The following is a 72,089-nucleotide window of genomic DNA, read 5'->3' as shown; positions in this document are numbered from 1 at the left end:
GCCGCCCCCTGGAGGCTGGGGAGCAAGCGGGGACATCCGGCCACCGGGCGGCTGGGGACTGAGTATGGATACCAGGCCGCCGACGCAGCCATGCCGTGGTGGCCAGATTCAGCCTCCACATGCCTAAAAGGCCCAATTTAAAGTGCAAGCAAGCAAGCAGTATGGTATTGCAGCCTGGGGGTGGGTGGGTGGCAGGCTGCATACTTGCGCTTGCATTGCAAGGAATGGGAGAGGTACAATTGAACACTGCCCTGGGACAAGGACTTGAACGGGGATAGTTGCAAGTCTGCAACGACAGGTGCAGGGTGGGAGGCATCTTCGCATGTACCATGAACAGGGGTTTGGCATGCACACACTACAGCGGAATAGGCTCTCCTTCCCACTAAATGCACTGGGGAGGGCACAAGTAATGTTTTGGTATACGCGCTTAATCTTATGTAAAAGGCACACCAGGACAAATAGGGGTGGCTGGGGACTGAGTACGGATACCTCGCTGCCGAAGCAGCCATGAGGTAGTGGCCAGCTTCGGCCTCCTCCAAACTAAAATGCCCCATTTCAAGTGCAAGCTAGCAGTATGGCAATGCAGTCTGGGGGTGGGTGGGTGGCAGGCTGCACACTTACACTTGCATTAAAAGAAAACAAAGCACATGCTAACTTCTGTCATCATCATCATGCTCCTCACCTTGGCACTCTCAACTCCCCTGATGGAGAAGCCAGGGCCCACCGGAGGAGTCTGGTTCTCTGGTGGGCTCATCCAATGCTGCCCTAAAGCAGGCCGGGCTAAGAAAAGTGTGTGGGGGGATGTTCAAAGGAGAAATAGGGGTGGCTGGGGACCATTTATGGACATCCGGCTGCCCCCAGGCGGCTGGGAACCGTGTGTGGACACCCGGCCGCGGGGCGGCTGGGGACCGAGCATTGACACCCGGCCGCCGGGTGGCTGGGGACTGAGTATGGATTCCAGGCCGCCAACGCAGACATGACGTGGTGGCCAGATTCCGCCTCCACATGCCTAAATTGCCCAATTTCAAGTGCAAGCAAGCAAGCAGTATAGTATTGCAGCCTGGGGGTGGGTGGGTGGCAGGCTGCATACTTGCGCTTGTACTGCAAGGAATGGGGGAGATACAATTGAACACTGCCCTGGGACTAGAACTTGCACGGGGATAGTTGCAAGTCTGCATCTTCTGATGCGGCAAGGATCACTTATGATGGGCACACTTTTAGACAGTGACCTGGGTGTCAGAGATGCTTCCAGGGGTCTTCCCCATGCTGTTCCCATGTCTTTTCAGCACTTTATGCATGTGTCACACAGCACATGGCCAGATAAGGTTGTAAAATGTTAAAATGACATTTCCCGGTGAATGCATTTGTCACAATTGAAAGCAATACAAAAGTGCAAAAACACATAAAAAATGCTACTTGTGAACATAGCCCAAGGTGTGGAGGAGTATTTTTGTTTTTGGTTATTTATTTTACCTTATACACAAGTCTTTACCCTGGAAAAGAAATTCCTTAACATATTTCACAGGAAAAAAGTATCAGTTTAGTTTTTGAACGTTTTAATGTGAGCCCGTAAAAGTGGCATATACCTCTGACCACGTTGTTGACAGCAGTGACCTGGGGGTCAGAAATGCTCCCTGGGGCGATCCCCATTCTGTCCCCATGTCATTTGAGCACTGTCACTATCGTTTTGGGCACTTGTTAGGCTTTTAAAAGACAGTTGTGGGTGCCACCGCAAAAATGCTCTGGTCTCCCATAGACTAACATTGGGCTTGTTGCTCGGGTCGAGCACCCAAGTATCACGGCGAGCTCGGCCCGAGCTTCGAGCACCTGAGCATTTTAGTGCTCGATCAACACTAGTATCCAGTGACTTCAAGGGCTGCCAAAAATTTGGACGCAACCCAATACTCCATTTGAAGAGACATAGAGGAGGGTCTCAGTAAAAAAAATGTTCCCATTATAAAGGAGCGGGTCTCCTATAGTGGTAATGCCCATGCTGTGACTGCAAGGGCTGTCAAAATTTGGGAAAAACCCCACTAAGAATTTAAAGACACATAGAGCAGGGCCACATTAACAAGGTATGACATGTTCCCATTAGATAGGAGAGGGTCTGCTATACAGTTATAGGGTATGAAAAACCAGACAATGTGAACTGAGGTCTAAGATGGCAGACATACAAGAAACAGAGGCATGTTCACACTAGCAAAAAAGAAAAAAAGAAGCAAGACAAAAATATATCTCATACCCTACCATAATTATATATAAATGTAAAGCAAAGTTGCATAATAAATATAGGGTACTTAGTGAACTATTTTTGATCAAAAAAAGTATACAAGAGATATATTTTTGTCTTGCTTCTTTTTTTCTTTTTTGCTAGTTATAGGGTATGCAGTGAGTCCAACGGCTGAAAATTTTAGGAAAACCCCCACTAAGGATTTAAAGACACATGGAGCAGGGCCACAGAAACAAGTACAACATGTTACCATTAGAAAGGAGAGAGTCTGCTATACAGTTATAGGGTATGCAGTGATTCCAATGGCTGACAATTTTAGGAAAAACCCCACTAAGAATTTAAAGACACACAGAACAGGGCCCCAGTAACAAGGTACGACTTCTTCCCATTAGAAAGGAGAGGGTCTGCTATACAGTTATAGAGTATACAGTGAGTCCAACGGCTGACCAATTTTAGTAAAAACACCACTAAGAATTTAAAGACACATGAATCAGGGCCATAGTAACAAGGTGCGACATGTTCCCATTAGAAAGGAGAGGGTCTGCTATACAGTTATAGCATATGCAGTGAGTCCAACGACTGACCAATTTTAGTAAAAACACCACTAAGAATTAAAAAACACATAGAGCAGGGCCACAGTAACAAGGTATGACATGTTCCCATTAGAAAAGAGATGGTCTGCTATACAGTTATAGGGTATGCAGTGAGTTCAACGGCTGACAATTTTAGGAAAAACCTCACTAAGAATTTAAAGACACATGGAGCAGGGCCACAGTAATGACAAATTCCCATTAGAAAGGAGTGAGTCTCCCATAGTGTTGGCCTATGCAGTGAATGCAAGGGCTGCCAAAACTTTGGAGGCACTTCAATGCCCCTTGGAAGAGACGTGGAGGAGGGCCTCATAAAAAATGTTCCCATTAGAAATGAGCTGGCCTCCTATACTTGTAATGCCCATGCACTAAGTGTATGGGCTGACAAACATTTACCCCCGGGGGGTATACATGAACATACTGTATAAAAATTTTTTTTTACGGGCATCATAAACACCCTTTGCAAAAATTAGGAGGGTGTTGTATCACGGACCACGGTCACCCTGGTGATATGGTGGTGGAGGATGAGCAGAAGGAGGAGGACAAGAGCAAATAGCAAAAACCAGGAAGCGTATACCCGAGTGTGGGTGTGAAAAGGTGCATGGGAATACACCTCCCAAGATAAGACACTGGATTGGAGTTAATGTTACGCTGCTATCATTCGGTGGTGTTGAGAAGTCTGGCCCAATCCAACCCTTGTTCATTTTTATAAGAGTCAGCCTGTCACCATTTTCAGTTATAATTCCACTAGTGGCACTAAAAACCCGCTCTGATAAAACGCTGGCAGCAGGGCAGGCCAGGACCTCCAAGGCACAGAGAGCCATTTCATTCCATGTATCCAGCTTGGATACCCAATAATTATAAGGCACAGCGGAATCACGGAGGACGTTGGTACGGTAGGGAAGGTACTCCCTCAGCATCTTCCCAAACTTTGCACTCCTTGTGAGAGTACCCCGCGCCTTAGGGCCTGTCCGATGGGAGGGTCTGAGAAAACTCTCCCAGAACTTTGACAGTGTTCCCCTGCCTCTGCTGGATTGAATTTGTGTCTCTCTCGCCTGTACTCCTTGGTTGTCCAATGAAGTGTGCCCTCTGCCGCCAGCGTTTTCAGATGGGAATTTTTTTAACAGTTCTGCAACAAGGGCCTTCTGGATCTGCCACATTTTTGCACACCTGTCCACCTCAGGAATAAGAGATATAAAGTTCTCCTTGTAGCGTGGGTCTAGAAGTGTCAACAACCAGTAATGACTGTCACCCAAAATTTTGAGAACGCGAGGGTCATGGGAAAGGCAGCGTAACATAAACTCGGCCATGCGTGCCAGACTACTAACAGGCAAGACTTCCGTGTCCTCACCAAGCGGATGATTGACCATGCTCTCCTCCTCCTCTCTGTCCTCTGGCCATCCACGCTGAACAGACGGTATGACAGCTGTGCTGGTAGTACCGTCTATAGTGCATGAAACTAGCTCCTGTCCTTCCTCCTCCTCCTCCTCCTCTTCCTCATTGTCACCCAATCCACATTGGGGTGAGATGAGGCTTGGCTGTGTGTAATCACCCTGTATGGTTCCTTGCTCCATCCCATCGTGCTCCGCCTGCAATGCATCCTATTTGATTGTGAGTAATGTTGAGCCACCCCTGTTGTGTTCGAGTTCAGTTCGGTTTGTCGAACACCCATATGTTCGCCGAACTGTTCGTCGAACTGTTCGTCAAACACCTTCGAACACCGTTAAAACCAATGGCAGGCAAACAAAAACACATAGAAACACATAGAAAACACATAGAAAACACTTCAAAGGTGTCCAAAAGCTGACAAACTGCTCAGAAGACTCAACTAACACATGGAAAAGTGACAAGTACATATAGTCATGCGAAAAGAAAAGAGGTGGAGGAGTAAAAGGAGTGGGAGACACAGATATAGGCATGTCATGCCCTTCTAAAATCAAGAAAGGTTGGAGTAAAAATCTAAAATCAGCCTACCAACACCCAGACGTCGTGACAAGAAAATTAATAAAAGAAATATCTTTAGGTAGAATGGCGGTTCCATTCAGAACACTTTCCTTACAAGACGTAGTGGTATCCCCGTTGTGAGTTGTGCCAAAAACGGAACCCAATACATTCAGACTAATCCACCATTTGTCATATCCAAGGGGCAGGTCCGTAAACGGCAACATCGACTTCGGAACCAAGTACAGTAGTAAATAATCTACATCCTTTGACAAGGCAATCAGGCGGATCAAGAAGTTGGGAAGGGTCACCCTAATGGCCAAAACAGACATTGATGCGGCATTCCGGTTACTTACTACCTGTGCCTCCGAATAGTGTCCACCTATTGGGCTGCTTCTGGGAAGGAGCATACTATTTAGATCGCTGTTTGCCCATGGGGTGCTCCAGATCCTGCTCACTATTTGAGGCGTTTAGTTGCTTCCTCGAATGGGTTGTAATGGACGTTTCTAATGGGGCACATATTATCCATTACCTCGACAACTTCTTATGCCTGGGGCCAAAAATTCGCCACAGTGGTTATACACGCGGTAGTCCACCTGTGAGAAGGAGAGAGCTGGAAGGAGAGCGGACACCACAGAGCCGAGGGGTTAGATGGAGAAGGGAAGAAGGAAGAAGGGCGAGGGAGGTAAGGGAGTACAGTGGAAGGCCGACCTAAGCTCCCCCACGTTCCTGCTGTGCGAGGAACAGCCCTGGGAAGAAAAGCCGCTTGCGCATACCTTTGAGGTTACGGGCGCGAGTGGGCAGAGGTACTACGCTGGAGTGCGAAGCCGACACGGCCAGTCCGTTCCTGTCCGTGTGACCTCCGTGTCGCCGGGTTTGTGCCAGAGACGCGGCGGACCCTGACGACCAGCCCCCCTCTCCCTATACTGGTGCCTGTCCGCTGGTGGGTCAAGCCCCCTCGCGGTGGGGGGGAGTAATATCTGCAGAAGAAAGACCATCTTCCAGCCAAACTAAGATATCTACTTCTTTTCGTGGACAATGTGATACGATCCCTTTCTTACGGACACGCCCATAGCTGCAAATTCCAGATGAGGCCCAAAAGCAGCAGGTGCTTCAACGGATATCAAGTGCTCCTTCAAGTGGGCTCTCCGCCACCTCAACTTCAACATCACAAATACTCCAGTCCTCAGAGGTGTCACCCCCAATCGCACTTGCTTCCTCACAGCTCCCAAGTCTCCAGCTGCCCGTCTGAGTATGGGGTAACACAAATGGTTGAGTCTGCACAGCTGTTTACTCTTACTATAGCCTGGGAAATGGAAGTCTGCTCCAGAGCTTCTGTTAATCCAGACGAGGAAATGATCTGCACTAATGCCCAGAATCTTTATGAGTCGGATCCAGGACCAGAAGAAGAAGGTTCTGAGCATAATGTAGACCCTTGTTCCCTAACTGTAACTCCTGTTGGTGGAGACAATGATGAAGACAATGATGAGACTCAAATACCTGATTGGAGCGACAACTTGACTTTTCGGTCAGGGCAGGAAGAGGTTGGCTCTGAGGACGACGGGTGTGAGAACACACAGGGTGATGATGACGAGGTTGGAGATCCCACTTACTGTCAACCCACAGTCAGCCAGTCGATGAGGTCAGCAGAGGAGGTGGAGGAGAATGTGACTAGCCCAGGGGATGGTGATGACTCGGTATCCGGGCCTTTGCCTGGCCTTTGGGATGTCGCGTGGTCGGCTCCCGGGCCGTACCCTGGGGTCACTCTTTAAAAGGGTGGATAATTGTTAATTTTATAAGATTTCGTGACGCCACCTGTGGTATCTGGTGAGAAGCACCAGCGCTGCAGCAGTCCACTGAGGCCGGAGATAAGGCAGCTCGATGGTATAGCTCCCCACAGGTGGAGCTAGGCCTCAGAAAAGCATATGCAGGGGGAATGCAGGACAGGCGAGACCCAGCTGGGTCAGAGCAGAGCAAGAACGGGAATGGACACGGTAGTCACTTCAGTACCTTTTACTGGTGGAAATTCAGGCACATCCCGGAGCACTGTAGGGTGAAGGGTGCATATCAGGATCCTCCCCAATGAGCAGGTGTAGGGCCTCCTGTTTCTTGCCTCTGCGTAGTAAGTTTCTGACCTGCCTGGAGCTAGGCCTAACTTTGTCTCTGTCCTGCGCTGGCTGACCTTGTGGTAGGGCCTTGTCTTGGAGTTCACGCTCCTAGTATGCGGGGCCTAAGCGTCACCTGGCTCTGTTACATATCAGCACCTTGGCGATCCTGGGACTTGTAGTTCTCCAGGGATACCGGTTATGCCCAACCTCGCACAACAAAAATGTGATCAAGGTCTCCCTCATCTGATGAGTCTTCCATGCCCATCGCCAGTTCGTCCTCCACTTCTTCCTCGGCTCCTGCACCTTCCTCAACAGTTTGGCTGCTACCATGCGCCCTGGTTATTCCCTCTCCCCCACCCTCCCATGAATGCCGCCTTGGTGCTGCCAACCATCTGGACCTTGGAGATGTTATCCCTTCCGCATACGACTCCTCCTCTACTTCCTCCACCTCCTCTTGTCCCACCACCTGACTCTGAATTCTGTTTAATGTGTGCTCCAGCATGCAAATCACCGAAATATTCATGCTGATAATGGCATCGTCGTCAGCACTAAACATCTTCGTCGCCATTTCAAAACTGTGCAGAAGGGTGTGTGGCGCCCCTGAGGGTTCAGTCGCCACAGAGTTACTGCATCTCACCCAGAGGTGTGGTATCTCACCCTCAGGTAAGGAAGGCGTATGGCTCGGGACCCTAACACCTGCATCCAACACATACCCGCAGTGGGGGTAGGGCGAGATTGCTCCTAAGGGAGAGCACAGTCCCAGGTCCCTAGCTGGTGGGAGGGTCCTATGTAGTGGGTGCTTAGGGGATCAGCTTAGGGGAGCACATGACAGGGAGAGTATAAATAGGAAGCAATCTTAGAAAGAGCAAGCTAGTCAGAGGAGGAAAAGTGACAGGAGCAGAGGCTCAGCATGAGCTCTGCTCCGGAGGCCGGCCTAGCCTGGGAGGCCCAGGACTGAAGGAGAGAAGAGAGGAGTGGGAGCAGGAAGGCTCCAGGAACCGAAGGGACCCTAGGGCTATGGGCCGTGCAGAAGGCCACCCGTACTCCCGCTGCTACCAGGAGGTAGAGGGGTCAGGCCAGATAAGGGGAACCTCGCTTACCTCGCTACCAACACAACAAGGACTTGGTCCTCCCGGGTGCGCAAGACACATGACTGCCTTCTTGCTGCACTACCTGCAACATGACCCTCGGATTGTCAGAATTCGAAGTAATCCCGACTACTGGGTTGCCACACTCTTAGATCCCCTTTACAAAAGTAAATTTGCCGAAATAATTCCTGCCATAAAAAGGGATTGATGCATGCCGGAGTATCTGCAGACGCTGTTGCAGAATCTTGCATGTGCTTTTCCACAAAACACCAGTGGTGCACGTAGTGAATCTTACAGTTCTAACTTGCCAACAGTGGGACTGTCGAGTCTTCATCACTCAAACCGTAACAGTAACACAGTATCTGCTGGTAACAGCAATTTTGTGGAATCGTTTCACCACTTTTTTAGACCATCCTTTGCAAGGCCACAGGAGACAAGAAGTCTGACACATAGTCAATGCCTAGAGAGGATGGTGCAGGAGTATCTCCAAGTGAACATCGAAGCCATGACTGTGTCACTGGACCCTTGCTCATTTTGGTATTCCAATCTGGAAAAATGTCCGGAGCTCGCCACTCACGCCTTGGAGATCTTGTCATGCCCTGCAGCCAGTGTTCTCTCTGAACGTGTGTTCAGCGCTGCTGGTGGTGTGCTGACAGATAAGCGCACGCGGCTATCCACTGAGAATGTAGCCAGACTCACGTTCATAAAGATGAACAAATCATATATTCGCAAGGACTTTTCTACCCCTGTGTTATCCTTGGGAGACTAAAAGCTTGAGGATTTGGTAAAATCACCTCACCTACCGTTTTAAGCAACTGTGGGGCAATTGATGCCACTTAACCCTAGAACGCATGACCATAAAAATCTACACTTTCACATACCTGGGGCCTTTTTGGCCTGTTTGCAAATAACATGGAATAACTCAAACTCAAATGTCAAACAACTATATACATGAAGAATACCTAGAGTTTCAAAATTCTAACTAAAGTGATCTTGCAGAAAATAGAAAACAATTAACAGTGCGGGCCTGCGAGGCCCCAGGTATGCGTTCTAGGGTTAAGTGGTGTCTGTGCCACAATTTTGGGAAAAAATGGAGACTCTTTTCGGAGTCCCCTTGCTGTGTCTTACGTGACGTTGGCATCGTCAATTCCAGGTGGGTTGGGTCACTCCCCCCCCCTTTTAACTGTAAGAAACTACATACACTATGGCTTGGGGTAACACAGATGGTTGAGAGCTGTTTACTCAGAGGTCTGCTCCAAATCTTCAGTGTCTGCTAGTCAGCATAGAATTTTTAACTGCATCTAGCCTAGGCAATACTTTGGGCGTAGTAGCCCAGCTGCGAAGCAAGCTGCACCGCCTGTGTATCTAATAAGAATTTTTAAATGCATCTAGCCTAGGCAGACTGTGGGGACCCCCAACCAAACCCAGACGCTCAGCCCCCCTATCGCCCCCCTTTCCTTGACAATACAATAATGTAACTCTTACAACTGGATGGGTGAGGATCGGTCACAGCTTTATTAACTCTTTATACTCATTCCATTAGAAAGGCATTTTATTTCAAAAATAATTCTGCTTGTTGCAGCTTGCCCTGGGTCTCCACTCCGGCAAGTTGGCCAACAAGTGTAACTCTCCAACATGTCCTTTCTATTTCCAGGCCACGGAGGATCCTGCGTACTCGTATGCAGGACTCTGACCCCCACCCATCACTCTTAACGCTTGTTCCACTCCGTCCTGGAGTCCTGACAGGAATATGTCCAGTCCAATATCCATTAAGTGAACACCATCGGGCCGTATGAGGCCTGCTTTATCTCCTTCCAGTTGTCGGTGTCATACCACTACACCGCCTCTGTCTCTTCTAAATTTTGCCATCCGAATATTTATTACCCGCCTTGTCCGTTCGATGGCCGTGATGTCTCGCGCAACTTGCCATACCGCTATCGGCACAATCTCTGACCATACTATAGCTAGTTTTGTGAAAAATTCTCTGAAGCGCTCAGTGTCTAGTTTCATTATTGCCATTAGTTATGCGCTCTTGTGATGACCTAGGTTTTTTCCCCCGGCCTGTATAACTAAGATGACCGGACCTCTTGCCTCTCTCCCTACCTTGATTACCTCCATTAGTACCTGTGGCCATAGCAGGCCTCTAATACCTCTCCAGTTGAAATATGTGTTATGAAACTCTAATTTCCTCCCGCCTGGGCGGACTTTCGCCCTTTTTTCTGCCCAATATATATACGAGTGGCCTATCACCCATACTGTTGGCTTAGCGTCACCTGTAAAAGAAACAAACCACGTTAGGATAACAAGTCCGGTCTTATGTATCTCGCCAAACACGTGGATCGCCATCTCCCTATCCTCTGAACTTCTGTTTCTAACAGTCCTGCTCTTGCTGCTTCCGTGGCCGCGCCTATGCGGAATGAGTGTGTCCCGTAATCTTTGGGGTGGTTCCCTGCCGATGTTATGCATTTATTAAATATAGCTTGGAATTGGTATCTTGATAATTGCGTTCCATCAATGTGTGATAGGAAGAAATTACTTTGTGATCTGATGGTTAGATATGTTTTTACTATTGTTACCTGACTCAGTGTACCATTTGTGGGTTGTAGAAGTACCCAAGTGCCCCTGCCCGCTGGAACCGTTTTCGATTGGTGTATGCATAGACGTATTGCATTATTGGCTATGACTACGTCCTGGTGTAATAAGCCTCCACTTGTGGTAATTTTGGATTGAGGGACTTTTTCACTTATGCATAGCGCCCCGAAGAAGGCGATCACAAATGCAGTAGACAGTAGTGTTGCTTCAAATTGTGAGTATCATGTTAATGATGTTAGGGATATGATGTGAGAAATCAGTTTTAGTGACACGGGCCGGGAAGTCTACACTCCTGACTTGGCTGACCCCTTTTCCACCCTTTTATGGATTGTCTGATGATGAATCTTTGTCACATCTCCCCAATTCAGTAGTTGGAAGTGAAATGCTATTCCGGTCAGACACCGCTGCACTGACGCCCCTGATATGCCCATCATCATTAGCTGGTGGAGAAATTCTATGGTGACTTGTGGTCTGGCTTGTTCACATTGGTCAACCCATCTGCCTGCTACTAGTCGTGTCCACTCTTCCCATGCCTTACCGTATGCTTGCCACATCGACGGGGCAACTGACGCTCTGATTAATGGCATCAACTATTCGCCACTAGATCCCATAGGGAAGGTGGGCAACTGTTGCCCGATGGGTGGGCGTTGTGGAAGAGCTCTGTGAAAATGTGCCAATTGAATTGTAATAAAGCATTAGCAGCAGCTTTAGACCCCTCATCATAGTGGCTAGCGCGGACCCACACATTGTGTTTTAGGCACAGGAATGCTAGCCTGCGTAGTAGGCCTAGCACTGGGAGAGACGATGATGCCATCTTATTAATGCAGTGCGCTAGGCTGGTGTTTTTTGTTGTTAAGTATATCTTTTTGTAAGAAAGGCGCGCGCCCCATATTTCTATTGCTACCACAATTGGGAAGAAAAATTATTTTCAGGGCTAGATGCAGCTAAAAATGATTATTAATTTCAAAGCTGGTGGAGCTTGGTATAGATGGCCTAATGCAATGAGTCCTACACACTGCTAGAAGCCCAAATATTTTTTCAGAGCTAGATGCAGAAAAAAATTATATTCAATTTGCAACCTGATGGAGGTCAGTATAGATGGACTAATAGAAAAAGTCCCACAAACTGCTAGAAGTCCAAATTTTTTTCAGAGCTAGATGTAGAAAAATATTATATTGAATTTGCAACCTGATGGAGGTCAGTATAGATGGACTAATAGAACAAGTCCCACACACAGCTAGAAGCCCATATATTTTTTCAGAGGTAGATGCAGAAAAAAATTATATTCAGTTTGCAACCTGATGGAGGTCAGTATAGATGGACTAATAGAACAAGTCCCACACACTGCTAGAAGGCCAAATATTTTTTCAGAGCTAGATGCAGAAAAAAAATTATTTTGAATTTGCAACCTGATGGAGGTCAGTATAGATGGACTAGTAGAAGAAGTCCCACACACTGCTAGAAGGACAAATATTTTTTCAGAGCTAGATGCAGAAAAAAATTATATTCAATTTGCAACCTGATGGAGGTCAGTATAGAAGGACTAATAGACCAAGTCCCACACACTGCTAGAAGGCCAAATATTTTTTCAGAGCTAGAAGCAGACAAAAAATTATTTTTAATTTGCAACCTGATGGAGGTCAGTATAGATGGACTAATAGAACAAGTCCCACACTGTTAGAAGGCCAAATATTTTTTCAGAGCTAGATGAAGATAAAAATTATTCTTAATTTGCAACCTGATGGAGGTCAGTATAGATGGACTAATAGAACAAGTCCCACACACTGCTAGAAGCCCAAATATTTTTTCAGAGCTAGATGCAGATAAAAATTATTTTTAATTTGCAACCTGATGGAGGTCAGTATAGATGGAGTAATCGAACAAGTCCCACACACTGCTAGAAGGCCAAATATTTTTTCAGAGCTAGATGCAGACAAAAAAATATTTTTAATTTGCAACCTGATGGATGTCAGTTTAGATGGACTAATAGACCAAGTCCCACACACTGCTAGAAGGCCAAATATTTTTTCAGAGATAGATGCAGACAAAAAAATATTTTTAATTTGCAACCTGATTGAGGTCAGTATAGATGGACTAATAGAACATGTCCCACCCACTGCTAGAAGCCCAAATATTTTTTCAGAGCTAGATGCAGACAAAAAATTATTTTGAATTTGCAACCTGATGGAGGTCAGTATAGATGGACTAATAGAACAAGTCCCACACATTGCTAGAAGGCCAAATATTTTTTCAGAGCTAGATGCAGATAAAAATTATTTTTAATTTGCAACCTGATGGAGGTCAGTATAGATGGACTAATAAAACAAGTCCCACACACTGCTAGAAGGCCAAATATTTTTTCAGAGCTAGATGCAGAAAAAAATTATATTCAATTTGCAACCTGATGGAGGTCAGTATAGATGGACTAATAGAACAAGTCCCACACACTGCTAGAAGGCCAAATATTTTTTCAGAGCTAGATGCAGACAAAAAATTATTTTGAATTTGCAACCTGATGGAGGTCAGTATAGATGGACTAGTAGAAGAAGTCCCACACACTGCTAGAAGGACAAATATTTTTTCAGAGCTTGATGCAGAAAAAAATTATATTCAATTTGCAACCTGATGGAGGTCAATATAGAAGGACTAATAGAACAAGTCCCACACACTGCTAGAAGGCCAAATATTTTTTCAGAGCTAGAAGCAGACAAAAAATTATTTTTAATTTGCAACCTGATGGAGGTCAGTATAGATGGACTAATAGAACAAGTCCCACACACTGCTAGAAGGCCAAATATTTTTTTCAGAGCTAGATTCAGATAAAAATTATTTTTAATTTGCAACCTGATGGAGGTCAGTATAGATGGACTAATAGAACAAGTCCCACACACTGCTAGAAGCCCAATTATTTTTTCAGAGCTAGATGCAGATAAAAATTATTTTTAATTTGCAACCTGATGGAGGTCAGTATAGATGGACTAATAGAACAAGTCCCACACACTGCTAGAAGGACAAATATTTTTTCAGAGCTAGATGCAGAAAAAAATTATATTCAATTTGCAACCTGATGGAGGTCAGTATAGAAGGACTAATAGAACAAGTCCCACACACTGCTAGAAGGCCAAATATTTTTTCAGAGCTAGAAGCAGACAAAAAATTATTTTTAATTTGCAACCTGATGGAGGTCAGTATAGATGGACTAATAGAACAAGTCCCACACACTGCTAGAAGGCCAAATATTTTTTCAGAGCTAGATTCAGATAAAAATTATTTTTAATTTGCAACCTGATGGAGGTCAGTATAGATGGACTAATAGAACAAGTCCCACACACTGCTAGAAGGCCAAATATTGTTTCAGAGCTAGAAGCAGACAAAAAGTTATTTTTAATTTGCAACCTGATGGAGGTCAGTATAGATGGACTAATAGAACAAGTCCCACACAATGTTAGAAGGCCAAATATTTTTTCAGAGCTAGATGCAGATAAAAATTATTCTTAATTTGCAACCTGATGGAGGTCAGTATAGATGGACTAATAGAACAAGTCCCACACACTGCTAGAAGCCCAAATATTTTTTCAGAGCTAGATGCAGATAAAAATTATTTTTAATTTGCAACCTGATGGAGGTCAGTATAGATGGACTAATAGAACAAGTCCCACACACTGCTAGAAGGCCAAATATTTTTTCAGAGCTAGATGCAGGCAAAAAAATATTTTTAATTTGCAACCTGATGGAGGTCAGTTTAGATGGACTAATAGACCAAGTCCCACACACTGCTATAAGGCCAAATATTTTTTCAGAGCTAGATGCAGACAAAAAAATATTTTTAATTTGCAACCTGATGGAGGTCAGTATAGATGGACTAATAGAACATGTCCCACCCACTGCTAGAAGCCCAAATATTTTTTCAGAGCTAGATGCAGACAAAAAATTATTTTGAATTTGCAACCTGATGGAGGTCAGTATAGATGGACTAATAGAACAAGTCCCACACATTGCTAGAAGGCCAAATATTTTTTCAGAGCTAGATGCAGATAAAAATTATTTTTAATTTGCAACCTGATGGAGGTCAGTATAGATGGACTAATAAAACAAGTCCCACACACTGCTAGAAGGCCAAATATTTTTTTAGAGCTAGATGCAGATAAAAATTATTTTTAATTTGCAACCTGATGGAGGTCAGTATAGATGGACTAATAAAACTAGTCCCACACACTGCTAGAAGCCCAAATATTTTTTCAGAGGTAGATGCAGAAAATAATTATATTCAGTTTGCAACCTGATGGAGGTCAGTATAGATGGACTAATAGAACAAGTCCCACACACTGCTAGAAGGCCAAATATTTTTTCAGAGCTAGATGCAGACAAAAAATTATTTTGAATTTGCAACCTGATGGAGGTCAGTATAGATGGTCTAGTAGAAGAAGTCCCACACACATTTCTAGAAGGACAAATATTTTTTCAGAGCTAGATGCAGAAAAAAATTATATTCAATTTGCAACCTGATGGAGGTCAGTATAGAAGGACTAATAGAACAAGTCCCACACACTGCTAGAAGGCCAAATATTTTTTCAGAGCTAGAAGCAGACAAAAAATTATTTTTAATTTGCAACCTGATGGAGGTCAGTATAGATGGACTAATAGAACAAGTCCCACACACTGCTGGAAGGCCAAATATTTTTTCAGAGCTAGATGCAGATAAAAATTATTTTTAATTTGCAACCTGATGGAGGTCAGTATAGATGGACTAATAGAACAAGTCCCACACACTGCTAGAAGCCCAAATAATTTTTCAGAGCTAGATGCAGATAAAAATTATTTTTAATTTGCAACCTGATGGAGGTCAGTATAGATGGACTAATAGAACAAGTCCCACACACTGCTAGAAGGCCAAATATTTTTTCAGAGCTAGATGCAGACAAAAAAATATTTTTAATTTGCAGCCTGATGGAGGTCAGTTTAGATGGACTAATAGACCAAGTCCCACACACTGCTAGAAGGCCAATTATTTTTTCAGAGCTAGATGCAGACAAAAAAATATTTTTAATTTGCAACCTGATGGAGGTCAGTATAGATGGACTAATAGAACATGTCCCACCCACTGCTAGAAGCCCAAATATTTTTTCAGAGCTAAATGCAGACAAAAAATTATTTTGAATTTGCAACCTGATGGAGGTCAGTATAGATGGACTAATAGAACAAGTCCCACACACTGCTAGAAGCCCAAATATTTTTTCAGAGCTAGATGCAGACAAAAAATTATTTTGAATTTGCAACCTGATGGAGGTCAGTATAGATGGACTAATAGAACAAGTCCCACACACTGCTTGAAGGCCAAATATTTTTTCAGAGCTAGATGCAGATAAAAATTATTTAGAATTTGCAACCTGATGGAGGTCAGTATAGATGGACTAATAGAACAAGTCCCACACATTGCTAGAAGGCCAAATATTTTTTCAGAGCTAGATGCAGATAAAAATTATTTTTAATTTGCATCCTGATGGAGGTCAGTATAGATGGACTAATAAAACAAGTCCCACACACTGCTAGAAGCCCAAATATTTTTTCAGAGGTAGATGCAGAAAAAAATTATATTCAGTTTGCAACCTGATGGAGGTCAGTATAGATGGACTAATAGACCAAGTCCCACACACTGCTAGAAGGCCAAATATTTTTTCAGAGCTAGATGCAGACAAAAAAATATTTTTAATTTGCAGCCTGATGGAGGTCAGTATAGATGGACTAATTGACCAAGTCCCACACACTGCTAGAAGGCCAAATATTTTTTCAGAGCTAGATGCAGACAAAAAAATATTTTTAATTTGCAACCTGATGGAGGTCAGTATAGATGGACTAATAGAACAAGTCCCACACACTGCTAGAAGCCCAAATATTTTTTCAGAGCTAGATGCAGACAAAAAATTATTTTGAATTTGCAACCTGATGGAGGTCAGTATAGATGGACTAATAGAACAAGTCCCACACACTGCTTGAAGGCCAAATATTTTTTCAGAGCTAGATGCAGATAAAAATTATTTTTAATTTGCAACCTGATGGAGGTCAGTATAGATGGACTAATAAAACAAGTCCCACACACTGCTAGAAGCCCAAATATTTTTTCAGAGGTAGATGCAGAAAAAAATTATCTTCAGTTTGCAACCTGATGGAGGTCAGTATAGATGGACTAATAGAACAAGTCCCAAACACTGCTAGAAGGCCAAATATTTTTTCAGAGCTAGATGCAGACAAAAAATTATTTTGAATTTGCAACCTGATGGAGGTCAATATAGATGGACTAATAGAACAAGTCCCACACACTGCTAGAAGGCCAAATATTTTTTCAGAGCTAGATGCAGACAAACAAATATTTTTAATTTGCAACCTGATGGAGGTCAGTATAGATGGACTATTGACCAACTCCCACACACTGCTAGAAGGCCAAATATTTTTTCAGAGCTTGATGCAGACAAACAATTATTTTTAATTTGCAACCTGATGGAGGTCAGTATAGATGGACTAATAGAACAAGTCCCACACACTGCTAGAAACCCAAATATTTTTTCAGAGCTAGATGCAGACAAAAAATTATTTTGAATTTGCAACCTGATGGAGGTCAGTATAGATGGACTAGTAGAACAAGTCCCACACACTGCTAGAAGGACAAATATTTTTTCAGAGCTAGATGCAGAAAAAAATTATATTCAATTTGCAACCTTATGGAGGTCAGTATAGATGGACTAATAGAATGATGCTATGCCCAAAAGGTTTTACTTCACTAGGTGCAGTAAAAAAAATGGTATTCTATACACAGGTGGTGTATCTTGCAACACAGATAGGCTTCTCCACTGACTAACACACTCTGCAATAGGCCAAAAAGGATTAGCTTTGCTAGATTCAGCCAAATGCTGTGAAAAAAACTTGCACAGCACTGGCACAGACCTGCCTTGCAAAAACTGATAGGAACTGATGTAACTTAGTCCTGAAAGGGACTGCAATTACAATTAGTCTTTAATCCCACAACCTATCTATTTAAGAGCACAGACCAGCCTGATAAAAGTCATAGGAAATGCTGTAACCTAGTCCTTAAAAGGACTGCAATCACAACTATTCCCTACTCCCAAGCTATCTGTAGATTTGTGCGAAAATTGGCTTGAAATTAACAAGGTATAGTGCACACAGCAACAGCGGTGCCGTCTAACACGCAGCTGCAGCAGTGAGAAAATGGTGGCGACGGGGAAAATGGCTGGGTCTTATAGTGCAAGGACATGTGACATACACTGCCAATGACACATGCCCTTGCTTGTGTGAAAAAAAGCACTTTGCTCCGTGTGTGCGCTGCTGATAGGCTGACAGATTCCACCTCCCCACTGTAAATGCGGGAAAGAGAAAAAAAAATGGAGATCTTCATTATTCCTGCAGAGATCCATCCCCTCCCCCCGCCCCGTTGTACACTCAAACTGCGTATTAACATTAATTTTCATCATTACTGAAAAAAAATCCAGTTATGATTTTGGTGCACGAACAGTGATCGAACATAACCTCGAACAGCCGAATTTTTCTCAAATCGTTCGTGTTCGCCGAATGGCTCAAACACCGCCCAAAACAGCTCGAATTTGAGATTGGCGAACAGTTCGAGTCGAACAACGCTCATCTATAGTTGTGGCACATTTTCACCTTGGCCACGGCCCCGTCCTCTACACGCACCATCAGCAGAACGTCCAGTTCCATGTCCCTTGCCACGTGCCTTGCCCATTGTAAATGAAGTAAAATAGCTTACCCTCGCACTATCAATGGAAAAAGGGTAATAAAAAGGAGATTAGAACCGTGGAAGAGGAAAACCACAGTTCTATTTCTCTGGCCTACACCAGACTCTTTTAAACAGATATATTGGTGTCTGAACAGTCAGGGAGATACTATTACAGTTTTTTTCTACGGAAAAAATGCCAAAAGCAGGATTATACAGAGATTTGACCCGTGGAACTGCAAAACCACAGTTCTATTTCTCTGGCCTACACCAGAGGCTTTTAAACAGATATATTGGTGTCTGAACAGTCAGGGAGACACTATTACTGTTTTTTTTACGACAAAAAATGCCAACAGCAGGATAATACAGAGATTTGACCCATGGAACTCTAAAACCACAGTTCTATTTCTCTGGCCTACACCAGACTTTTTTAAACAGATATATTTGTGTCTGAACAGTCAGGGAGACACTATTACTGTTTTTTTTACCGGCAAAAAATGCCAAAAGCAGGATAATACTGAGATATGACCCGTGGAACTGCAGAACCACAGTTCTATTTCTCTGGCCTACACCAGACTCTTTTAAACAGATATATTGGTGTCTGAACAGTCAGGGAGACACTATTGCAGTTTTTGTTTATGGCAAAAAATGCCAAAAGCAGGATAATACAGATATTTGACCCGTGGAACTGCAAAACCACATTTCTATTTCTCTGGCCTACACCAGACTCTTTTAAACAGATATATTTGAGTCTGAACAGTCAAGGAGACACTATTACTGTTTTTTTTAATAGCAAAAAATGCCAAAAGCAGGATAATACAGAGATTTGATCCGTGGAACTGCAAAACCACAGTTCTATTTCTCTGGTCTACACCAGACTCTTTTAAACAGATATATTTGTGTCTGAACAGTCAAGGAGACACTATTACAGTTTTTTTTTTGCGGAAAAAATGCCAAAAGCAGGATAATACATAGATTTGACCCGTGGAACTGCAAAACCACAGTTCTATTTCTCTGGCCTACACCAGACTCTTTTAAACAGATATATTGGTGTCTGAACAGTCAGGGAGTCACTATTACTGTTTTTTTTACGGCAAAAATGTCAAAAGCAGGATAATACAGAGATTTGACCCGTGGAACTGCAAAACCACAGTTCTATTTCTCTGGCCTACACCAGACTCTTTTAAACAGATATATCGGTGTCTGAACAGTCACAGACACACTCAATTTTTTTTTTGTGGGGAAAAAAATACTAAAAGGTTAATAAGACACGTATTTGTACAGTCTGACTGAGGAAAAAAAAAATACAGGATTTAGATGAAAAAAAAAAAAGATTTTTCCTGGCACCTGAGACCGGGTGATAAGTCTAGCGATTTGACCAACAGGAGCACACAGGACTGTAATGCAGCATTTGCTGGTATACCCACTGCGTCTCCTATACAGCCTGCCTGCCTGATTTCTGGGATGGATATTAGTCCTGAGAAGGACTGTTTGTTTGATTTGGCAGCCTTTAGAGACCCTACACTACCTATTTTGCACTATATATATCTCCCTAACTCAGCAGCACTCTCCCTATACTGTCTGATCCGGAGCGACTGTGTCCAAGATGGCAGCGCCCGGTTTTAAATACTCGAGGTGACGCTGTGCGGCCAGCCAATCACTGTAATGCCCACAAACAACATGGCTGCGGCATTCCAGTGACTGGCTGGCAATCCCTGCATGTTCATTGGCTCTGTAAAGAGCGCCAAATGTGCAGGGCGGAGACCCTAGCTCCCGCCCGAGTAACCCGGAAATACTCGGTGCTCGCCGAACATCCCGAGTAGTGAGATGCTCGGGCGAGTACTGAGCAGTGTCGCGCATGCTCGCTCAACACTATTAGTGAGGTATTAGGTATTCCACAGCTATAGATAAACATCTAAGGTAAATTGCAAAAAGAACTTCGGCACTTTTTGCAATTTAGATTACTTTTTTCTTCAGAGCACCCGAATAGACCAGTGAGCGACTCCTCTCTTTTTTCTACTAAACATCTAAGCTAACAGTCCTTCTAAGGACTAATCCAGCTGCATATATTATTAATCCTAGTGATAGCAGGAGTTAGGCAGGCAGTTTGTGAAGAGTGTATGAGCAGAATACATTCTGTCTGCTCTGCTGCTGTTATAGATATCCATAGCCCTATATATCAGGGCTAATTTTTTTTTGCTCTTAATCCTGATATTTGCTTAAGAATCAATACAGTACACCATTTTACTGCTCCATTTGCTTGTTAGCAGAATAAAGCCAGATTTTTTTGATTTTATTCTCATTACTGTATTGTAAAAGCAGAGAAACTTGTCCATCATTAGACGTGATTCGATATTACTGCGGTAATAATCGTGACATTTTTTGGAGCATGCCAAATATTACACTTCATTTACAGTCTTACAGTTGTGTGTTGTTCAAACCTCTTTACACTTGGTCACTGAGCAATAGCATAACTGTGAACAATGTTGTCAGAGTATTACACCATTTTTGCAGACTGACATTAAAGCATACAAAAACGAAGGTAAAATGGATTTTCCTGGAAGAAATGTTAAGAAACATTCTTTCCAGGGTCATGACTTGTATATAAGGCCAAATAAATTTAAAAAAAAAAGTATGGACTGTGGAAGAGATTTATGCGACCAGAATTAACACTCATCTCGAGCTGATAATACCACCTAGGAGCACCTGTCCCTATTGTAAATGCATCTAACAGTGGTATCAATAGGTAATAGAATAGATTTGTATTTTTTTTCTGCAGCACCAGCAGCATGCAGTATAAGGCAATAATACTTGACTGGATCGGTGCAATACGCTTTCCATACTGCGATAGCTCACCCGTAAACAAATTTATGATAAGACAGGCAATATTCTAGAATATAGAATCTATTTGAACTGTTCTTCCGATTATTAAGGAGTGGGTCTCTTATACTGTTATTGCCAAAAATTAGGACGCACTCCAATACACATTTGAAGAGACGTAAAAAAAAGCTATAAAAACACAGCAGGATCTTTAGTATAAAAACCAGACTCGCCAATGTAACCTCTTAATCCTTGCAAGCTTCAATACAATGTTCACAAGGTAGACAGCAGCGGTGGTCTGTCTCCTAGACAATGAGCAAACTCCTTCATGATGATAGAGGCCACCATCTGCTTAGCTTGCTGGTACTTTTTTGTGGGAATGAGCTTATCTCCAACCAGCCAGGAATATCCAGTGAAAGGCGAGCCATGGTTTGGTATTAGCACCCAGTACCTGAAACGAAGCCATCCACAATTTCCAAATCTCAGGAATTTTTTTTTGGTAGACTGGCTGCCCAAACATTAGTTTCTCACAAAGGAGCTGAAGACACTGAGTGGCAGTAGGTGCAAGTTTCTCCAGCATCAACTGTTTTTTAGATATCAGAGGGAGAACAGAATTTGGCTTTGTCAAGGTGCCAGATTTCTCTTAAGTCTTATAGTTTTCTGGAGCCAGTCCACAGTAAAAAAGCAGCCATAGAGTGTCCAGGAACCTACACACAGACTTTTCTTAGCCAGGGCTGCTTCTCAGTGAGAGTTGTATTTCACCACAGCAATATTCTTTAGGTCGGTGAAAGGACTGGCATAGAGGGAAACTGTATCTACTCAGGCTGTCATTTCTCCCACAAAGTCCTCTAATGCAGCTTGTTCCATAATCAATGGCAGCCCGTCCAACATCAGCTCACAATTCTCAGTGCTTCGACACACAAAGATCTTTATGCCTTGAATGTCTTGACGACAGAGTTGGGCAATGGCCTAATCTGCAATGCATTTTGAGAAATAACATGCACAAGCAAAGCCACAGTTTAGGCCACTGAAAGTCATCATTAAGAAAAACTCATACAGCTTTCCCACAGACAGAAAGAGGGGTATCAATGCATCTTCATATATCTCCTGAGGAATATTGGCAATAAAAATTTCAGAACCATGCGGAGGAGCTTCTCCAACCAAACCTGGAGGGGGGCCACCATATTTCCTTTGTGCATTCTCCTGCACCAATGATACATTAGAGCTCCTCATCCACTCGATGAGTCCAGCTTTATTTTTCCTGTTCACAAAGTTAAGCCATATCTAAGACTCTCAGGCTGCACTGGCTGCTCTTTTCTGCTCTCTGGCTCCTCTCCTGCAGTGTCTGTGTCTCTTTGGATAAAGCCATGCAACCAAGCAGAGAGTTTGATCTTTGATTCTCCTTGTAAAGTCTCTTTCAAATTTCTGTCAAATCTCCTACTACAGATGTACATGTTCCTTAAATAGTTCAATTGTCCTTTGAAGTACACATCCACAGGTCAATGATTAAGGATGGTATTTTTCCACAGGGCTAAGGCTCATTGTTTGAACCTTAAATCAATTTACATAGTTGGTATATCAAGGGACTCTTGTGAATAAAGATCTAGCTGGCTTTAGTTTAATATGCATTAGCATAGTAACAAACATCATTGTTTCAGAACCAAGAGAGGACAAATACTGGTCTGTCCATCTTGACCCACCACAGAAATACACATACATTCACAAGTCACACAAACAGAATAGTGTATTTCTCTTGGTTTAACAAATTTAACCATCTTGCTGATTCAAATTATAAGCTGTTTTGTCACAGTAGTGGTGGGCCACAGTTACAAGTTTATTTTCTAGAATTAAGGAGTGAGTCTCCTAGACTGGTAATGGCCATGCACTAAGTGCATGGGCTGAAAAACAATGACCCCTGGGGGGTATACAAATATATTATATATGAAGTTAGAGGTATACCTCTAAAAATAGTTCTTAGGTGCATCATAAACACCCTTACAAAAATTATGTGGGCATTGCATGATGGTCTCCCTGGTGATATGGTGGTGGAGGTTGAGGAGAAGGAGAAGGGTGACATAAAATAAAATAAATGCTGAAGCGTATACCCATGTCTGGGTATGAAAGGGTGCATGGGAATAGAACCCGCAAAAAATAAACACTGGATTTGAGTTTATGTTTCGCTGCCATCATCTGGTGGTGTTGTGAAGTCTGGCCCAATCTAACCCTTGTTCATTTTGATAAATCAGCCTGTCAGCATTTTCAGTTGACAGACGGATGCGCCTATCAGTTATATCAGTTATAATGCCCCGGCGGCACTAAAAACCATGACAAAACGCTAGCAACCAGGACCTCCAAGGCGTAGAGAGACAGTTCATGCCATGTGTCCAGCTTGGATACCGAACAGTTGTAAGGCACAGATGAATTATGGAGGATGCTGGTACGGTGGCCAAAGTAGTCCTTCAGTATCTTCCAAAACATTTCCTTCCTTGCCAAAGTCCCCCACGTATCAGGGCCTGTGCACTGAGAAGGTCTGAGAAAACTGTCCCAGACCTGTGCCAGTGTTCCTCTGCCTCTGCCGCATCTGGTTTGTGTCTCCCTCGCCAGTACTCCATGGTTGTCCAATGAACTGTGATTTCTGTTGCCAGTGTTGTCAGATGGGAATTTTTTTAATAATTCTTCAACAAGAGGCTGAAACTGAATCTCTCCAAAACTAAACTCCTTGTGTTTCCTCCCTCTACTAACCTACCTGTACCTGACTTTGCAATTTCCTTCTTGGAGTCATATTTGACAAACAACTTTCCTTTATTTCCCATGTAAAATCACTCAATCACTCATGTCACCGTCACCTATCTACCAATGTCCTTTTTTTGGGACGTCTAATCTTTTGCTTCTAGCAACTAAGATTTTATAAATAGGTCCAATTTTTTGTGTTGTGTTTGTAAAATGAATGTTTTCAAAACAGGAAATCATGTCAATGTCATTTTTAATTGAATATTCTTCCACCCAGAGAGCTTTCAAAGCACCTATTTTCGAGTTTTTTTCAAAATTAGGATCATAAGCTGAAATTATTATTTAAAATCACAGTTCTGTGATCACAAAGTTATTAGAACTATTGTTTATACTTGAAGGAAGGTATATAATGCAATGGCATTGATGTAGATTTACCAAGGCCAGAGCTATATTCAAGTGAAATTGCCGTCCCATTTTTAGGACATTGGCAGAATGCACTATCTATTTTCGATGGTTTTTTTTAATGGAAATTTTTGTTTGATTCACTAGTTTTTATACATAACCCTAAATCATTTTCAACTGATATGGCAGGCAGAGGTCTTTTAGTTTAATTTCTTCCTTCTTACCAGATAGTCTGGAATTCCCTCACCCCTCCACCCCCCTTCCCCAGTACCTTTCTGACTATATATGCTTTGTGAAACCTGATATCTCATCTGTATTGGAGACTCAGGAGAACAGACCCTGTAACTTGCTGGCTTGTCAGACATTGTTTATGATCCCATCACAGTATATAAGGTTGGTATTTTATGTTTTTATTCATCACAATTGTTTATTTAGCTTGTTTTATGAATGGATAGTGAAATGTGAAATATATTTATATACTGTATATATTTAAAATAATAATATATATTTTTATCTGTAGTTTACTAAATATTACTATACTAATTTTTGTTTTTATTGTATCAGCAGTAAGAACATGGCATATCGATATAAAAAAGGACTTACTGTTGATGAAATACTAGGTTATCTTGAGGAATTAGATGACCAAGAAGTGGAAGTTTCTGATGTTGAAGTAGTAATTTTGCCCCCTGACCCTGATGAGGCAACTGATGAGGAAGATTTTCAGAAAAATGAGCTTTTTGCTCATGAATTGAATGATGTAGCAGGAACTTTGGAGGTATTGCACACTTCTACAGAAATTGAAGAGGCTCCTGAGGTGGCATCAACTGAGAATTTACCATCCACCTCAGCAGGAACTTCAAGTACCAGTAGCAGAAAACGACCAAGGAATCAAACTTCAAAACCAGTTGTGAGCAAGAAAAAAAAATGCAACTGAAATATTTCAATGTGCAGCAACTCCAAAATGGAAAAAATGTCAACCAACATATGAAAGCAGTGCGGACCAGGATACGCCCGAAATAAGCAACATTTGTGACCTTTTAGAAAATAAAAATGAAGTTGAAGTATATGAAGAGTTGTTTTTCCATGATGTTGTGGATATTATTTTGACCCAAAGCATGTTATATGCAAACCAAAAAAATAAACCCTCCTTTTCCATCAGCGAGGAAGAATTAGAAGTTTTCTTAGGCATATTATTACTGTCTGGATATCATTCTCTCTCCCAAGAGGACATGTACTGGAAACAAGCTCAAGATGTGGGAGTTCCATTGGTATACAAAGCAATGTCAAAGAACCGTTTTAGGGAAATTATAAAATATATACACCTAAATGACAATTCTAAAATTGACAAGTCTGACAAGATGTACAAAGTTAGTTTATTCTTTGAAGTACTGGGGAAAGAATTCCTGAAATTTGGTGTATTCCACCAGGAACTTTCCTTAGATGAAATGATGTTCCGCTACTATGGCAAACACCCTACAAAAATGTACATGCGAGGTAAGCCAATAAAATTTGGCTACAAAATTTGGTGTTTGTGCAGCGCCAACGGCTACCTCTACAAATTTGTGCCTTACTGTGGTAAGTCTGACAAAGAGGAAGGACCGTTAGGCTTGAGAGTAATTTCACAACTTACAAATGTAATTCCTAATTCCCAGTCATTCAGTTACAAGTTATTTTTTGACAATTTCTTTACAAGTATTGATGCTCTGGTGATGCTGAAAAACAAAAACATCCAAGCTACTGGCACTATGAGAGAAAATCGCACAAAACAGTGTCCTCTTATGCCAAGCAAGGAGATTGAAAAACAAAAGGAAAGAGGATTTTGTGATTACTGGTTTGATAAAGCAAATAACATTCTTGGGGTGAAATGGAAGGATAATAAGGTTGTCACGTTTGGCACGAACTTCAACACAATAGAGCCTTTGTCAACAGCTCGTAGGTACTCTCAAAACCAGAAAAAACATGTCCAAATCTCAATGCCGCTGATGGTTCAGGAATATAATTCCCACATGGGGGGAGTTGATTTATTGGACAAACAAATCTCCCTGTACTGTGTCAGAATCCATTCCAAAAAGTGGTGGTGGCCCCTTTTAACTCAAATGATAGACATTGCCGTTGTCAACACCTGGAGGGCATATCAAAAGGCAAATCCAGAAGAAAGTGTGCCACTGCTAAGTGTAAGGAGGAGGATTGGCCTATCTAAGCAAAAGAGCACAATCAACCCCAAAGCCATGTGGATCTCAACGGAGTAAATTATTAGGTGGCTGAGTTAGTGATGACGTCAGATTTTATCCTGGTAATCATTTGATAGAGCCAATTGCTACACAAAGAAGGTATGCTTTATGTAAGAAAAAACAACCAGAATTTGCAAACGGTGTGATTTTCCCCTTCATGCTAATTGTTTTGCTGTATTCCATTCCCCTAACTGAGTTATTTGGAGAATTTTGAAATATAATATTTTGAAAAAAAGTGCATAAACATATTGTTTGCATAATAGTTTGTAAGCAAAAAATGCAAAAAAATAAAGTTGAATAAGTTCTATCTTTTCTGAGTTTTTGCTATCACTTTCTGCCAATGTCCCAAAATTGAGACGCCCTTTTCTGAAAAATCCGTACTTGTAAAAATTTGGCAAATTATGTTTCTGATTCATTAGGACCCAAATCATTAAAAATCTGTCATTTAAAAAAAAAAAAAATGAAAATTGCTAATTTGGCAAGTAATTGGTTAAAAACATCTCCAGAATCCGACCTTTTTTCACCTTTGATACTGCAAAAACTCTTACTGTCACTTTTATTCACTACTGCAACTCTCTTCTAATCGGTCTCCCTTGAAACAAACTGTCTCCTCTCCAATCCATTCTGCATGCAGCAGCAAGGGTCGTATATCTATTAAGCTGCTTCACCAACGTATCTAATCTGTGCCAGTCATTGCACTGGTTACCCATTCACTATAGAATACAATACATACTCATCTCTCTCACCTACAAAGCTCTCCACAGTTCTGCACCACCCTATATCTCATCCCTCATTTGTCTCTATCACCCTTAAAGTGCCCTCTATTCTCAAACTGATCTAAGACTAACATCTTCTTTAATTCGAACTTTATACTTACGTCTCCAAGACTTCTGTCGTGCCGCACCAATTTTCTGGAATGCAGTACCCCAAATGATGCGACTTTTATCTAGCCCCCATGTTTTTAAAAGTGCTTTAAAAACACATCTGTTTAGACAAGCCTATCACCTCAACTCACTAATAGAGATGAGCGTTGTTCTACTCGAACTGTTCGCCAATCTCAAATTCGAGCTGTTTTGGGCGGTGTTCGAGCCGGTCGGCGAACACGAACAATTTGAGAAAAATTCGGCTGTTCGAGGTTATGTTCGATAACTGTTCGTGCACCAAAATCATAACTGGATTTTTTCTCAGTAATGATGAAAATTAATGTTAATACGCAGTTTGAGTGTACAGCGGGGCGGGGGGAGGGGCAGGGGATGGATCTCTGCAGGAACAATGAAGATCTCCATTTTTTTTTCTCTTTCCCGCATTTGCAGTGGGGAGGTGCAATCTGTCAGCCTATCAGCAGCGCACACACGGAGCGAAGTGCTTTTTTTCACACAAGCAAGGGCATGTGTGATTGGCAGTGTATGTCACATGTCCTTGCCCTATAAGACCAAGCCATTTTCCCCGTCGCCACCATTTTCTCACTGCTGCAGCTGCGTGTTAGACGGCACCGCTGTTGCTGTGTGCGCTATACCTTGTTAATTTCAAGCCAATTTTCGCACAAATATACAGATAGCTTGGGAGTAGGGAATAGTTGTGATTGCAGTCCTTTTAAGGACTAGGTTACAGCATTTCCTACGACTTTTATCAGGCAGGTCTGTGCTCTTAAATAGATAGATTGTGGGAGTAAAGACTAATTGTAATTGGAGTCCTTTTCAGGACTAGGTTACATCAGTTCCTATCAGTTTTTGCCAGGCAGGTCTGTGCCAGTGCTGTGCAAGTTTTTTTCACAGCATTTGGCTGAATCTAGCAAAGCTAATCCTTTTTGGCCTATTGCAGAGTGTGTTAGTCAGTGGAGTAGCCTATCTGTGTTGCAAGATATACCACCTGTGTATAGAATACCAATTTTTTTACTGCACCTAGTGAAGTAAAATCTTTTGGGCATAGCATCATTCTATTAGTCCATCTATACTGACCTCCATCAGGTTGCAAACTGAATATAATTTTTTTCTGCATCTAGCTCTGAAAAAATATTTGGGCTTCTAGCGGTGTGTGGGACTTGGTCTATTAGTCCATCTATACTGACCTCCATCAGGTTGCAAATTAAAAATAATTTTTTTCTGCATCTAGCTCTGAAAAAATATTTGGGCTTCTAGCAGTGTGTGAGACTTGGTCTATTAGTCCATCTATACTGACCTCCATCAGGTTGCAAATTAAAAATAATTTTTTTCTTCATTTATCTCTGAAAAAATATTTGGGCTTCTAGCAGCGTGTGGGACTTGGTCTATTAGTCCATCTATACTGACCTCCATCAGGTTGCAAATTAAAAATAATTTTTTTCTGCATCTAGCTCTGAAAAAATATTTGGGCTTCTAGCAGTGTGTGGGACTTGGTCTATTAGTCCATCTATACTGACCTCCATCAGGTTGCAAATTGAATAAAAAAATTTTCTGCATCTAGCTCTGAAAAAATATTTGGGCTTCTAGCGGTGTGTGGGACTTGGTCTATTAGTCCATCTATACTGACCTCCATCAGGTTGCAAATTAAAAATAATTTTTTTCTGCATCTAGCTCTGAAAAAATATTTGGGCTTCTAGCAGTGTGTGGGACTTGGTCTATTAGTCCATCTATACTGACCTCCATCAGGTTGCAAATTGAATAAAAAAATTTTCTTCTTCATTTAGCTCTGAAAAAATATTTGGGCTTCTAGCAGTGTGTGGGACTTGTTCTATTAGTCCTTCTATACTGACGTCCAGCAGGTTGCAAATTGAATATAATTTTTTTCTGCATCTAGCTCTGAAAAAATATTTGGGCTTCTAGCGGTGTGTGGGACTTGGTCTATTAGTCCATCTATACTGACCTCCATCAGGTTGCAAATTAAAAATAATTTTTTTTTGCATCTAGCTCTGAAAAAATATTTGGGCTTCTAGCAGTGTGTGGGACTTGGTCTATTAGTCCATCTATACTGACCTCCATCAGGTTGCAAATTAAAAATAATTTTTTTCTGCATCTAGCTCTGAAAAAATATTTGGGCTTCTAGCAGTGTGTGGGACTTGGTCTATTAGTCCATCTATACTGACCTCCATCAGGTTGCAAATTGAATAAAAAAAATTTCTGCATCTAGCTCTGAAAAAATATTTGGGCTTCTAGCGGTGTGTGGGACTTGGTCTATTAGTCCATCTATACTGACCTCCATCAGGTTGCAAATTAAAAATAATTTTTTTCTGCATCTAGCTCTGAAAAAATATTTGGGCTTCTAGCAGTGTGTGGGACTTGGTCTATTAGTCCATCTATACTGACCTCCATCAGGTTGCAAATTGAATAAAAAATTTTTCTGCATCTAGCTCTGAAAAAATATTTGGGCTTCTAGCGGTGTGTGGGACTTGGTCTATTAGTCCATCTATACTGACCTCCATCAGGTTGCAAATTAAAAATAATTTTTTTCTGCATCTAACCCAGCCAATAGTTTTGGCCTAATACCACAGTTTGGCCACTCAGCTCTGCTCGGTTACCATCCATTGTTTTTTTGTGCAAACAACTCCAGAGTTGTGAATTAGTTAACCACCAAAATGAGTGGAAAAAGGCCTGCTGCTGGTGGAAAGGGGAATAGGCGTGTTGGGAAGGGGAAAAAAGGTTGTGTCCGTGGGGTAGGTGCAGAAGAAAGACCATCTTCCAGCCAAACTAAAATGTCTACTTCTTTTAGCGGACAATGTGATAAGATCCCTTTCTTACGGCCACGCCAATCGCTACAAATTCCAGATGAGGCACAAAAACAGCAGGTGCTTCAACGGATATCAAGTGCTCCTTTAAGTGGGCTCTCCTCCACATCAACTTCAACATCACAAATACTCCAGTCCTCAAAGGTGTCACCCAAATCGCACTTGCTTCCTCACAGCTCCCAAATCTCCAGCTGCCCGTCTGAGTATGAGGTAGAACAGATGGTTGAGTCTGCAGAGCTGTTTACTCATACTATAGCCTGGGAATCAGAGGTCGACTCCAGCGCTTCTGTGAATCCAGACGAGGAAATGATCTGCACTGATGCCCAGAATCTTTATGAGTCGGATCCAGGACCAGACGCAGAAGGTTCTGACCATAATGTAGACCCTCATTCCCAAACTGTAACTCCTGTTGGTGGAGACAATGAGGAAGACGATGATAAGACTCAAATACCTGATTGGAGCGACAACTTTAGTTTTTTGTCAGGGCAGGAACAGGTTGGCTCTGAGGACGACGGGTGTGATAACGCACAGGGTGATGATGATGAGGTCGGAGATCCCACTTACTGTCAACCCACAGTCAGCCAAGAGATGAGGTCAGCAGAGGAGGTGGAGGAAGATGCTAGTGACGACGAGGTCAGGTTGCGCCTTCCTGGACAGAGACGTAGTACTGGAAGCACGTCAACAACTGCATCCTCAAACACAACTCTGCCTCTCACCACAAGTCGTGGTGGCTCTTCAGGTCGCATGGGTGCTAAGCCTTGCATAGCCTGGGCATTTTTTCAGATCGATAAAGATGACCCAACTCGTGTTATCTGTAACATTTGTCAGCAAAAGCTAAGTAGAGGCCAAAAAATACATAGTTTGAGTACTTCATGCATGAACCGGCACATGGACATGAAGCATAAGTTGCAGTGGGAAGCTCAGTGTGCTACAATGCGGTCTAGCCGGCCGGGCCAACCACCGTCTGCCATATCTTGTGCATCCGCGGCCTCTTCATCCTCTGTGACTGGGGGGACAGCAGTCACACCTGTTTTGGGGCGCAGACCTGCCACCTCTTTACCCGCAACAGCCAGCGTGATTGGCAGGTCATCATTTTCTTTGGAGGTGGTAACACCAGCTGGTCTTGAGCGCTGTCCGACATCGATAGCACCACCTTTGGATCAAGGCAACCTAACATGTCCGCCTGCATCTTCCTCACAGACCGGCAGTTTGCCGGGGACACCCTTATCAACCCCGTCTAAGCACAATAGCCAGCCCTCGGTCCCTCAGATGTGGACAAGTAAAAGACCATTTCCTCCTAGCCATGAGAAAGCTAAGAGGTTGAATTTCACCATCTGCAAGCTCTTGGCTACAGAAATGCTGCCTTTCCGCCTGGTGGACACAGAGGATTTTCGAGACCTTATGTCCGTCGCAGTGCCCCAGTACCAGATGCCCAGTCGGCACTACTTCTCAAAGAAAGGTGTGCCTGCGCTCCACCAGCATGTCGCACACAACATCACCGCTTCTTTGAGAAACTCTGTGTGTGACAGGGTGCATTTCACCACAGACACTTGGACGAGTAGGCATGGACAGGGGCGTTACATGTCGCTGACTGGGCACTGGGTAACTATGGTGACAGCAGGACAAGGGGCTGCTGTCCAAGTCTTGCTGTCCCCACGAGTTGTGCGTCAATCCTCTTTATGTCATTTTTCCTCCACTGCTTCTGCCTCCTCAACCTCCTCTCGGTCTTCCACCTGCACCCAAAGCCTGTCTGGTCATGCCACAAGCTTTCTAACTGCGCAGAAGGGATCCTGCACACCTCCTTACTATGCTGGCAGTAGGACTCAACGTCATCAGGCGGTTTATACATTGAAATGTCTGGGAAATGTGAGTCACACAGCTGAGGAGTTGTGGTCAGCTCTGGAGAACCAATTTCATGAATGGTTGTCTCCACTGGACCTGAAACCAGGGAAGGCCGTGTGCGACAATGCTGCAAACCTGGGTGCGGCCCTTCGCCGGGGCAATGTCACACACGTGCCTTGTATGGCTCACGTGTTGAACCTGGTTGTCCAGCAATTTTTAGCCCACTATCCCAGACTAGATGGCCTTCTGCAGAGGGCACGGTCGCTGTGTGCTCACTTCCGCCGTTCGCATCCCGCAGCTCAGCGACTTACATCTCTACAGAAGTCGTTGGGCCTGCCACTTCACCGGCTAAAATGCGATGTGCCTACCCGGTGGAATTCAACTCTGCACATGTTGCAGCGACTGTGGCAGCACCGACAAGCCCTGGTGCAATACGTTCTGACGTATAGCCTGGGCCAACGAGATTCAGAGGTGGGGCAAATCACGCTGGAGGAGTGGTCTCAGATCAGGGACCTATGCACCCTTCTGCACAGTTTTGAAATGGCGACGAAGATGTTTAGTGCTGACGATGCCATTATCAGCATGACTATTCCGGTGATTTACATGCTGGAGCACATGTTAAACAGAATTCGGAGTCAGGTGGTGGCACAAGAGGAGGTGGAGGAAGTAGAGGAGGAGGAGTTGTATGCGGAAGGGCTAACATCTGCAAGGTCCAGACGGTCGGCAGCACCAAGGCGGCAGGCATGTGAGGGTGGGGGAGATGGTTTAACCAGGGCGCATGGTAGCAGCCAAACTAGTGAGGAAGGTGCAGGAGCCCAGGAAGAAGTGGAGGACGAACTGATGGAAGACTCATCAGATGAGGGAGACCTTGATCACATTTCTGTTGTGCGAGGTTGGGGGGAGAGGACAGAGGAAGGAAGCATGATTGTTACCTCGCCACCAACACAACAGGGACTTGGTGCTCCTGGATGCGCAACACACATGAGTGCCTTCTTGCTGCACTACCTGCAACATGACCCTCGAATTGTGAGAATTAGAAATAATCCTGACTACTGGGTTGCCACACTGTTAGATCCCCGGTACAAAAGTAAATTTGCAGAAATTATTCCTGCCATAGAAAGGGATGCACGCATGCAGGAGTATCAGCAGAGACTGTTGCAGAATCTTACATGTGCTTTTCCACAAAATACCAGTGGTGCACGTAGTGAATCTCACAGTTCCAACTTGCCAACCGTGGGACCGTCAAGTGTTCAGCACTCAAACCGTAACAGAACCACAGTATCTGCTGGTAACATCAATTTTGCGGAATCATTTCACCACTTTTTTAGCCCATCCTTTGCAAGGCCACAGGAGACAAGAAGTCTGACACATAGTCAACGCCTAGACACGATGGTACAGGAGTATCTCCAAGTAAACATTGAAGCCACGACTGTGTCACTGGACCCTTGCTCTTTTTGGGCTTCCAATCTGGATAAATGGCCGGAGCTAGCCACTTACGCCTTGGAGATCTTGTCATGCCCCGCAGCCAGCGTTCTGTCTGAACGTGTGTTCAGCGCTGCTGGTGGTGTGCTGACAGATAAGCGCACGCGGCTCTCCACTGATAATGTAGACAGACTCACGTTCATAAAGATGAACAAATCATGGATCCGAAACGACTTTTCTACCCCTGTGTCATCCTGGGGAGAGTAAAAGCTTGATGATTGGTTAAAATCACCCTACCAACCGTTTTAAGCTTTCAAATTACTAATCATGTTTATCTGTATCTTGACTGGAAAATAATTTGGGCTTTGTAGCAGTGTGCAGCACTGATCCTATTAGGCCATCTATAATAAGCTTCACCAGATTTAAAATTAAAAATAATTTTTAGCTGCATCTAGCCCGGAAAATAATTTTGGGGCTCCGAGATGCGCAAGACACATAAGTGCCTTCTTGCTGCACTACCTGCAGCATGACCCTCATATTGTCAGAATTCGAGGTAATCATGACTACTGGGTTGCCACACTCTTAGATCCCCCAAACTTTTCGATCAACCTTTTCATTTTAATAAAGACCAAAAAAATGGTCATTTTTGAAATTATAAGCATTAGCAGGTTGTTAGAAACTGAAATCAAACAGTTTTCAACTCAAAACTTTATTCTAGGTGATGTTACATTTTCACATAGGACCCCTTGTTCGAAAGGAGCTTCTGAACTCTCTCATCCATTGAATTTGTCAGGTTTTGGATGGTTTCTGCTTCAATTGTTTTGCATGAGGACAGAATACCCTCCCAGAGCTGTTGCTTAGATGTGAACTGCCTCCCGCCATCATAGACACTCCTTTTAATGATGCTCCAAAGGTTCTGAATGGGGTAGAGGTCAGGGGAGCATGGGGGTCACACCTTAAGTTTGTCCCCTTTTATGCCCATATCAGCCAGAGATGCAGATGTTTTATGTGCAGCATGAGATGGTGCATTATCATGCAGAAAAATGATCTTGCTGTGAAATACACGGTTCTTCTTCTTGAACCATGGCAGGAAGTGCTGTTTGAGAAAATCCACATACATTATGGAGTTCATCTTTAGCGCCTTCAGGGATCCTAAAGGGGCCGACAATCTCTCTCCCCATGATTCCAGCCCAAAACATTACTCCACCTCCTCCTTGTTGGCGCTGTAGCCGTGTTTGCGTGGGGTGTCCATCAACCAGCCATCCTCCACTCCATTCATCTGGACCATCGAGCGCTGCACGGCACTCATCCGTGAACAAAACAGTTTTGAAATCAGTCTTCATGTAATGTTTGGCCCACTGGAGCCGTTTCTGCTTGTGTGAAGTGGATAGAGGAGGTCGACAGGATGGCGCATGCACAGCTGCAAACCTCTGAAGGACCCTGCATCTTGTTGTTCGGGGGACGTTGGAGGCACAAGCAGCTTCAAAAACTTGTCTGCTGCTATGACAAGGCTTTTTTGCCGCTGCTCTTTCAACCTGACGTAATTGCCTGTAGGAAAGAGTCCTCAATTTGCCCTTATCAGCACGCACACGTGTGTACTGTGAATCAGCTACATACTTCTTGATTGCCAAGACACTTCATCCTGATCATCGCACAATGTTGATTGTAGTCATGCCTTGACCTAAACACTCCACAATTTGTTGCTTCTCAGCAGCCGACACATCCTTTTTCTTTCCCATTTTGGCAGAAAATGTAGGCTGCTTAATAATGTGAGAGAGCCTTCTTAAGTAGTCTTGCCTTTATTGGACACACCTGCCAAACTAATTAGCACAGGTGTCTGCAATTGCTTACAGTGATATAAAGAGCCCTGACACACATCACCATCAATGAGTTTAACTGACAAACAAACAAATTCTTCCCTTATCACTCCTAAACACTTTTTGCATAATAATTTGGAACGCGGTGTACATGTGCTTTTCCACAAAACACCAGTGGTTCACGTAGTGAATCTTACAGTTCTAACTTGCCAACCGTGGTCTGTATGGAATTGTTCAATAAAGGGCCCAAAATTAAGATAACATAGATGGGAGAGGTCTCTATGAATAGGAATTCCTAAGTATTTGATACCCTGTGAGGGCCAGGCAAAGGGAAAGTTGGACTGGATGGAATCCTATATGGATTTAGGGAGGGAGACATCGAGGGCCTCAGACTTCGCTGCATTGATTTTAAAATTTGACCATGTAACAAAGTGATCTATTTCAGCCATAACAGCAGGGATGGATATATGTGATTGAGTGATATATACTAGGACATCATCAGCAAATAGAGAGCACTTGTACTCGGTGCCTCCCACCTCAATCCACCTAATATTGGGGTTATGGCGAATTGATGAGAGCAGGTGCTCCGTCACTAGGATGTATAAGAGAGGGGACAGAGGACATCCCTGCCGTGTCCCATTGGTGATTGTGAAAGGTGATGAAAATGTTCTGACGCACCCCCTGGGCCTTGGGACACCCGGAGCCGGACCCTTTTTGGTGGATGCTGGTGGTTGTAGTCTTCGTGTCGGCGATCCGGTTCCGTGGCTCAGGGCGGTCAAACCAGTGGCGGACCTATTTATGTGGTTTTGATGTTTAAATGTCCGACTACGCCACCCGTGGATTGCGGTCAGAGTGAACCGCCGCTACAGGGCAGACCGCTAAGGCTGGTGTTGTGGGTGCAGCAGAGCGTAGCATAACTCCCCACGGGAGGAGTATAGCCTCAGGGCAGTGTATGCGGAGGATGGGGGTGATGGTGCAGGGCAGCAGCAGTAACGACACGGAGTCAGTGATGCAGTTCAGGGCCTTTACTCACAGTTCTTATTATCCAGACCACGTCTGCAGGTAACGGCTGCCCACGTCGTACTGTGCTCACCAGGTGAGGGGCTCAGACAACTCCCAGATAACTTTGGAGCGCTTCACAGGACCCCCTTTGTGTGTCCTTTGTCTGGCCTTTCTTACCAACACTTCTGTCCAGCTGCCTCGGGCCTCCTCTTGGTAAACTTGGCGCCAGTTTCCCTGACCCTATGTGGTGCCTTCCTAGCGGGTGGAGCAAGGGGCTGCGCCACATAAAATGTCAGAGCCTCCGGTTTCTAGCTGAGGGTCGTTTCCTGCCTCCACTAGTTCGGGGACTGGTCTCCCCCTTTGGCCTGACCCCTCCACGCAGGTGGATTCGGGCGTGCGGTGGCGACTCGCCCGTCCGCACCCCTGGGATCCCTTCATTCCTCGTTCCTGGAGCCTTCTCCGCTCCTCTTCCTTCCTTCTCCCTCTTGCAGGCCTGGGCCTCTGTTACTAGGCCCGCCTCCGGAGCAGAGCTCATGCAGAGCCCCTGCTCCCTGCCACTTCTGCTCAGACTTCTCTGCACTGAACTAAGATGGTGCCCACCTTTTATACTCCCTTCTCAATGCACCCAGGAACTGCTTCCTCCCTGCTCCTGCACTGCAGGGTTCCCCTTCCTCAGTGTTCCCTCCCCCCACTCCAGCCAGGGACAGGGACTGTCGTGCCCATCTCAGGGGCATATTGGTCGCCCTGCCCCACGGCAATGTGATGTAATGCATGCAGGTGTCGGGTCCTGATCCACACTCCATCCTTATCTGAGAGTGAGATATCACACCTCTGGGTGAGGTGCAATACGTCTGTAGCAACCGAGCCCTCGGTGCTACAGTTCCATTTATCTTCAGCCTAGGTGACGTATTGTGATACAGGGCCGTGATTTTGGCTATAAAAGGGTCCCCTAGACCCCTACCCCAAGCTTTTTAAGAGAATCATATATGGCGTGCCAGGAGACTCTATGGAATGCTTTCTCAGCATCCAACGAGAGTATCTACTTACAAATTTTTAACTGCATCTAGCCCAGGAAATACTTTGTGCCTAGTAGCAGTGTCTGCTAGTCAACGGATTATCCCGGCTGTTAAGCAAGCTACACCACCTGTAGTTTGGACACTTAATTTTTTCAAAGGAAATGCTTCGGGACCACGGGATACTTAGTGAAGAGCATCAGGAGGCACCCCAAGGCATAGGGGCTGGGACTGGCACTAGGATGCCTTGCGGTGGACAGCCGAGCTCGATCCTTATAAAAGCTTTTTAACTGCAGCAGCTTTAGTGGACGCTACTGGAGCTGGAATTACGCGGCTGCTGGCATGAGACTTGCCCTCCAATAGATCCTTGTAAATGGATTTAAAGTGTATTCATTCAAATTAGAGGGACAATTTAAATTAAAAAGCTTAGAGCTGCCTCCACCACAGGGGGGCTCTCTCGACCCACCAGCGGACAGGCACCAGTATTGGGAGAGGGGGGCTGGCCGTCAGGGTTCACCGCGGCTCTGGCACAAACCCGGCGACACGGAGGTGGCACGGGCAGGAGCGGACTGGCCGTCTCGGCTTCTCACTTTTTGGATTTTAGAAGGGCATGACATGCCTATATCTGTGTCTCCCCCTCCTTTTACTCCTCCACCTCTTTTCTTTTCGCATGACTATATGTACTTGTCACTTTTCCATGTGTTAGTTGTGTCTTCTGAGCAGTTTGTCAGCTTTTGGACACCTTTGAAGGTGTTTTCTATGTGTTTCTATGTGTTTTTGTTTGCCTGCCATTGGTTTTAACGGTGTTCGAAGGTGTTCGACGAACAGTTCGACGAACTGTTCGGCGAACACACGGGTGTTCGACGAACCGAACCGAACTCGAACACTACGGGGGTGGCTCAACACTACTCACTAACCTAACTCTCCCCTGTTCCCTCCTAAATGTTGATCTTAATCTGCTCCTACCTATTCATCTGTCTCCACATCCTCCATGCATGCAATAGCACATGGTAACTGCACTTAGACAGATAATGGCTGATGATCGTGTTCTACCTATTGTGTCCCTCTATTTCCATATAGATTGTAAGCTTGCGAGCAGGGCCCTCACTCCTCCTGTTACTGTTGAAATGTGATACATTGTATTGTTTGTATTGTCTTTATCTACATGTCTATACTCAATTGTAAAGTGCTGCAGAATGTGTTGGCGCTATATAAATAAAAATTATATTACTGTCGCCCAAAATGCGTACAACGCGAGGGTCATGGTAAAGGCTGCGGAACATAAAGTCAGCTATGTGTGCCATACTGCCAACAGCCAAGACTTCCCTGTCCTCAGCAAGAGGACGACTGTCCATGTTCTCTTCCTCCTCCTCCTCATTTTAACCCAATCCGCGTTGAGAAGAGATGAGGCTGGGCTGTGCAGCATCACCCTGTATAGTTCTTTGCTCCGCCTGCAATGCATCCTCTTTAATTGTGAGCAGCGAGCGTTTCAGTAGACAGAGAAGTGGGATGATGACGCTAATTATGTCGTCATCGCCACTCACCATCTTGGTGGAGTCCTCAAAGTTTTGGAGGACGGCACAGATGTCAGACATCCATGCCCACTCATAAGTTCTTATGTTTGGAGGCTGACCTGAATTCCAACAGGCGTGTTGAAGCTGATGCTCAACAACTGCCCACTGTTGCTCACAAATCCTTCCCAACATATGCAACGATGATTTCCAACATGTGGTGACATTGCACACCAACACCAGTCGGTGAACTGGAAGCTGCAAAATGCTGCTGAAGCACTGCCAGGGTAGCAGAAGCAGTAGCTGACTTTCTGAAATGGGCACACACGTGGAGTACTCTCCCAAGCAGCTATGGCAGATCCGGGTAGGTTTTGAGAAACCGCTGAACCACTAAGTTGAGCACATGGGCCAGTCATTGTACATGTGTGAGGTTTCCAAGCCTCAGAGCCACCACCAGGTTCCGACCATTGTCACACATGGCCATGCCTAACTGTATGTTCAGCAGTGAGAGACACAGATCTGCCTACTCTGTTACAATTTTCAACAACTCTGCAGTGATGTGCAATTTGTCACCTAAGCAAATTATCTTTAGCACAGTCTGTTGAAACTTGGCTGAGGCAGTGCTGTAGTGCTTCCAGCTTGCGACTTATGTGGTCATTTCAGAGATGGAGACCAAAGAGGAGGAGGAGGTACAGGAGCAGGAGAATGTGGGGGCCACCCTGATTGACCCACGGCCCGCCATCCTCTGCGTCGGGAGGCTGTGTTGTGTCCCAGCGTCTGACTGGGTCTTGGCTTCCACATTACAAACCCAGTGTGCTGTTAGTGAGATGTACCTTCCCTGGCCACAAGCACTTGTCCACGTGTCTGTGGTTAGGTGGTCCTTCCCAGTAACTGCAGTGGTGAGGGTACGGGTAATGTTCTGGGACCCGTGCTTGTATAAGGAGGGGACGACACTGAGAGAAATAGTTGCAGATGGGGAATGAGTACAGAGGGACAGCCGCCACCATGAAGTTGCGGAAAGCTTCCACCTCCACGTGCCTAAAGGGCAAAATTTCTAGTGCAAGCAGTTGGGAAATGTGACAGTTTAGTATTGTGACCTGTGGATGGCTGCGTATTTGCACTTGCGTTCCAAGGACTGAGGTAGGGACAACTGAACGCTGCGCTGGGACAAGGACATGGACAAGGTTGCTGACTGTGATGGTTGCAAGTGTGCAACAGCAAGTGAAGGTTGGGAGGCATCTTTGTCTGCATCATGGAGGCTTGGCGTGCACATACAACAGGGAAAGAGGCAGTGGTGTCACCTGCAGACATTATTTCTACTTTGCTGTCATGTGCCTGAGCATGCTGGTGGTGGTCAGGCTGGCAGTTTTGCTGCCCCTGCTGATGCTGGCATAGCAGATGTTGCAAATGGCCTTTTTGTGGTTAACTGGACTGTCTTTAAAAAAGAGCCAGACTCGGGAGGACCTTAGAAGTTGGACTGGCAACTTCCCTGTTATTGGTAATTGGGGAACAGTTGCCCGCCTTGTGTCTGTGGTCGCTCCACTGCTTGTTCCTGCCTGTTGTAATGCTACGCCTCCCTCCCCCTCTGCGCTGCTGTCCTGGCTATGCATGTCACCTTACCAGGTCGGGTCAGTGACTTCTTCGTCCACTTCCTCGTCTTACACTTCCGCAATCTGATTTTCTGTCCTTATTGTCTCATCATCATTCACCTTTTGTGACAGTAATTGCACTTTTCCATCGTCACCTTTGTATGACCATGCTGAAATATTTGGGCATTGCTACATACGAACTCCGGTTTAAGTGGACCGAGCAAGAGGCCACAATCTATAAATGAAAAGATGAACAAAACAGCTCTTTGGAATGTTCTAGAGTGGGATCAGTTGTCTCCGGGCACTTGGCATGGTGGGAGGAAGGAGGAACAGGATGAAGAATATGCTGACTCCAAGTAAAAATATCTCCCGAATCTGCACATTCCTCAAACAAGACTCTGGAAAAACAATTATGCATGCCCTCATCATCTCCCGCCTCAACTACTGCAACCTCCTGCTCTGTGGCCTCCCTTCTACCGCTCTTGCACCCCTTAAATCTATCCTAAACTGTGCTGGCAAACTAATCCACCTGTCACACCGCTATTCACTGGCTTGTCCCCTCTGTCAATCCCTTTGCTGGATCCCCATTGCCCAAAGACTCCAGTTTAAAAGCCTAATTTTGGCATACCAAGCCATCCAAAACCTGTCTCCTACATACATCTGGGACCAAGTCTCCCTGTACGTACCTGCATGCAACCTCCCATCCTTACAAGATCTCCTTCTCTACATCCCTCTTATCTCTTCTTGCCATGATTGCATACAAGATTTGTCCCGTGCATCTCCCTTACTGTGGAACTCTCTACTCCAACACACCAGACTCTCGCCTACCTTGGAAACCTTCAAAAGGAAGCTGAAGACCCACTTCTTCTGGCAAGCATGCAATCTGCAGTAACCCTTGCCCCATCATACCACTGCACGACCAGCTGTACTCTCACCTACTGTATCCTCACCCATCTTTTGCAGATTGTTTGTGCGCACTCGCAGGTAGGCTTCTCTTTCATCTTGACCAGTCGGTGACCCCTTTTCACATGTAAAGTGCCATGGAATAAATAGCGTTATAATAATAAATAATAATAATTATACTACTTGTACTCTGAGCCAATTGATGCCACTTTCCTGGTGTCTTCCCCTAATTTTATGTGTTTTGGCAGCTTTTGGGCCCATTTGAAGGTGTTGTGAAATCAATTGGTGTTGCTTCCCATTGAATCCAATGAGGTTCGGATATGTTCGACGAATTAATCGGTGAATATTGCAAATTCGACGATAGTAAAACTGAACCGAACATTGAAATGTTCGCTCATCTCTAAAAGTGACTCATAATGACCTTATAAAAATTTGGAGAGAGTGACGCATAATGACCTTCTAAAAATTTGGAAAGAATGACTGTAAAGACATTGGGTCTTCCGTGTGCATAATACTACTCAGACACCACAGGGTAAGGGTAAAATAGTGTGCAATACTTTATTGAACCATCAAACAGACAATAAAATATAGAACAGTCCAAGCAAAATACCCAAGATGGTGCAAAATTACACAGTCTCACACTTCCGCTGGCCCGCTGGGAATACAGCAGCTGCGACTTTTGGACTTCCAGGGCCAACTACTTCAACCAATGGCACACCGTTTTGGGTGGACACCCACAGAGAGGAGGTAGTGACAAGCTCAGGAAGCTGACAGTCCATTGAGGTACATGGTCGGGAGACTTGAGAGCCCCAACCTGGCTTCCCTAAATGTATCCATAGAGTCAATGGAACAGATCTAAATTCTTACAGCCAGGGCCATGTTCCCTTAGGCTGTCATCCTGTAGAATCCAAATCTGTGTTCCTCTGGATGGAGCCATGCTACCAAGCTGTTTTTCTAAGAGTTATTCTGCCTCCCACAGTCTCTCTTGGCTGTTATTTTGTAAAGGTATTTCTCATCATTCATAGGGCAGTTGGGGTGACAGGGGCTCATGTCTCATTGTTTGAGCATTTAATCAATTTGCATAGTTTGGCATCCATTACTTGGCAGATCAACAAACTAGCTGGTCTGAATCAATTTGGAATTAGTATATTAGCAAACTGCATTGTTCAATGACCTTGTGCAAAGATAACAGTACAGTAATCTGTAGGAGCTGATATAAGATGTAAATAACAGCTATTCATCAATTAACAAATATCAACTCAAGTAATCAACATCCAGGCTTTTTCAATCAATAGTCTGTGTTGATCAACCAAAGAAGAACACAAATTCAAAAGTCAACATAAAGATAAAGGTGGACCAACTGAATTTACACATATAGATAATTAACATTAAAAGCTGTGTCGTCACAGTGACTACCTGACTTTTACCAACCTTCCTATATCTAACTTTTACTAACCTACCTATACCTGACTTTGCAATTTCCTTTAGGTGGTGCCATCATAACTCTCACTCTGCATGCCTACTGTCTTGGAGTCATAATTGACACACAATTTTCCTTTATTCAACGTGGAAAATCACTCACATGCTCATGTCATCTGCACCTTAAAAACATCTCCAGAATTTGACCTTTTCTCACCTTTGATTCTGAAAAAACTTTTACTGTCGCTCTTATTCATTACTGCAACTCTCTTCTAATCGCTCTCCCTCTAAACAAACTGTGTCCTCTACAATCCGTTCTGAATGCAGCAGCCAGGGTCGTATTTCTATCAAGCCGCTTCACCGACGCCTCTATCCTGTGCCAGTCATTGACCTGGTTAGATTACACAATCACAACAGAATACAATACAAACTCATCTATCTCACCCAGCAAGCTCTCCACAGTTCAGCACCACCCTATATCTTATCCTTCATTTCTGTGTCACCCCTCCCATACCTTCCGTTATGCAACTGATCTAAGAATCTAAGACTAACATCCTTCTTAATCAGAATCACACCTCACTCACCTCTCCAATCCATTCTGAATGCAGCAGCCAGGGTAGAATTTCTATCAAGCCACTTCACCGACGCCTCTACACTGTGCTAGTCATTAACCTGGTTAGGTTACACAATCACAACAGAATACAATACAAACTCATCTCTCTCACCCACCAAGCTCTCCACAGTTCTGCACCACCCTATATCTCATCCCTCATTTCTGTGTATCACCCCTCCCATTATGCAACTGATCAAAGACTAACATCCTTCTTAATCAGAACCTCACACCTCACTCACCTCACTCCAAGACTTCTCTCAAGCTGCGCCAGTTTTCTGTAACGCCGAAAATGCATACAACAAGAGGGTCACAGTAAAGTCAGCGGAACATAGAGTCGGCCATGTGTGCCAGACTTCCAACAGCCTAGACTTCCCTGTTCTCACCAAGAGGATGACTGTCCATTTTCTCTTCATTCTCCTCCTCACTATCACTCAATCCACGTTGAAATGAGATGAGGCTGGGCTGAGTAGCATCACCCTGTATCGTTCCTTGCTCCGCCTGCAATGCATCCTCTTTAATTGTGAGCAGCGAGTGTTTCAGTAGACAGAGAAGCGGGATGGTGATGCTAATTATGACGTCATCGCCGCTCACCATCTTGGTGGAGTCCTCAAAGTTTTGGAGGATGGCACCGATGTCAGACATCCATGCCCACTCCTCAGCTCTTATGTGCGGAGGTTGACCTGAATGCCGACGGGCGTGATGAAACTGGTGCTTAACAACTGCCCTCTGCTACTCAAAATCATTCCAAACACCTGCAACATTGATTTCCAACTCGTGGTCACATCACACACCAGTCGGTGAGCTGGAAGCTGCAAACGCTGCTGAACCCTGCCAGGGCGGCGGAAGCTGTAGCTGACTTTCTGAAATGGACACATATGCTGCATACTTTCACAAGCCACTAAGGCAGATCCGGGTAGGTTTTGAGAAACCACTGAACCACTAAGCTGAGCACCTGGGCAATGCATGGTACATGTGCGAGCTTGACTTGCTTCAGAGCTGCCACCAGGTTCCGGCCATTGTCACACATGACCATACTTGGCTGTATGTTCACCGGTGAGAGCCACAGATCTGCCTTTTCTGTTACAGCTTTCAATAACTCTGCAACGGAGTGCAGTTTGTCACCTAAGCATACAGTCCTGCTTATTGTTATTGGCACCCATGAAGTTTAATTACATAATCTGGAATATCTCCTGAAAAAAATGAATCAAGTGATGGAGATGGAGGCTGAAGAGGAGGAAGAGGAGGTGTAGGTGCTGTAGAATGTGAGAGCAACCCTGGTTGACCAAGGACCCGCAATCCTCAACCTCGATAGGATGTGTTCAGTCCCAGGGTCCAACTGGGTCCCAGCTTTCGCTATATTAACCCAGAGTGCCGTCAGTGAGATGTCCCATCCCTGGCCACAAGCACTTGTCCACGTGTTTGTGGTTAGGCAGTCCTTTCCAATAATTGCATTGGTGAGGGCACGGGAAATGCTCTGGGACACATGCTTGTGTAAGGTGGGGACACCAAACCGGGAGAAATAGTAGCGGCTGGGGACCGAGTGCCAGCCGCCACCATGAGGTTGAGTAAACTCCATTAGCCTAAAAGGCTAATTTTCTAGTGCAAGCAGTCCAGAAATGTCTCAGTTTAGTATTGTTGCCTGTTTGGCTGGCTGCATATTTGCTCTTGCATTCCAAGGACTGAGGTAGGGACAACTGAACGCTGCACTGAGACAGGAACTTGGACGGCGATGGTTGCAAGTGTGCAATGACAGGTGCAGGGCAGGAGGCATCTTCACATGCACCATGGACAGGGGATTGGCATGCACGCACAACAGCAGAAGAGGCAGTGGTGTCACCCACAGAAACTGTTTCTGGACCCTGGTGTTCGGCCCAGCTAGTCAAATGCTTTGCTGTCATGTGCCTGAGCATGCTGGTGGTGGTTAGGCTGGTAGTTTTGGTCCTCTTGCTGATGCTGGCCTGCCAGATGTTGCAAATTGCCTTTTTGGAGTTACCTAAACAGTCTTTAAAAAAGATCCAGACTCGGGAAGACCAAACAGTTGTACTGGCAACTTCCATCATGTTGGTGTTCCGGGGAACGGCTGCCTGCCTTGTGTCTGTGGCCACCACACTGTTTGTTCCTGCGTGTAATGGTACTATGCCTCCCTCTCTCTGTGTGCTGCTGTCCTCGCTCTGCATGTCTCCTTGCCAGGCTGGGTCAGTGACTTCATCGTCCACCGATTCATCTTCCACTTCCGCACCTTGGTCCTCCTTATGAATTTTTGTCCATTCTGTCTTTTCATTATCCACCTCTTATGACAGTAATTGCACTTTTCCACCATCACCTTCATGTGACCATGGTTCCTGAAATAGTTGGGCTTCGCTACATGCGATTTCCTGTTGCCCCGGTTGAAGCGGACCGAGCGAAAGGCCAGAATCTATAAATGGAAAGATGAACAAAACAGCTCTTCGTAGTGTCCAAATGTGGGATCAGTTGCCTCAGGGCACTTGGAATGGTGGGAGGAAGTAGGATCAGGGTGAAGAATATGCAAGTAAAAAAATATCCTGGATCCGCACATTCATTAGCCAAGAATCTGCAAAAACACTTTTGCATGCCCTCATCATCTCCTGCCTCAACTACTGCAACTTCATGCTCTGTGGCCTCCCTTCTAACACTCTCACACCTCTCCAATCTATCCTAAACTCTGTTGCCTGAATAATCCACTATTCCTCCCGCTATTCCCTGGTCTCTCCTCTCTGTCAATCTCTTCACTGGCTCCCCATTGCCCAGAGACTCCATTTCAAAACCCTAACCTTGGCATGCAAAGCCAGGCACAACCTGTCTCCTCCATACATCTGTGACCTAGTCTCCCGATACTTACCAGCACGCAACCTCCGATCCTCACAAGATCTCCTTCTCTACTCCCCTCTTATCACCTCTTCCCACAATTGCTCATAAGATTTCTCCCGTGCAACCCCCCTACTCTGAAACTCTCTACCCCAACATATGAGACTTTCGCCCACTGTTGAAACTTTCAAAAGGTACCTAAAGACCCACCTCTTCCGACAAGCGTTCAACATGCATTAACCCTCGCTCCACCATACTGCTGCACGACCAGCTCTACCCTCACCTCCTGTATCCTCACCCATTCCTTATAGACTGTGATCCCTCGTGAGTAGTGTCCTCTCCTGTAGCAGTCGCTGTCACATTTTTTTCAAGATTATTATAATTGTTCTTGTGATGTATACCCCTTTTTCTTATGTAAAGCACCATGGAATAAGTGTCGCTAAAGTAATAATAATAATGTGGTCCAGACTCACGGCTACTGAGACTGGATTGTGTGGAAGACAGGGTGGTGGTGGTAAACTGACTGGAAGCATTATCTGGGACAGAAAGGTAGTTTGACATGATATGGGTGTTTGTTGTGCTCCCTCAGCAGGCACAGTTTCATCTTGCCAAAAGCCTTGGCCGCTGCGTGCACTATCACCATCGCCAAAATGTCCACTTCCCTGTCCCTTGCCACACACCTTGCCCATTTTAAATGGAGTTTAATATTTGTCACGTTGCCAAAAATGTCTGTATTAATAACGCAGTAATATAGGATCACGTCTGATGACCACACTTTTAGGCAGTGACCTGGGAGTCAGAGATGCTTCCAGGGGTTCCCATGTCTTTTCAGCACTGTATGCATATGTTTGATCATGTCTCACACACCACATGGCCAGATAAGTTTGTAAAATGTTAAAATGACATTTACCGGTGAAAGTATTTTTCACCGTTGAAAGAAATGCAAAAGTGCAAAAACGCACCAAAAACGCTACTTGTGAACATAGCCAAATGTGTGGAGGATCATTTTTGTTTTTGGTTATTTATTTTGCCTTATATACAAGTCATTACCCTGGAAAGGATGTTCCTTAACATTTTTCCCAGGAAATTCCATTTTTGTTTCGTTTTTGTATGTTTTATTGTGAGTCCGTAAAAGTGTAAAACGTAAAAGTGGCATAATACTCTGATAACATTGTTCACAGCAGTCACCTGGGAGTCAGAAATGCTTCCTGGTGTCTTACTCATGCTGTTTCCATGCCATGTGAACACTGTTTCCATCGACTTGAAACAATTTTAGGCCCCCTCCAGACCTCCGGGGAAAGCAGTCTGAAAAATGCTTTTCCATTGACTTACATTGGGCTCGTTACTCGGGTCGAGCACCCGAGCAATACGATTTGCTCAACCCGAGCAATGAGCACGCAAGCATTTTAGTGCTCGCACTACTTAAATCCAATTTGCATAATAATTTGAAGCGTGGTGTATATATTGTATATACAGTATATATAAATTACATCTTAAAGAAGTAAAAGAAATGAATATATAGCTATAAAGCCTGATAAGCACACCAAGCTCTATGACAGTGACCCCTTCCTCACTAGAGCTGCTGTTTCCTGTCATGGGTCAGATAGGTATTCCTTCTCTGTAGGGGGTGAGGGAGAGGTAATCAGCACGAACACAAAGCACTGCTTATCAGGATTTACAACCAATATGTAGAAAGGGTCAGAACCTAGCAGTATCCTCATTGAGTATCACCCCCAAACAATTTTACTTGATTCTTAACATCCATCATGACACTTTAGTAGTGCATATTCACCCCTACCACTGTGCTGCTTCTGCTGCTTGATGATACCTGGTAGTAGTGTAGGGATTAGTGTTGAGCCACCCCCGTAGTGTTCGGGTTCGGTTCAGTTCGTCGAACACCGGGATGTTCGAGGAACTGTTCGTCGAACTGTTCGTCGAACACCTTAGAACACCGTCGAACACCGTTAAAACCAATGGCAGGCAAACAAAAACACATAGAAACACATAGAAAACACCTTCAAAGGTGTCTAAAAGCTGACAAACTGCTCAGAAGACGCTCTCTTTAAAAAAGCCGGCCGGCAATTCAGCAGCGGCATACACCGGTATCCGACAATTTAGACAAGAAAGAATAGAGCCTCACACATAGATTAGATAGATAGAAACATGTCAGTCACACATATAAGAAGCACAGTGACAGTGTTGCTTACTGTACTTGTCATTTAGTGTAAAGGATTTATTTAAAAAAATAATAGTGTTTTCATGCACCATCTCTTTTAAAAAGCCGCCGGCAATTCAGCAGCGGTACCCGACAATTTATAACAGAAAGAATAGAGCATCACACATAGATAGATATAAACATGCCAATCACATATATAATAAGTACAGTGATAGTGTTGGTTACTGTACTTGTCATTTAGTGTAAAGGATTTATTTAAAAAAATAATAGTGTTTTCATGCACCGTCTATTTAAAAAAGCCGGCCGGCAATTCAGCATCTGTACCCGACAATTTATAACAGAAAGAATAGAGAATCACACATAGATTAGATAGATAGAAACATGTCAGTCACATATATATGAAGTACAGTGACAGTGTTGATTACTGTACTTGTCATTTAGTGTTAAAATAAAGGATTTATTAAAAAAAAAAATTGGCGTGGGGTTCCCCGTAATTTTTGTCCCTAGCGGAGGTTAAGCAGACGGCTGGGGCAGATGTTTGAAGCCTGGGAAGGGGGTAATACCCACGGAGCTTCCCAGACTACTAATATCAGCCCCCAGCTGAATACCTAGCCTTTACTAGCTATTAAAATGGGGGACCCCCCCAAAAAAATGACGTGGGGTCCCCCCTATTTTAATAGCTAGCAAAGGCTAGGCAGACAGCTGGGGGCTGATATTAATAGCCCAGGAAGGGTACCATGAATATTGGCCCCCTCCCAGGCTAGAAACACCAGCCGTCAGCCGCCCCAGAAATGGCGCATCCATAGGATGCGCCAATTCTGGCACTTAGCCTCGCTCTTCCACGCTGCCCTGGTGCGGTGGCAGGGGGTAATAGGGCTGGGGTTGATGTCAGCTTATAATGCCAGCTGACATCAAGCCCAGGTTAGTAATGGAGAGGCGTCTATAAGACACCCCCATTACTAACCCCATAGTCAAAGTTAAAAAAAAATCACAAACACCCAGAATAAAGTCCTTTAATTGAAATAAACACACAATTCTTTATTGTTCTAAATTAAACCATACTTACCATCACGCCCATTCCAGCTGAAGCCAACGATCTCCTGCAATAAAAGTAAAATAATAAAGCAACCTCATCCTTACCTTTCCATGGTTCCCACGACAGCTTCAGCTCTGCTACATCGAGATGACAGGCTGGATGGCAGCAGAACGCTGCCATCCAGCCTGTCATCCCGCAGACACTGAGAAGCACAGGCATGCTTGCGCTCCTCAGTGTTTAGCTGTGACGGCATCCAGATGAGCCGAGGTCATGTCCAATGAACTCGGCTCACCTCATGCACGTCACTGACAGCGTGGGAAAATTCTCACGCTGAAGCGCTGAGTGCAGGAGAATTCTCCCACGCTGTCAGTGACGTGCATGAGGTAAGCCGAGTTCATTGTCGGCTCATCTTTATGCCGTCACAGCGAGACACTGAGGAGCGCAAGCATGCCTGCGCTTCTCAGTGTCTGCGGGATGACAGGCTGGATGGCAGCGTTCTGCTGCGGTCCAGCCTGTCATCTCAATGTAGCAGAGCTGAAGCTGTCCTGGGAACCATGGAAAGGTAAGGATGAGGTTGCTTTATTATTTTACTTTTATTGCAGGAGATCGTTGGCTTCAGCTGGAATGGGCGTGGTGGTAAGTATGGTTTAATTTAGAACAATAAAGAATTGTGTCTTTATTTCAATTAAAGGACTTTATTCTGGGTGTTTGTGTTTTCTTTTAACTTTGACTATGGGGTTAGTAATGGGGGTGTCTTATAGACGCCTCTCCATTACTAACCTGGGCTTGATGTCAGCTGGCATTATAAGCTGACATCAACCCCAGCCCTATTACCCCACTGCCACCGCTACAGGGCAGTGGGAAGAGCGAGGCTAAGTGCCAGAATTGGCGCATCCTATGGATGCGCCTTTTCTGGGGCGGCTGACGGCTGGTGTTTCTAGCCTGGGAGGGGGCCAATATTCATGGCACCCTTCCTGGGCTATTAATATCAGCCCCCAGCTGTCTGCCTAGCCTTTGCTAGCTATTAAAATAAGGGGGACCCATGTCATTTTTTTGGGGGGGTCCCCCATTTTAATAGCTAGTAAAGGCTAGGTATTCAGCTGGGGGCTGATATTAGTAGCCTGGGAAGCTCCGTGGGTATTACCCCCTTCCCAGGCTTCAAACATCTGCCCCAGCCATCTGCTTAACCTCCGCTAGAGCCTAAAATTACGGGGAACCCCACGCCAATTTTTTTTTAAATAAATCCTTTATTTTAACACTAAATGACAAGTACAGTAATCAACACTATCACTGTACTTCTTATATATGTGACTGACATGTTTCTATCTATCTAATCTATGTGTGATGCTCTATTCCTTCTATTCTAAATTGTCGGGTACAGATGCTGAAATGCCGGCCGGCTTTTTTAAAGAGACGGTGCATGAAAACACTATTATTTTTTTTAATAAATCCTTTACACTAAATGACAAGTACAGTAAGCAACACTGTCACTGTACTTCATATATATGTGACTGACATGTTTCTATCTATCTAATCTATGTGTGATTCTCTATTCTTTCTATTCCAAATTGTCGGGTACCGCTGCTGAATTGCCGGCCGGCTTTTTTAAAGAGACAGTGCATGAAAACAGTATTATTTTTTTTTATAAATCCTTTACACTAAATGACAAGTACAGTAAGCAACACTGTCACTGTACTTCATATATATGTGGCTGACATGTTTCTATCTATCTAATCTATGTGTGAAGCTCTATTCTTTCGGTTCTAAATTGTCGGGTACCGGTGTATGCCGCTGCTGAATTGCCGGCTTTTCATGTTTCACTGTTGGCACTGTTCCCATCGATTTGGGCAATCACTGTAATGCCACAACCACCATGGCTGTGGCATTACAGTGAGTGGCAGACAATCCCTGCATGATTGGTGCTCTAAATAGCGCCAGACATGCAGGACACGCTTTTGGTGCACGAACAGTTTTCGAACATAACCTCGAACAGCCGAATTTTTTGCAAATCGTTCGGGTTCGTCGAACAACTCGAACACCACCCAAAACAGCTCGAATTTGAGATTGGCGAACAGTTCTAGTCGAACACCGCTCATCTCTAGTAGACATGTGGACTGTTTTACCCTGTCCCTGCCCCTGAAGACAACAATTGCGCTATGTGCATAAGGGCATGAGGTTTTACATGTAATGTGAATGGTGATGTGCATCGTTAATATCATGTGTTATGGTACTGTACAACATGTAAATAATGTAAAGTGTTTGTGTATAATTTGAGTAGAGCGTAGTGCAGGATAAGCACAGGATTAGATTAGGGATCAGAAAAGTACTGTTTATATAGTAAGTGGTTTAGAAACAGTATAGAACATAGGATGGGAAGAATTGGTTTAGTCTATAGGATAAGACATAGTTAATAATAGAACTAGCCCAGTGGGTGGGGACTAGTGTTAATAAAAGGTGGGTATTTCCTGGTTGTGAGGGAGACAGAGAAGTGCAGTGACAAGTCCAAGTTCAAGTTCAGTGGGCTGCTTTGGTCAGCATGTGTCTACCAATCGAGGCAGTGGGATGCCATACTGGAAACCCGAGCATACTCTGTCGTTCCTGGAGCCCAGGGTCTGGCATAGGGACTGTCGAACACATCGTGTCTTTTGGCGTAAAAGGGAAGATGAACAGGGGCTCATCAAGATGGAAGGTAATGGATCCTGGATGCACTGCAGAATGGAAAGGGAGATCCCTGGGACTAAATAAGCCAGTGGGCGAAGAGATGCTCAAAGAGGAAAAAATGGTAGGGATGAAGATGTGTTGTGCTATGAAAGTAAAGAATATGAAGTGCTGTGTCCTATCCCACATGTTACCACTTGATGAACTTGGACTGACTAGTAAAAGTTTGCTTATTGCAATGAACTTGGTGTTCCCTGAATTGTGTGCGGTGGTCCCTGAGGATAGAGGCCTGTAGACAGTGCAGGCCTGTAGTCTACAAATGAATGTGATGAACCCCACACCTGACATAATGTGGTGAATGGGACACTGTGTGCCTCTAAAGTGACAAAGCATAACCAGACATCAGTTCGGTCAAGACTACTGATCTTGCGCACTTTACAGTAGAGTAAACTACTGGAAAGCAGATTCAGCATGGACTGGATGAATAAAAGTACATTTGTTACTTTCACAGGCTTCCTATCATAATGAAGCTCCACCTGTCTACTGTCTCTGAAAACTTGTAAGAACTTTGTGCAGAAAAAAAAATATGAAAGGTGTTTTCTCCTGCAGGATGCTACAGCCAGCTGAAAAACAGATTTTCATTGCCTGTCTGTGAATTTACAGACTGTTGGATCTGAGGTTCTGGAGGTCCATCATAGAAGGGGGGGTACTGTCATGGGTTTACTGCAACAGAGAGGAGCCAGAAGACCTCAGCGTCTGATTCCTAGTACTCTTGCACTCATTAGAAGCTTTTAATTTTCATACTAAATGGTGAAGGTTTCTTTTAGCAGTGCATTGGTTAATCTGTTTAGATTTGAGCTCCTGGAAGCATAAGGCTCGCAGCTGGTGTGAGCCACTCCCCGCTCCTATATATAGTGGGCTCTGGCTAGCATTCATTGCCAGAGCTAATTTCATGCTGCATGGTTAGGAGTTTGGTGGTTTGTTGTTGTTTAAGAAGGCGTTTGGTGGATTTAGCTAAGACTGTTGAGCGGGTTTGGTTGTGTGCTAATCCTCTCCTTCTCCTACTTTGGTTTTTCCCCACCCACCACTGCCCAGTGTTATCCTCTGTTGTTTGTGTGCATAGCCCCTGGTCCCGAGATACCCGACTAGAGAGTAGGGATAGATATATTAGTAACAAAAAATACATTTTGAGTAACAAAAATTGTCCAACTCTAAAATGTAAAGCCCTGATTTATTAAGACTGAAATTTTGTATATCTTAATGAGGGACATGCAGGAATAAAATGTCACAAATTCATTTAAAAGGTGCACACCACTTAATGAATTTGGCATATATTATCATTGCTTCTCTTTGTCAATGACTGAAGTAATATTTATGACACGAGAAATGCCACCACTTTTCATAAATTTGATGGATGGGTATTGCTATTGTCCTGTCCTGGCTCCATCCATTTTGGTGTTCAAAATTTTGTTAACTTTTTAAATTGTTTTACATGAGTTTTCTGGTGTAAACACTTTGATATATCTGCCTCTAAATATTAAAGATATTAGTCCACTTTATTCATTGGATACACATGTAAGATAGGCACATATAAAAGCAAATAATATGAATAAAAACATGCTTTTTCTTTAAGTTTAATTTAGGATGTCTAAGCACCCATGTGGGAAAGAGAAGGCAGATGTTATTTCCAGTTTCTTGATGCCATGAATTCTGCATCTTCCAGCTAAACATTTATCACACGATGTGGTAAATATAATTAAAAGAGTGTTTATGTCTTCAGAGAAAGAAATTACAATAAGCTTGCCATTCTAGTTATGCATTTAAAAATTGCTAAAAAAATAAAAGAAAGAGCTTTTTGGATAATTCATCACTAGAAAATTGTCTGTCAGTGAACAAAATAATCTGCCTCTGAAGAACAATACACTTATTACAAAGTGTAGATTACTGGAACATCACATGATTAATCTACATTGGACTGGAGATGTTCATCATTCAAGGATTCCATTTTATATGAAAAAAACAAACCTAATTGTAAAAGTATGGATTCATTTTCTTGCAGAGTATTGATATAATGTTATTCTTATAGGTATTTTACAGAACAAATCTTGAATTGGAAAATTATTTTGAAAGGATTTTCTCATGTTGAACAATGCTATAGTTATAATTATTGAACACATAACTATCCCTGTGGAGAATATTGTCACTTTACAACCAAACCATAGTGTATTAAAAGAATATCATTTTTGTAATTTAAATATATAAAAAAGCGCTCAAGGGCACTGACTGTTAACTTATTATACAGTTTGTTATTTACTGTGTTGTTGTAGATGACAATTATTTTTAATAAAATCTTTCAAATAGAGCAAAAATGCTTTGAATCAGCAATATATACATTTAAGTAAAAAAATGCTCCTGAAGTTGTTCTTATCCTTAAAGGAAAAATGGATAGGGTCTGAATCTGTTATACAAAAGCAGGTAGTTAGCTATATTTTGTGATTCCATAACAGGCCCCATAAATGCATCACAAGGACACATTCTCCTAAACAATTTTTCAATCCTCATAAGATTACATTCCTGAATGCACAGTGTACTTTATTATTTTTATAAGTAGAATGAGTAAATGGTATATACACTCCTCAACATTAAAATAGTAACACCGAGGAGGAAAAGTCGTGGAGTTCTGAAAATTACAGGGTGAATAAACATGGTAATGATAAATAAATGATGAAAAATGAAAACAAAAGTTTCCAAGCATCTCGAGTTATTCAGTACCTAGTATGAGCGTCACATACAGCAAACCTGCACTTACACACTTTGGCATGTTATCAATGAGGTTATTAATGGTTGTTGGAGAAATGTTTTCCCATGCTAAATGCACTTGTGCACACAAATTATAAAGATCTCTTTGCAATTGCTTACTGGTGTCCCAGATATGCTTGATGGAAAACAAGTCAGAAGGCTATGCTGGCAACAGTTACATGTTGAGGCTACGCAGGCTACTCATGAGAAATACAATGGGTGCGGAAAGTATTCAGACCCTTTTAAATTTTTCATTCTTTGTTTCATTGCAGCCATTTGGTAAATTCTAAAAAGTTCATTTTTTTCTCATTCAAGTACACTCTGCATCCCATCTTGACTTCTTGACTGAAAAAAAACAGAAATGTAGAAATTTTTGCAAATTTATTAAAAAAGAAAAACTGAAATATCACATGGTCATAAGTATTCAGACCTTTTGCTCAGTATTGAGTAGAAGCACCCTTTTGAGCTGGTACAGCCATGAGTCTTCTTGGGAATGATGCAGCAAGTTTTTCACACCTGTATTTGGGGATCCTCTGCCATTCTTTCTTGCAGATCCTCTCCAGTTCCGTCAGGTTGGATGGTGAACATTGGTGGACAGCCATTTTCAGGCCTCTCCAGAGATGCTCAATTGGGTTTAGGTTAGGGCTCTGGCTGGGCCAGTCAAGAATGGTCACAGAGTTGTTCTGAAGCCACTCCTTTGTTATTTTAGCTGTGTGCTTAGGGACATTGTCTTGTTGGAAGGTGAACCTTCGGACAAGTCTGAGGTCTAGAGCACTCTGGAAGAGGTTTTCATCCAGGATATCTGTACTTGGCCACATTCATGTTTTTTTCAATTGCAACCAGTCGTCCTGTCCCTGCAGCTGAAAAACACCCCCATAGTATGATGCTGCCACCACCATGTTTCACTGTTGGGATTGTATTGGGCCGGTGATGAGAAGTGCCTGGTTTTCTCCACACATACCGCTTAGAATTATCACCAAAAAGTTCTATCTTCGTCTCATCAGACCAGAGAATCTTATTTCTCATAGTCTGGGAGTCCTTCATATGTTTTTGAGCAAACTCTATGAGGGCTTTCATATGTCTTGAACTGAGGAGAGGCTTCCGTCGGGCCACTCTGCCATAAAGGCCCGACTGGTGGAGGGCTGCAGTGATAGTTGACTTTGTGGAACTTTCTCCTATCTCCCTACTGCATCATTGGAGCTCAGCCACAATGATCTTGGGATTCTTCTTTACCTCTCTCATCAAGGCTCTTCTCCCACGATTGCTCAGTTTGGCTGGACAGCCTGGTCTAGGAAGACTTCTGGTGGTCCCAAACTTCTTCCATTTAAGGATTATGGAGGCCACTGTGCTCTTATCAACCTTGAGTAATGCAGAAATTCTTTGATAACCTTGGCCAGATCTGTGCCTTGCCAAAATTCTGTCTCTGAGCTCCTTGGGCAGTACCTGTGAGCTGTGAGGTCTTATATAGACAGGTGTGTGCCTTTTCAAATAAAGTCCTACCAGTTTAATTAAACACAACTGGACTCCAATGAAGGAGTAGAACCATCTCAATGAGTATCACAAGGAAATGGACAGCATGTGACTTAAATATGAGTGTCTGAGAAAAGGGTCTGAATACTTATGAATATGTGATATTTCAGTTTTTCTTTTTTAATAAATTTGCAAACATTTCTACATTTCTGATTTTTTTCAGTCAAGATTGGGTGCAGAGTTTACTTTAATGAAAAATAAAATAAACTTTTTAGAATTTACCAAATGGCTACAATGAAACATAGAGTGAAAAATTTAAAGGGGTCTGAATACTTTCTGTACCCACTGTATGCAGCCTAGCATTGTAATGTTGAAAAATAGTTCCTGGGACACTTTGTAGAAATGCCCGTACCACTGGTTCCACCTCCAAATCAATATGATGCCAAACTGTCAGTGTAACTTGGAATGAAGACTAAAAGGGTCAGGCTACTGTAGATCATGCTACCCCACACAATAATCTAGGGAGTAGGGTCGATATCACATTCTCTGGTGACGCCTCTTCATGGTGCTGTCCACATGGTCTCTAGACAAATCTAGCAAGCTATCATTGCATCCTAAACAAAAGAGTGACTTATTGCTGAGGAGAATAGACCTCAATTTCAAGCTCCATAGTTCCATTCAACTGAAGACCTTGTGGGCAACGCCATGATGAGGCCTTATTGAGGGAATGTCCAACAGGTTCTGCTCCCAGGATTATTGTGTAGGTTGGCATAATGTATCATAACTGAATCCCTCCAGTTTTCATTCCAGGTACAGTGGCTTGCAAAAGTATTCACCCCCTTGGCTTTTTACATATTTTGTTACATTACAACCTGTGTTTAAATATTTTTGTAACCTGATTTATGTGTGCTGCATCAGCACTAAATAATCTAAGTTGGTAAAGTGAAGTGAGAAAAATATAGAAATATAGCACGAGTGACTGTTTAAGTTCAGACACAATAGATACCCAGTCAAAAAGGATCTGTACAGCAAGGATAAACTAGACAATTAATACTTAACCTTTAATAGACTTAGTTAAAATGTTTTAAGAATTAAAAGGGAGATAACCACGGTATATACCCAAACAGAGACAAACCATGTCAGGTCAGGGACCTAGATCTCTTAAGACAAGCCGTGGTCGGTCGGGGATAATCTGTCCCTGCCAGGACGGGGCCTGCTACAGTGTCCAGCCAAGACAGGATGGAGAAGAGAAAAATAGCAATCAAGAGGAGTAAACCAGTATCAATAGATTTAGACAGAAACAAACAGTGCTAGATAGCTATTAAAAAAAAGGAACGTCCTCACCCAAGAGTTTGTAGAGCATCTACAGTACCGGGAGGAGGTCTCCAGGGAGGGGAGGCAGATCCATTTGCAGGTATGAGGCGTATAAATCTGCCCCTATTATTTCCCTAAAGGGTCTATACTACCCCTAGCAACCCCTTGCACCTGTCCTTACAAGGACAGTCCACATCTAGCCACTGCACTCTATAACCCTGTGCTTTCCCTATAGTCCCTTTTTGACGCGTTTCTTCCAACTGGAGTCATCAGGGGACTTGAACTATAGCACTAATGGAGCTAGACTATTCACTAACTCAAGGAGCATGAATGTCTCCACTATTCTGGTGTAGCAACTATAAGTCATAGTACAGGATTTATATAGAGATAAGATGTAACAGAAGTAAAATACGGTAGTTTCATTGTCGAATGAAAAGAGTAGTAGGTAAATAGCCACCATCATAGATCATTAGATTCAAATAACAGGTGTCTCTAAAGCTGCGCATGGCCCTAGAGTAGCATGTTGAATGCACACCAAAAGTCTGGACCACACTTCCGCCTGTGTGGAACGCAGGAGCATCACTTCCGGTGACACAGCATCTTGTGATGTCACATCCGGCCATACAAAGCAGCCGGAGCCTGCAGTGGAACGCAAGCCTACCAGATGGAACGCAGATGCGTCACAGCCGGTGAGGTCACATCCGGTGACGTCATCACATATAGCGTCCTGGCTGGTTACTATAACTGCATGGTTACAATTACCGGAGGGCTCACAATGCACGTGTTTAGTCAGTCAGAAAATTATGATATCACAAAAAGGTCACTAAGTGACACATACGCATTGAGATACAATAAAATATAGGTATATACCAAACTCAATGAACTATTTAATGAGTGGACACTGTGTAAGTGGTAAAGTAAACACAAATAAATATAAAAGGGTTATCTCTGGCAGGAACTATTACAGAATTAGAATAAGAGCAAACACTAGCTATATAAAATTGTATAGGAAGTCAGAGTACTGATAGAAGTGTGTGCAAAATGAATACATGTAATGGGATAGTTAGGGGACCATATAAAAAGGTCAAGCAGATTAAAGGGGAGTATAAAAAGCAATTATATGTGCATTGCTCATTCATGCCCTGAGGGGACACTGTATCCAGATAATAGATCCACCTTGTTTCCGCCTGTGGAACCAACCTATCCCAATTCCCTCCTCTCTGTGGTTTCCGTATGTGATGAATCCCCATAAATTTGATAAATTTGGTATTGCCATTATGGCACAAGTTCAGGTGCCTCGCCAGGGGGGTGTCCCTTTGATGTTCCACATCGCCAATGTGCTCACCTATCCTGTGCCTAAACTCATGTATAGTTTTGCCCACATATTTAAGGCCACAGGTGCACTTGGCTTTGTATATCACCCCCCTTGTACGACAGTTGATAAACTGTCGTATGTCATAGCTTTTACCAGTGACATTGCTTCTGAAACTTGTACCGGTTTGAATATATTGGCCAGTGACACAGTTATGGCATTTAAAGCAACCTTTATGATTATCCAACCACGTAGGAGTTCTGGGTGCTCCATAGTGACTATGCACCAACCTGTCATTTATAGATTTACCCCTTCTGTAGGTAATTAGAGGGCGATCAGTCAAAAGATTTCCATTGTCAGAGTCCATGTGCAAGATGGCCCAATGTTTATTCAGAATTTCCCTCACTTTTTCGGCTCCATTGTCAAAAGTTGTCACAAATCTGAATGATTCAGGAGTGGGGGATTTTTGTTTTGGTACCAAAAGACAGCCGCGATTCATATTTTTTGCCGCATGATAGGCCTTCTTTAGGATATAATCAGGATAACCCCTATTTCTGAATATATCTCTCAGGTCTCTGACCTGAGTCTCAAATACTGCCATGCTAGTACAATTCCTCCTTAACCTTAGGTACTGCCCCTTGGGTATGCCCATTTTTAGATGTTTAGAGTGGCTGCTATCCCATTTATTTGTTTTTACTTTACCACTTACACATTGTCCATTCATTAAATAGTTCATTGAGTTTGTTATATACCTATATTTTATTGTATCTCAATGCGTATGTGTCACTTAGTGACCTTTTTGTGATTTCATAATTATCTGACTGACTAAACACGCACATTGTGAGCCCTCCGGTAATTGTAACCACGCAATTATAGTAACCAGCCAGGACGCTATATGTGATGACGTCACCGGATGTGACGTCACCGGCTGTGTCACATGCTTAGTGAAAGGAAGTCAACTTGTGTGCAATCCAAGTGTCACATGGTCTGTCAGTATATGCCCACACCTTCTCTAAAATACCAGAGAGGCTGCAACACCATTAAGCAAAAAAGACCACTAACCAAACAACATCATGAAGACCATGAAGATCTCCAAACAAGTCAGGGGCAATTTTGTTGAGAAGTTCAAGTCATGTTTGGGTTATAAAAAAATAACTCAATCTCTGATGATCCCCCGGAGCACCATCAAATCCATTATCATCAAACGAAAAGAACATGGTACCCCAACAAACCTAACAAGAGAGGGCCACGCACCAAAACTGTCAACCCGGGCAAGAAGGTCATTAATCACAGAGGCAGCACAGAGACAAAAAGTAACCATGAAGGAGATGCAGAGTTCTCAAGCAGAGACTGGAGTATCTGTCCACATAACAATAATAAGCTGTATACTCCATAGAGGTGGCCTTTATGGAAGAGTGGGCAGAAAAAAGTCTTTACTTACACATAAAAATTGTAAGACTCATTTTGAGTTTGCTAAAAGACATGCGGGAAACTCTCCAAATGTTTGAAGGAAGGTGGTGTTCAGACGAGACCAAAATTGAACTTTTTGGTCACCAAGGTAAACTCTGTTTCTGGCGCCAAACTAACACAGCTCATCAACCTAAGAACACCATCCCCACAGTAAAATATGGTGGTGGCAGCATCATGCAGTGGGGATGTTTTTCGGCAGCAGGGACAGGGAAAATGGTCTGAGTCGAGGGGAAGATGGATGGTGCGAAATACAGGGATATTCTTCAGGAAAACCTGTTTCAGTCTGTCAGTGATTTGAGATTGGGATGGAGGTTCACCTTCCAACAAGAGAATGACCCACAGCATACTGCAAAATCAACACTTAAATGGTTTAAGGGGGAATGTGTAAATGTTTTGGAGTGGCCTAGTCAAAGCCCTGGCCTTAATCCAATTGAGAATCTGTGGTCAACATTGAAGATTGCTGTTCACCAGAGGAAACCATCTAACTTGAAGCAGTTTTAGCAGTTTTGCCTTGAGGAAAGAGTAAAAATCCCAGTGGCAAGATGTGGAAAGCTCAGAGACTTATACAAAGCGACTTGCAGCTATACTTGCTGCAAAAGGAGGCTCTACAATGTACTGACTTTAGGGGGGTGAATAGTTATGCACACTGAAATGTTAGTTATTTTGTTTTATTTGTTGTTTATTTGTTGTTTTTTTCACACAAAAAAGAAAACCACATGTTCACAGTTGTAGGCATGTTCTTTACATGAACGGATGCAAACCCTCATGAAGAAAACAGTGAAATTTCAGGTTGAAAGGTAGCAAAACACAAAAAATGCCAAGGGGGTGAATACTTTCGCAAACCACTGTACACTAACAGTTTGGCTTTACATTGATTTGCTCATAGTGGTATGGTCATTTGCTCATTCTTCTGAGAGCAGTCTGCATGGCCTAAATATGCTATCATGGCCTGCAGCATCATCAAGAGCATCTGGGAGATCATTGGTTGGCATTTTCAAAGGGATTAGCTAGCACGTATCTGGATGATTTGTATTCCCAAGTGCATTCAGCGTGGCAGGCCATACCTCAAACTACCATTCATTACCTCATTGATAGCATGCCAAATTGTGTAAGTGTTTGTATTTCTGCACATGGCGGTCATACGCAATACTGAATAAATCAAGCTGTTTTGAACATTTAAACTGGCATATCTAGTTCAGCATTGCGAACTCTATTTACTAAACATTTTGAAATTTCACATTTTGTGTCACAGTTCTCCATGTTTGCAATATTGAAATGTTTTGCCTATATATTTGCATGGAGGCTGTAGAGGAATATAGTTACCTGCATTTGCCCACTGTTCACCGTTTTTTAAGTATACAGTTTTCCCGGAACATAACTCTCATTCATTTTTCTTACTCCCTGAGCATTTTTATAAATTCATCGTTATTAAGTGGGTTGGACACTATTTTTTTGTTGATGGCCTGTCTAAGAGATAAGCCATCAATATCTGATTGGTGGGGAAGTGACAACCGGCACCCCCATCAAGTAGATTGTTCCAGCACCGACACCAGCTGGAAATTCTTGGATGCTGCTGGAACACAGCAGTTGTCACGGGTTTACAGAGATAGACCAGAAGACCACGGTGATTTCACGTTCTCCTGCACTGATTAGAAGCACTTCACTATCATATTAAACAGTGCAGGTTTCTGCTAGCAGTGCAAGGGTTAATCTGTTCAGTTGAAAGCTCCTGGAGCTTTCAAGCTTTGACGGTTTCAGCTATTCAGTGGTGGCCACTCCCCTCTGCTGTATATATTCACCTCTGGCAAACAGGGATTGCCAGTGTTAATTCATACTGCCTGGTTCTGAAGTTGGAGGTGTTGGTTGTTGGATATGGCGTTTGGAGAGTTGTTCACAAGACTGTTGCTTGGTGTTTGTCTGCATATTCTCATCCTCTCTTATTTTGTTTCTCCTTCCTTAACTCCCCGGTGTTCCACTCTATTATTTGTGAGTGCATTTTTGTATGATTGTTATTTTCATTTAACACTGTCAGTCTTCCTTTGTTTGTCTAGTTGATGTATTCTTATACACTTCTACTCCCCACTTCCCTGGGTGGGGGGGAGGACAGATAAGGGTTGATATAGGAGCACAGCAAGGCACGTGGCCCTGGCATCTTCACCTTCAGAAGTAATCCGGGGAGCAGGGATAGACTAGGGCTCTCCCTAGCTGAGGGATAGGGGAGGCGGGATATGCAGCAACAGTGCTGTGACAGCAGCTTTGTCATTTCTATAGTGGCCATGGCCAGTTACTGCAGATCCACTTTCCATACAAATGATTATGGGTGGATCTGCAGCACATCCATGGCTGCTTTAGTTTTAACAGAGCTGCTGTGTCACATCTGGCCACCGCTGGCGATGGTAACAGTTTATTAGAGGTAGTACTACGTATCATACCCCCACCGATCATATATTGATGGTCTATTCTAAGGATAGGCCATCAATTAAAACTTAGTGGCCAACCTGTTGTATCTTTTTTAAATCTTGACAATGTATAATAATTAGTTATTATGAAATCAATGCATTTCAGACACATCCTATATAATCCAAGGATATGTATACATGCTGTGATCAAGCCGTTACAAAATACTGTTTGTTCCTCAAAGTTTCCATAGCCAATATATATTCACAATTGCTTTGACTAGCAAATATTTTGAAATTTCACTTTAGGCTACAGTCTTCCATTTATGCAATATTGTACCACATTTGCTGATATATTAGTATGGAGAATGTAGAGAATTATACTTACCAATCTTTATATGCTGTTTCTTAATTCCCAGCACATAGATACCCAGCTTTCCCAAACATCATTTTCATCTATCTTTCCTAATCTCAGCATACTTCATTAATTTTAGCAATATTAATGCTTTACAATATGATGATAACAATCAATTATGATATTAGTGAATTATTTTTGTGTATTTTTTAAAAATGTTTATAATAGTGCAACTGTGTATATTTATTTTTTTTAGAAATGATATACCCATTTTGCCATCGCATTGACAAGGTGTTATTCTATGCATTAAAACAGTTATGTATGATGTTAATATCCAGATGAAGGGGTCAATTTGATTCTTAAATGCATTTAACACCAGAATAAGGCTTTTAACCTCTGAGTACGTCTTGTAACTGAACCTTTCTTCACCAGCAGCGCAGCCGAGCTTATGAGTAGAGATGAGCGTTGTTCTACTCGAACTGTTCGCCAATCTCAAATTCGAGCTGTTTTGGGCGGTGTTCGAGCCGTTCGGCGAACACGAACAATTTGAGAAAAATTCGGCTGTTCGAGGTTATGTTCGATAACTGTTCATGCACCAAAATCATAACTGTTTTTTTTCTCAGTAATGATGAAAATTAATGTTAATACGCAGTTTGAGTGTACAGCGGGGTGGGGGGAGGGGCAGGGGATGGATCTCTGCAGGAACAATGAAGATCTCCATTTTTTTTTCTCTTTCCCGCATTTGCAGTGGGGAGGTGCAATCTGTCAGCCTATCAGCAGCGCACACACGGAGCGAAGTGCTTTTTTTCACACAAGCAAGGGCATGTGTCATTGGCAGTGTATGTCACATGTCCTTGCCCTATAAGACCAAGCCATTTTCCCCGTCGCCACCATTTTCTCACTGCTGCAGCTGCGTGTTAGACGGCACCGCTGTTGCTGTGTGCGCTATACCTTGTTAATTTCAAGCCAATTTTCGCACAAATATACAGATAGCTTGGGAGTAGGGAATAGTTGTGATTGCAGTCCTTTTAAGGACTAGGTTACAGCATTTCCTACGACTTTTATCAGGGAGGTCTGTGCTCTTAAATAGATAGGTTGTGGGAGTAAAGACTAATTGTAATTGGAGTCCTTTTCAGGACTAGGTTACATCAGTTCCTATCAGTTTTTGCCAGGCAGGTCTGTGCCAGTGCTGTGCAAGTTTTTTTCACAGCATTTGGCTGAATCTAGCAAAGCTAATCCTTTTTGGCCTATTGCAGAGTGTGTTAGTCAGTGGAGTAGCCTATCTGTGTTGCAAGATATACCACCTGTGTATAGAATACCAATTTTTTTACTAGTGAAGTAAAATCTTTTGGGCATAGCATCATTCTATTAGTCCATCTATACTGACCTCCATCAGGTTGCAAATTAAAACTAATTTTTATCTGCATCTACAGTACCTCTGAAAAAATATTTGGGCTTCTACCTGTGTGTGGGACTTGTTGTATTAGTCCATCTATACTGACCTCCATCAGGTTGCAAACTGAATATATTTTTTTCCTGCATCTACCTCTGAAAAAATATTGGGCTTCTAGCTGTGTGTGGGTCTTGTTCTATTAATCCATCTATACTGACCTCCATCAGGTTGCAAACTGAATATATTTTTTTTCTGCATCTAGCTCTGAAAAAATATTTGGCCTTCTAGTAGTGTGTCGGACTTTCTCTATTAGTCCATCTATACTGACCTCCATCAGGTTGCAAATTAAAACTAATTTTTATCTGCATCTACAGTATCTCTGAAAAAATATTTGGGCTTCTAGCTGTGTGTGGGACTTGTTGTATTAGTCCATCTATACTGACCTCCATCAGGTTGCAAACTGAATATATTTTTTTCTGCATCTACCTCTGAAAAAATATTGGGCTTCTAGCTGTGTGTGGGACTTGTTGTATTAGTCCATCTATACTGACCTCCATCAGGTTGCAAACTGAATATATTTTTTTCTGCATCTACCTCTGAAAAAATATTGGGCTTCTAGCTGTGTGTGGGTCTTGTTCTATTAATCCATCTATACTGACCTCCATCAGGTTGCAAACTGAATATAATTTTTTTCTGCATCTAGCTCTGAAAAAATATTTGGCCTTCTAGTAGTGTGTCGGACTTTCTCTATTAGTCCATCTATACTGACCTCCATCAGGATGCAAATTAAAACTAATTTTTATCTGCATCTACAGTACCTCTGAAAAAATATTTGGGCTTCTAGCTGTGTGTGGGACTTGTTGTATTAGTCCATCTATACTGACCTCCATCAGGTTGCAAACTGAATATATTTTTTTCTGCATCTACCTCTGAAAAAATATTGGGCTTCTAGCTGTGTGTGGGACTTGTTGTATTAGTCCATCTATACTGACCTCCATCAGGTTGTAAACTGAATATATTTTTTTCTGCATCTACCTCTGAAAAAATATTGGGCTTCTAGCTGTGTGTGGGTCTTGTTCTATTAATCCATCTATACTGACCTCCATCAGGTTGCAAACTGAATATAATTTTTTTCTGCATCTAGCTCTGAAAAAATATTTGGCCTTCTAGTAGTGTGTCGGACTTTCTCTATTAGTCCATCTATACTGACCTCCATCAGGTTGCAAATTAAAACTAATTTTTATCTGCATCTACAGTACCTCTGAAAAAATATTTGGGCTTCTAGCTGTGTGTGGGGCTTGTTGTATTAGTCCATCTATACTGACCTCAATCAGGTTGCAAACTGAATATATTTTTTTCTGCATCTACCTCTGAAAAAATATTGGGCTTCTAGCTGTGTGTGGGACTTGTATTAGTCCATCTATACTGACCTCCATCAGGTTGCACACTGAATATATTTTTTTCTGCATCTACCTCTGAAAAAATATTGCGCTTCTAGCTGTGTGTGGGTCTTGTTCTATTAATCCATCTATACTGACCTCCATCAGGTTGCAAACTGAATATAATTTTTTTCTGCATCTAGCTCTGAAAAAATATTTGGCCTTCTAGTAGTGTGTCGGACTTTCTCTATTAGTCCATCTATACTGACCTCCATCAGGTTGCAAATTAAAACTAATTTTTATCTGCATCTACAGTACCTCTGAAAAAATATTTGGGCTTCTAGCTGTGTGTGGGACTTGTATTAGTCCATCTATACTGACCTCCATCAGGTTGCAAACTGGATATATTTTTTTCTGCATCTACCTCTGAAAAAATATTGGGCTTCTAGCTGTGTGTGGGACTTGTTGTCTTAGTCCATCTATACTGACCTCCATCAGGTTGCAAACTGAATATATTTTTTTCTGCATCTACCTCTGAAAAAATATTGGGCTTCTAGCTGTGTGTGGGTCTTGTTCTATTAATCCATCTATACAGACCTCCATCAGGTTGCAAACTGAATATAATTTTTTTCTGCATCTAGCTCTGAAAAAATATTTGGCCTTCTAGTAGTGTGTCGGACTTTCTCTATTAGTCCATCTATACTGACTTCCATCAGGTTGCAAACTGAATATAATTTTTTTCTGCATCTAGCTCTGAAAAAATATTTGGCCTTCTAGTAGTGTGTCGGACTTTCTCTATTAGTCCATCTATACTGACCTCCATCAGGTTGCAAATTAAAACTAATTTTTATCTGCATCTACAGTACCTCTGAAAAAATATTTGGGCTTCTAGCTGTGTGTGGCACTTGTTGTATTAGTCCATCTATACTGACCTCCATCAGGTTGCAAACTGAATATATTTTTTTCTGCATCTACCTCTGAAAAAATATTGGGCTTCTAGCTGTGTGTGGGACTTGTTGTATTAGTCCATCTATACTGACCTCCATCAGGTTGCAAACTGAATATATTTTTTTCTGCATCTACCTCTGAAAAAATATTTGGCCTTCTAGTAGTGTGTCGGACTTTCTCTATTAGTCCATCTATACTGACCTCCATCAGGTTGCAAACTGAATATATTTTTTTCTGCATCTACCTCTGAAAAAATATTTGGCCTTCTAGTAGTGTGTCGGACTTTCTCTATTAGTCCATCTATACTGACCTCCATCAGGTTGCAAATTAAAACTAATTTTTATCTGCATCTACAGTACCTCTGAAAAAATATTTGGGCTTCTAGCTGTGTGTGGGACTTGTTGTATTAGTCCATCTATACTGACCTCCATCAGGTTGCAAACTGAATATATTTTTTTCCTGCATCTACCTCTTAAAAAATATTGGGCTTCTAGCTGTGTGTGGGTCTTGTTCTATTAATCCATCTATACTGACCTCCATCAGGTTGCAAATTCAAAATAATTTTTTTCTGCATCTAACCCAGCCAATAGTTTTGGCCTAATACCACAGTTTGGCCACTCAGCTCTGCTCGGTTACCATCCATTGTTTTTTTGTGCAAACAACTCCAGAGTTGTGAATTAGTTAACCACCAAAATGAGTGGAAAAAGGCCTGCTGCTGGTGGAAAGGGGAATAGGCGTGTTGGGAAGGGGAAAAAAGGTTGTGTCCGTGGGGTAGGTGTTAAAGCAACAGTAACATCTGCAGAAGAAAGACCATCTTCCAGCCAAACTAAAATGTCTACTTCTTTTAGCGGACAATGTGATAAGATCCCTTTCTTACGGCCACGCCAATCGCTACAAATTCCAGATGAGGCACAAAAACAGCAGGTGCTTCAACGGATATCAAGTGCTCCTTTAAGTGGGCTCTCCTCCACATCAACTTCAACATCACAAATACTCCAGTCCTCAAAGTTGTCACCCAAATCGCACTTGCTTCCTCACAGCTCCCAAATCTCCAGCTGCCCGTCTGAGTATGAGGTAGAACAGATGGTTGAGTCTGCAGAGCTGTTTACTCATACTATAGCCTGGGAATCAGAGGTCGACTCCAGCGCTTCTGTGAATCCAGACGAGGAAATGATCTGCACTGATGCCCAGAATCTTTATGAGTCGGATCCAGGACCAGACGCAGAAGGTTCTGACCATAATGTAGACCCTCATTCCCAAACTGTAACTCCTGTTGGTGGAGACAATGAGGAAGACGATGATAAGACTCAAATACCTGATTGGAGCGACAACTTTAGTTTTTTGTCAGGGCAGGAACAGGTTGGCTCTGAGGACGACGGGTGTGATAACGCACAGGGTGATGATGATGAGGTCGGAGATCCCACTTACTGTCAACCCACAGTCAGCCAAGAGATGAGGTCAGCAGAGGAGGTGGAGGAAGATGCTAGTGACGACGAGGTCAGGTTGCGCCTTCCTGGACAGAGACGTAGTACTGGAAGCACGTCAACAACTGCATCGTCAAACACAACTCTGCCTCTCACCACAAGTCGTGGTGGCTCTTCAGGTCGCATGGGTGCTAAGCCTTGCATAGCCTGGGCATTTTTTCAGATCGATAAAGATGACCCAACTCGTGTTATCTGTAACATTTGTCAGCAAAAGCTAAGTAGAGGCCAAAAAATACATAGTTTGAGTACTTCATGCATGAACCGGCACATGGACATGAAGCATAAGTTGCAGTGGGAAGCTCAGTGTGCTACAATGCGGCCTAGCCGGCCGGGCCAACCACCGTCTGCCATATCTTGTGCATCCGCGGCCTCTTCATCCTCTGTGACTGGGGGGACAGCAGTCACACCTGTTTTGGGGCGCAGACCTGCCACCTCTTTACCCGCAACAGCCAGCGTGATTGGCAGGTCATCATTTTCTTTGGAGGTGGTAACACCAGCTGGTGTTGAGCGCTGTCCGACATTGATAGCACCACCTTTGGATCAAGGCAACCTAACATGTCCGCCTGCATCTTCCTCACAGACCGGCAGTTTGCCGGGGACACCCTTATCAAACCCGTCTAAGCACAATAGCCAGCCCTCGGTCCCTCAGATGTGGACAAGTAAAAGACCATTTCCTCCTAGCCATGAGAAAGCTAAGAGGTTGAATTTCACCATCTGCAAGCTCTTGGCTACAGAAATGTTGCCTTTCCGCCTGGTGGACACAGAGGATTTTCGAGACCTTATGTCCGTCGCAGTGCCCCAGTACCAGATGCCCAGTCGGCACTACTTCTCAAAGAAAGGTGTGCCTGCGCTCCACCAGCATGTCACACATAACATCACCGCTTCTTTGAGAAACTCTGTGTGTGACAGGGTGCATTTCACCACAGACACTTGGACGAGTAGGCATGGACAGGGGCGTTACATGTTGCTGACTGGGCACTGGGTAACTATGGTGACAGCAGGACAAGGGGCTGCTGTCCAAGTCTTGCCGTCCCCACGAGTTGTGCGTCAATCCTCTTTATGTCAAAGTTCCTCCACTGCTTCTGCCTCCTCAACCTCCTCTCGGTCTTCCACCTGCACCCAAAGCCTGTCTGGTCATGCCACAAGCTTTCTAACTGCGCAGAAGGGATCCTGCACACCTCCTTACTATGCTGGCAGTAGGGCTCAACGTCATCAGGCGGTTTTTACATTGAAATGTCTGGGAAATGTGAGTCACACAGCTGAGGAGTTGTGGTCAGCTCTGGAGAACCAATTTCATGAATGGTTGTCTCCACTGGACCTGAAACCAGGGAAGGCCGTGTGCGACAATGCTGCAAACCTGGGTGCGGCCCTTCGCCGGGGCAATGTCACACACGTGCCTTGTATGGCTCACGTGTTGAACCTGGTTGTCCAGCAATTTTTAGCCCACTATCCCAGACTAGATGGCCTTCTGCAGAGGGCACGGTCGCTGTGTGCTCACTTCCGCCGTTCGCATCCCGCAGCTCAGCGACTTACATCTCTACAGAAGTCGTTGGGCCTGCCACTTCACCGGCTAAAATGCGATGTGCCTACCCGGTGGAATTCAACTCTGCACATGTTGCAGCGACTGTGGCAGCACCGACAAGCCCTGGTGCAATACGTTCTGACGTATAGCCTGGGCCAACGAGATTCAGAGGTGGGGCAAATCACGCTGGAGGAGTGGTCTCAGATCAGGGACCTATGCACCCTTCTGCACAGTTTTGAAATGGCGACGAAGATGTTTAGTGCTGACGATGCCATTATCAGCATGACTATTCCGGTGATTTACATGCTGGAGCACATGTTAAACAGAATTCGGAGTCAGGTGGTGGCACAAGAGGAGGTGGAGGAAGTAGAGGAGGAGGAGTTGTATGCGGAAGGGCTAACATCTGCAAGGTCCAGACGGTCGGCAGCACCAAGGCGGCAGGCATGTGAGGGTGGGGGAGATGGTTTTACCAGGGCGCATGGTAGCAGCCAAACTAGTGAGGAAGGTGCAGGAGCCCAGGAAGAAGTGGAGGACGAACTGATGGAAGACTCATCAGATGAGGGAGACCTTGATCACATTTCTGTTGTGCGAGGTTGGGGGGAGAGGACAGAGGAAGGAAGCATGATTGTTACCTCGCCACCAACACAACAGGGACTTGGTGCTCCTGGATGCGCAACACACATGAGTGCCTTCTTGCTGCACTACCTGCAACATGACCCTCGAATTGTGAGAATTAGAAATAATCCTGACTACTGGCTGCCACACTGTTAGATCCCCGGTACAAAAGTAAATTTGCAGAAATTATTCCTGCCATAGAAAGGGATGCACGCATGCAGGAGTATCAGCAGAGACTGTTGCAGAATCTTACATGTGCTTTTCCACAAAATACCAGTGGTGCACGTAGTGAATCTCACAGTTCCAACTTGCCAACCGTGGGACCGTCAAGTGTTCAGCACTCAAACCGTAACAGAACCACAGTATCTGCTGGTAACATCAATTTTGCGGAATCATTTCACCACTTTTTTAGCCCATCCTTTGCAAGGCCACAGGAGACAAGAAGTCTGACACATAGTCAACGCCTAGAGACGATGGTACAGGAGTATCTCCAAGTAAACATTGAAGCCACGACTGTGTCACTGGACCCTTGCTCTTTTTGGGCTTCCAATCTGGATAAATGGCCGGAGCTAGCCACTTACGCCTTGGAGATCTTGTCATGCCCCGCAGCCAGCGTTCTTTCTGAACGTGTGTTCAGCGCTGCTGGTGGTGTGCTGACAGATAAGCGCACGCGGCTCTCCACTGATAATGTAGACAGACTCACGTTCATAAAGATGAACAAATCATGGATCCGAAACGACTTTTCTACCCCTGTGTCATCCTGGGGAGAGTAAAAGCTTGATGATTGGTTAAAATCACCCTACCAACCGTTTTAAGCTTTCAAATTACTAATCATGTTTATCTGTATCTTGACTGGAAAATAATTTGGGCTTTGTAGCAGTGTGCAGCACTGATCCTATTAGGCCATCTATACTAAAGCTTCACCAGATTTAAAATTAAAAATAATTTTTAGCTGCATCTAGCCCGGAAAATAATTTTGGGGTTCCGAGATGCGCAAGGCACATAAGTGCCTTCTTGCTGCACTACCTGCAGCATGACCCTCATATTGTCAGAATTCGAACTAATCATGACTACTGGGTTGCCACACTCTTAGATCCCCCAAACTTTTCGATCAACCTTTTCATTTTAATAAAGACCAAAAAAATGGTCATTTTTGAAATTATAAGCATTAGCAGGTTGTTAGAAACTGAAATCAAACAGTTTTCAACTCAAAACTTTATTCTAGGTGATGTTACATTTTCACATAGGACCCCTTGTTCGAAAGGAGCTTCTGAACTCTCTCGTCCATTGAATTTGTCAGGTTTTGGATGGTTTCTGCTTCAATTGTTTTGCATGAGGACAGAATACCCTCCCAGAGCTGTTGCTTAGATGTGAACTGCCTCCCGCCATCATAGACACTCCTTTTAATGATGCTCCAAAGGTTCTGAATGGGGTAGAGGTCAGGGGAGCATGGGGGTCACACCATAAGTTTGTCCCCTTTTATGCCCATATCAGCCAGAGATGCAGATGTTTTATGTGCAGCATGAGATGGTGCATTATCATGCAGAAAAATGATCTTGCTGTGAAATACACGGTTCTTCTTCTTGAACCATGGCAGGAAGTGCTGTTTGAGAAAATCCACATACATTA

General features: G+C 43.6%; 1 pseudogene; it reads right to left on the bottom strand.

The window, feature by feature from the left end:
• Positions 1 to 21,386: 21,386 nt before the first annotated feature.
• LOC141167243 (dead end protein homolog 1-like) lies at positions 21,387 to 24,610 on the bottom strand (annotated as a pseudogene).
• Between the last annotated feature and the right edge of the window lie 47,479 nt (positions 24,611 to 72,089).

This window comes from Phyllobates terribilis, unplaced genomic scaffold (assembly GCF_046119375.1).
Source record: "Phyllobates terribilis strain yellow unplaced genomic scaffold, ASM4611937v1 Scaffold_11__3_contigs__length_659146591, whole genome shotgun sequence".
Taxonomy (NCBI): domain Eukaryota; kingdom Metazoa; phylum Chordata; class Amphibia; order Anura; family Dendrobatidae; genus Phyllobates; species Phyllobates terribilis.
The sequence above is the reverse complement of the archived record's forward strand: the minus strand, read 5'-3'. Positions and strand labels throughout refer to the sequence as shown.